Source organism: Ascaphus truei, unplaced genomic scaffold (assembly GCF_040206685.1).
Source record: "Ascaphus truei isolate aAscTru1 unplaced genomic scaffold, aAscTru1.hap1 HAP1_SCAFFOLD_1872, whole genome shotgun sequence".
Classification (NCBI taxonomy): domain Eukaryota; kingdom Metazoa; phylum Chordata; class Amphibia; order Anura; family Ascaphidae; genus Ascaphus; species Ascaphus truei.
The window spans coordinates 1-60,612 of record NW_027454775.1 but is presented as its reverse complement, the minus strand read 5'-3'; the positions used below and the strand labels follow the sequence as shown (position 1 = coordinate 60,612).

The following is a 60,612-nucleotide window of genomic DNA, read 5'->3' as shown; positions in this document are numbered from 1 at the left end:
TTTTCCCGCACTCCCCCCCCGCTCCCCCTTTTCCCGCACTCCCCCCCTGCTCCCCCTTTTCCCGCACTCCCCCCCACTCCCCCTTATCCCTGCACTCCTCCACCCCCGCTTCCCCTTATCCCACACCCTCCCCGCTCCCCCTTTTCCCCCTCCCCGCTCCCCCTTTTCCCCCTCCCCTTTTCCCGCACTCCCACTTTTCCCGCACTCCCCCCCCTTTTCCCACACTCCCCCTCTCCTTTTCCCGCACTCCTCCCTCCCCCTTTTCCCGCACTCCCCCCTCCCCCTTTTCCTGCACTCCCCACCCCCCCCCCCGTTTTCCCACACTCCACATGCCTCCCAAAACGTCCGTTATCTAAAACGTAAACGCAGGTTATTTTCCTGAGGTTACCGCACATCCACAATGCTACTTATACGCAATAGCCAGTGTATGCCTCAGTATAGAGATGGCGTCGCGTTGTTATAGCGCAGTGCTGCGTTATCTGCCCATAACGGGGAGGTAATAATGTCTGTTACTCCGATCCAGACACTCAAATATGCAGCAATGCTACAGTCCCCCTGTATTATTACTATGATTCGTGTCTGTAAGGCGGGTAACAATGTATAATTACTACATTCTTACCTGAGCTGCCAATCGTTTGGTGTTCCTGTTATAACCTGTCAAAATCCTGATTGTGTGCCTAACATAATGGCCGCTTCAGTCAGTGTAATTCAGCAGCTACAATGTAACCATATATTACTAAGGTGACATTGCCTATTGTTGCAGTTTGCAGCTCAAACTGCAGGGGAACATTGGCAACAAATTATCACACAGGAAAGTGTTACAAAGATCTTGCACTGCTGGGGATGTGGGTTATAGCCTGTGATTAGAAATCAAAGGATGCTCCGCATTTTAAAACGCATTAAAAATGGCATTAAGAGTTGAATAGTAAATGTAAAAAATGCAGTAAGTATCTAATACCACAGAACTGATTATTCAAACAATAAAACCACATAAGATTTCACATTTTGCTGCCTTATCTCAAGCTGAGAAGAGGAGAGGGCGATAACGCTATGTTAGCTGCATTACACATAACTGGGGTGTTACAGCCATCCACACTCTCCCTATAAAAGCAGATTTCAGGGTCTGCATGAGATTAACACCAAGTTTACGGATGACCCAAGTAATGTAACGACAAGTCCCTGGGTTACCCATAACGCACTATTGTAATGCCTCATTTGCATATAATTATTACTAACGCCCGTTATAATGAACACAATGCTCTTTAAAGTTCAAAACATGACTTAACAATATGGTATCAGCTTTTGAAGGTGTGTGTGTGTGTGTGTGTGTGTGTGTGTGTGTGTGTGTGTGTGTGTGTGTGTGTGTGTGTGTGTGTGTGTGTGTGTGTCAGTAAAGCATATTGAAAAGGGATTTATTAAGATGGCCGCTCTGCTGGTGTATAAGAATATATTAATAGCAGCTCCCTTGCTGCGTGGGAGGTGTGTGCGTTTAGCATATATAGTGCCTATCACATCACACAATGAGACATGCTGCTGGTTCACAGGAAACAAAGGATCCTAATTATCTCCAGAATATGATGAGGCCAGATCCTCCAATTAAAGGGACAGGCGCACTTGTTCAGAAAGGAAAAGGGTGAATTGACTTAAATTTACTAACACACACAGGTGTACGCGCACCTTAACACACACAGGTGTACGCGCACCTTAACACACACAGGTGTACGCGCACCTTAACAAACTGACACACAGGTGTACGCGCACCTTAACACACTAACACACACAGGTGTACGCGCACCTTAACACACTAACACACACAGGTGTACGCGCACCTTAACACACTGACACACACAGGTGTACGCGCTCCTTAACACACTGCCACACACAGGTGTACGCGCACCTTAACACACTAATACACACAGGTGTACGCGCACCTTAACACACTAACACACACAGGTGTACGCGCACAGTAACACACACAGGTGTACGCGCACATTAACACACTGACACACACAGGTGTACGCGCACCTTAACACACTGACACACACAGGTGTACGCGCTCCTTAACACACTGCCACACACAGGTGTACGCGCACATTAACACACTGACACACACAGGTGTACGCGCACCTTAACACACTGACACACACAGGTGTACGCGCTCCTTAACACACTGCACACACAGGTGTACGCGCACCTTAACACACTGACACACACAGGTGTACGCGCTCCTTAACACACTGCCACACACAGTGTACGCGCACCTTAACACACTAACACACACAGTTGTACGCGCACAGTAACACACACAGGTGTACGCGCACATTAACACACCTGACACACATATTAACACACTGACACACACAGGTGTACGAGCACATGAACACACTAACGCACACAGTTGTACGCGCACCTTAACACACTGACACACACAGGTGTACACGCACCTTAACACTAACACAGAGGTGTACGCGCACCTTAACACACTGACACACACTGGTGTGCACGCACGGTAACACACTGATACACACAGGTGTACGCGCACCTTGACACACAGATGTATGCGCACCTTAACACACTTATATACACACAGGTGTACGCGCACGGTAACACTGATACACAGGTGTACGCGCACGGTAACACACTGATACACAGGTGTACGCGCACGGTAACACACTGATACACAGGTGTACGCGCACGGTAACACACTGATACACAGGTGTACGCGCACGGTAACACACTGATACACAGGTGTACGCGCACGGTAACACACTGATACACAGGTGTACGCGCACGGTAACACGCTGATACACAGGTGTACGCGCACGGTAACACGCTGATACACAGGTGTACGCGCACGGTAACACGCTGATACACAGGTGTACGCGCACGGTAACACGCTGATACACAGGTGTACGCGCACGGTAACACGCTGATACACAGGTGTACGCGCACGGTAACACGCTGATACACAGGTGTACGCGCACGGTAACACACTGATACACAGGTGTACGCGCACGGTAACACACTGATACACAGGTGTACGCGCACGGTAACACACTGATACACAGGTGTACGCGCACGGTAACACGCTGATACACAGGTGTACGCGCACGGTAACACGCTGATACACAGGTGTACGCGCACGGTAACACGCTGATACACAGGTGTACGCGCACGGTAACACGCTGATACACAGGTGTACGCGCACGGTAACACGCTGATACACAGGTGTACGCGCACGGTAACACGCTGATACACAGGTGTACGCGCACGGTAACACGCTGATACACAGGTGTACGCGCACGGTAACACACTGATACACAGGTGTACGCGCACGGTAACACGCTGATACACAGGTGTACGCGCACGGTAACACGCTGATACACAGGTGTACGCGCACGGTAACACACTGATACACAGGTGTACGCGCACGGTAACACACTGATACACAGGTGTACGCGCACGGTAACACACTGATACACAGGTGTACGCGCACGGTAACACACTGATACACAGGTGTACGCGCACGGTAACACACTGATACACAGGTGTACGCGCACGGTAACACACTGATACACAGGTGTACGCGCACGGTAACACACTGATACACAGGTGTACGCGCACGGTAACACACTGATACACAGGTGTACGCGCACGGTAACACACTGATACACAGGTGTACGCGCACGGTAACACACTGATACACAGGTGTACGCGCACGGTAACACGCTGATACACAGGTGTACGCGCACGGTAACACTAATACACAGGTGTACGCGCACGGTAACACACTGATACACAGGTGTACGCGCACGGTAACACACTAATACACAGTTGTACGCGCACGGTATGCTACACACTGATACACAGGTGTACGCGCACGGTATGCTACACACTGATACACAGGTGTACGCGCACGGTAACACGCTGATACACAGGTGTACGCGCACGGTAACACACTGATACACAGGTGTACGCGCATGGTAACACACTGATACACAGGTGTACGCGCACGGTAACACACTGATACACAGGTGTACGCGCACGGTAACACACTGATACACAGGTGTACGCGCACGGTAACACACTGATACACAGGTGTACGCGCACGGTAACACACTGATACACAGGTGTACGCGCACGGTAACACACTGATACACAGGTGTACGCGCACGGTAACACACTGATACACAGGTGTACGCGCACGGTAACACACTGATACACAGGTGTACGCGCACGGTAACACACTGATACACAGGTGTACGCGCACGGTAACACACTGATACACAGGTGTACGTGCACGGTAACACACTGATACACAGGTGTACGCGCACGGTAACACACTGATACACAGGTGTACGCGCACGGTAACACGCTTATACACAGGTGTACGCGCACGGTAACACGCTGATACACAGGTGTACGCACACGGTGACACGCTGATACACAGGTGTACGCGCACGGTAACACACTGATACACAGGTGTACGTGCACGGTAACACGCTGATACACAGGTGTACGCGCACGGTAACACACTGATACACAGGTGTAAGCGCACGGTAACACACTGATACACAGGTGTACGCGCACGGTAACACGCTGATACACAGGTGTACGCACACGGTAACACTGATACACAGGTGTACGCGCACGGTAACACACTGATACACAGGTGTACGCGCACGGTAACACACTGATACACAGGTGTAAGCGCACGGTAACACACTGATACACAGGTGTACGCGCACGGTAACACGCTGATACACAGGTGTACGCACACGGTAACACTGATACACAGGTGTACGCGCACGGTAACACACTGATACACAGGTGTACGCACACGGTAACACTGATACACAGGTGTACGCGCACGGTAACACACTGATACACAGGTGTACGCGCACGGTAACACACTGATACACAGGTGTACGCACACGGTAACACTGATACACAGGTGTACGCGCACGGTAACACACTGATACACAGGTGTACGCACACGGTAACACTGATACATAGGTGTACGCGCACGGTAACACTGATACACAGGTGTACGCGCACGGTAACACACTGATACACAGGTGTACGCACACGGTAACACTGATACACAGGTGTACGCGCACGGTAACACACTGATACACAGGTGTACGCGCACGGTAACACTGATACACAGGTGTACGCGCACGGTAACACACTGATACACAGGTGTACGCGCACGGTAACACACTGATACACAGGTGTACGCACACGGTAACACTGATACACAGGTGTACGCGCACGGTAACACACTGATACACAGGTGTACGCGCACGTAACACACTGATACACAGGTGTACGCGCACGGTAACACACTGATACACAGGTGTACGCACACGGTAACACTGATACACAGGTGTACGCACACGGTAACACTGATACACAGGTGTACGCGCACGGTAACACACTGATACACAGGTGTACGCGCACGGTAACACGCTGATACACAGGTGTACGCACACGGTAACACACTGATACACAGGTGTACGCGCACGGTAACACGCTGATACACAGGTGTAAGCGCACGGTAACACACTGATACACAGGTGTACGCGCACGGTAACACGCTGATACACAAGTGTACGCGCACGGTAACACGCTGATACATAGGTGTACGCGCACGGTAACACGCTGATACACAGGTGTACGCGCACGGTAACACACTGATACACAGGTGTACGCGCACGGTAACACACTGATACACAGGTGTAAGCGCACGGTAACACACTGATACACAGGTGTACGCGCACGGTAACACACTGATACACAGGTGTACGCGCACGGTAACACGCTGATACACAGGTGTTAGCGCACGGTAACACACTGATACACAGGTGTACGCGCACGGTAACACACTGATACACAGGTGTACGCGCACGGTAACACGCTGATACACAGGTGTACGCGCACGGTAACACGCTGATACACAGGTGTACGCGCACGGTATGCTACACACTGATACACAGGTGTACGCGCACGGTAACACACTGATACACAGGTGTACGCGCACGGTAACACGCTGATACACAGGTGTACGCGCACGGTAACACACTGATACACAGGTGTACGCGCACGGTAACACACTGATACACAGGTGTACGCGCACGGTAACACACTGATACACAGGTGTACGCGCACGGTAACACGCTGATACACAGGTGTACGCGCACGGTAACACACTGATACACAGGTGTACGTGCACGGTAACACGCTGATACACAGGTGTACGCGCACGGTAACACACTGATACACAGGTGTACGCGCACGGTAACGCTGATACACAGGTGTACGCGCACGGTAACACGCTGATACACAGGTGTACGCGCACGGTATGCTACACACTGATACACAGGTGTACGCGCACGGTAACACACTGATACACAGGTGTACGCGCACGGTAACACGCTGATACACAGGTGTACGCGCACGGTAACACACTGATACACAGGTGTACGCGCACGGTAACACACTGATACACAGGTGTACGCGCACGGTAACACACTGATACACAGGTGTACGCGCACGGTAACACGCTGATACACAGGTGTACGCGCACGGTAACACACTGATACACAGGTGTACGCGCACGGTAACACGCTGATACACAGGTGTACGCGCACGGTAACACACTGATACACAGGTGTACGCGCACGGTAACACACTGATACACAGGTGTACGCGCACGGTAACACACTGATACACAGGTGTACGCGCACGGTAACACGCTGATACACAGGTGTACGCGCACGGTAACACGCTGATACACAGGTGTACGCGCACGGTAACACACTGATACACAGGTGTACGCGCACGGTAACACACTGATACACAGGTGTACGCGCACGGTAACACACTGATACACAGGTGTACGCGCACGGTAACACACTGATACACAGGTGTACGCGCACGGTAACACACTGATACACAGGTGTACGCGCACGGTAACACACTGATACACAGGTGTACGCGCACGGTAACACACTGATACACAGGTGTACGCGCACGGTAACACACTGATACACAGGTGTACGCGCACGGTAACACACTGATACACAGGTGTACGCGCACGGTAACACACTGATACACAGGTGTACGCGCACGGTATGCTACACACTGATACACAGGTGTACGCGCACGGTAACACACTGATACACAGGTGTACGCGCACGGTAACACACTGATACACAGGTGTACGCGCACGGTATGCTACACACTGATACACAGGTGTACGCGCACGGTAACACACTGATACACAGGTGTACGCGCACGGTAACACGCTGATACACAGGTGTACGCGCACGGTAACACACTGATACACAGGTGTACGCACACGGTAACACGCTGATACACAGGTGTACGTGCACGGTAACACACTGATACACAGATGTACGTGCACGGTAACACACTGATACACAGGTGTACGTGCACGGTAACACACTGATACACAGGTGTACGCGCACGGTAACACACTGATACACAGGTGTACGAGCACGGTAACACACTGATACACAGGTGTACGTGCACGGTAACACACTGATACACAGGTGTACGCGCACGGTAACACGCTGATACACAGGTGTACGCGCACGGTAACACACTGATACACAGGTGTACGCACACGGTAACACTGATACACAGGTGTACGCGCACGGTAACACACTGATACACAGGTGTACGCACACGGTAACACTGATACATAGGTGTACGCGCACGGTAACACTGATACACAGGTGTACGCGCACGGTAACACACTGATACACAGGTGTACGCGCACGGTAACACTGATACACAGGTGTACGCGCACGGTAACACACTGATACACAGGTGTACGCACACGGTAACACTGATACACAGGTGTACGCGCACGGTAACACACTGATACACAGGTGTACGCGCACGGTAACACACTGATACACAGGTGTACGCACACGGTAACACTGATACACAGGTGTACGCGCACGGTAACACACTGATACACAGGTGTACGCACACGTAACACACTGATACACAGGTGTACGCGCACGGTAACACACTGATACACAGGTGTACGCACACGGTAACACTGATACACAGGTGTACGCGCACGGTAACACACTGATACACAGGTGTACGCGCACGGTAACACGCTGATACACAGGTGTACGCACACGGTAACACACTGATACACAGGTGTACGCGCACGGTAACACGCTGATACACAGGTGTAAGCGCACGGTAACACGCTGATACACAGGTGTACGCGCACGGTAACACGCTGATACACAAGTGTACGCGCACGGTAACACGCTGATACATAGGTGTACGCGCACGGTAACACGCTGATACACAGGTGTACGCGCACGGTAACACACTGATACACAGGTGTACGCGCACGGTAACACACTGATACACAGGTGTAAGCGCACGGTAACACACTGATACACAGGTGTACGCGCATGGTAACACACTGATACACAGGTGTACGCGCACGGTAACACGCTGATACACAGGTGTTAGCGCACGGTAACACACTGATACACAGGTGTACGCGCACGGTAACACACTGATACACAGGTGTACGCGCACGGTAACACACTGATACACAGGTGTACGCGCACGGTAACACACTGATACACAGGTGTACGCGCACGGTAACACGCTGATACACAGGTGTACGCGCACGGTAACACGCTGATACACAGGTGTACGCGCACGGTATGCTACACACTGATACACAGGTGTACGCGCACGGTAACACACTGATACACAGGTGTACGCGCACGGTAACACGCTGATACACAGGTGTACGCGCACGGTAACACACTGATACACAGGTGTACGCGCACGGTAACACACTGATACACAGGTGTACGCGCACGGTAACACACTGATACACAGGTGTACGCGCACGGTAACACGCTGATACACAGGTGTACGCGCACGGTAACACGCTGATACACAGGTGTACGCGCACGGTAACACGCTGATACACAGGTGTACGCGCACGGTAACACACTGATACACAGGTGTACGCGCACGGTAACACACTGATACACAGGTGTACGCGCACGGTAACACACTGATACACAGGTGTACGCGCACGGTAACACGCTGATACACAGGTGTACGCGCACGGTAACACGCTGAAACACAGGTGTACGCGCACGGTAACACACTGATACACAGGTGTACGCGCACGGTAACACACTGATACACAGGTGTACGCGCACGGTAACACACTGATACACAGGTGTACGCGCACGGTAACACACTGATACACAGGTGTACGCGCACGGTAACACACTGATACACAGGTGTACGCGCACGGTAACACACTGATACACAGGTGTACGCGCACGGTAACACACTGATACACAGGTGTACGCGCACGGTAACACACTGATACACAGGTGTACGCGCACGGTAACACACTGATACACAGGTGTACGCGCACGGTATGCTACACACTGATACACAGGTGTACGCGCACGGTAACACACTGATACACAGGTGTACGCGCACGGTAACACACTGATACACAGGTGTACGCGCACGGTATGCTACACACTGATACACAGGTGTACGCGCACGGTAACACACTGATACACAGGTGTACGCGCACGGTAACACGCTGATACACAGGTGTACGCGCACGGTAACACGCTGATACACAGGTGTACGCACACGGTAACACGCTGATACACAGGTGTACGTGCACGGTAACACACTGATACACAGATGTACGTGCACGGTAACACACTGATACACAGGTGTACGTGCACGGTAACACACTGATACACAGGTGTACGCGCACGGTAACACACTGATACACAGGTGTACGAGCACGGTAACACACTGATACACAGGTGTACGTGCACGGTAACACACTGATACACAGGTGTACGCGCACGGTAACACGCTGATACACAGGTGTACGCGCACGGTAACACACTGATACACAGGTGTAAGCGCACGGTAACACACTGATACACAGGTGTACGCGCACGGTAACACACTGATACACAGGTGTACGTGCACGGTAACACGCTGATACACAGGTGTACGCGCACGGTAACACGCTGATACACAGGTGTACGCGCACGGTAACACACTGATACACAGGTGTACGCGCACGGTAACACACTGATACACAGGTGTACGCACACGGTAACACGCTGATACACAGGTGTACGCGCACGGTAACACACTGATACACAGGTGTACGCGCACGGTAACACACTGATACACAGGTGTACGCGCACGGTAACACGCTGATACACAGGTGTACGCGCACGGTAACACACTGATACACAGGTGTACGCGCACGGTATGCTACACACTGATACACAGGCGTACGTGCACGGTAACACACTGATACACAGGTGTACGCGCACGGTAACACACTGATACACAGGTGTACGCGCACGGTAACACACTGATACACAGGTGTACGCGCACGGTAACACACTGATACACAGGTGTACGCGCACGGTAACACACTGATACACAGGTGTACGCGCACGGTAACACACTGATACACAGGTGTACGCGCACGGTATGCTACACACTGATACACAGGTGTACGCGCACGGTAACACACTGATACACAGGTGTACGCGCACGGTAACACACTGATACACAGGTGTACGCGCACGGTATGCTACACACTGATACACAGGTGTACGCGCACGGTAACACACTGATACACAGGTGTACGCGCACGGTAACACACTGATACACAGGTGTACGCGCACGGTAACACACTGATACACAGGTGTACGCGCACGGTAACACACTGATACACAGGTGTACGCGCACGGTATGCTACACACTGATACACAGGTGTACGCGCACGGTAACACACTGATACACAGGTGTACGCGCACGGTAACACACTGATACACAGGTGTACGCGCACGGTATGCTACACACTGATACACAGGTGTACGCGCACGGTAACACACTGATACACAGGTGTACGTGCACGGTAACACACTGATACACAGGTGTACGCGCACGGTAACACACTGATACACAGGTGTACGCGCACGGTAACACACTGATACACAGGTGTACGTGAACGGTAACACACTGATACACAGGTGTACGCGCACGGTAACACACTGATACACAGGTGTACGAGCACGGTAACACACTGATACACAGGTGTACGCGCACGGTAACACACTGATACACAGGTGTACGCGCACGGTAACACACTGATACACAGGTGTACGCGCACGGTAACACACTGATACACAGGTGTACGCGCACGGTAACACACTGATACACAGGTGTACGCGCACGGTAACACACTGATACCCAGGTGTACGTGCACGGTAACACACTGATACACAGGTGTACGCGCACGGTAACACACTGATACACAGGTGTACGCACACGGTAACACACTGATACACAGGTGTACGCGCACGGTAACACGCTGATACACAGGTGTACGCGCACGGTAACACACTGATACACAGGTGTACGAGCACGGTAACACACTGATACACAGGTGTACGTGCACGGTAACACGCTGATACACAGGTGTACGCACACGGTAACACGCTGATACACAGGTGTACGTGCACGGTAACACACTGATACACAGGTGTACGTGCACAGTAACACGCTGATACACAGGTGTACGCGCACGGTAACACACTGATTCACAGGTGTACGCGCACGGTAACACACTGATACACAGGTGTACGCGCACGGTAACACACTGATACACAGGTGTACGCGCACGGTAACACGCTGATACACAGGTGTACGCGCACGGTAACACACTGATACACAGGTGTACGCGCACGGTATGCTACACACTGATACACAGGTGTACGCGCACGGTAACACACTGATACACAGGTGTACGCGCACGGTAACACACTGATACACAGGTGTACGCGCACGGTATGCTACACACTGATACACAGGTGTACGCGCACGGTAACACACTGATACACAGGTGTACGTGCACGGTAACACGCTGATACACAGGTGTACGCGCACGGTAACACACTGATACACAGGTGTACGCGCACGGTAACACACTGATACACAGGTGTACGCGCACGGTAACACGCTGATACACAGGTGTACGCGCACGGTAACACACTGATACACAGGTGTACGCGCACGGTATGCTACACACTGATACACAGGCGTACGTGCACGGTAACACACTGATACACAGGTGTACGCGCACGGTAACACACTGATACACAGGTGTACGTGCACGGTAACACACTGATACACAGGTGTACGCGCACGGTAACACACTGATACACAGGTGTACGCACACGGTAACACACTGATACACAGGTGTACGCGCACGGTAACACGCTGATACACAGGTGTACGCGCACGGTAACACACTGATACACAGGTGTACGAGCACGGTAACACACTGATACACAGGTGTACGTGCACGGTAACACGCTGATACACAGGTGTACGCACACGGTAACACGCTGATACACAGGTGTACGTGCACGGTAACACACTGATACACAGGTGTACGTGCACAGTAACACGCTGATACACAGGTGTACGCGCACGGTAACACACTGATTCACAGGTGTACGCGCACGGTAACACACTGATACACAGGTGTACGCGCACGGTAACACACTGATACACAGGTGTACGCGCACGGTAACACGCTGATACACAGGTGTACGCGCACGGTAACACACTTATACACAGGTGTACGCGCACGGTAACACACTGATACACAGGTGTACGCGCACGGTATGCTACACACTGATACACAGGTGTACGCGCACGGTAACACACTGATACACAGGTGTACGCGCACGGTAACACACTGATACACAGGTGTACGTGCACGGTAACACACTGATACACAGGTGTACGCGCACGGTAACACACTGATACACAGGTGTACGCGCACGGTAACACACTGATACACAGGTGTACGCGCACGGTAACACACTGATACACAGGTGTACGCGCACGGTAACACACTGATACACAGGTGTACGCGCACGGTAACACACTGATACACAGGTGTTAGCGCACGGTAACACGCTGATACACAGGTGTAAGCGCACGGTAACACACTGATACACAGGTGTACGCGCACGGTAACACACTGATACACAGGTGTACGTGCACGGTAACACGCTGATACACAGGTGTAAGCGCACGGTAACACACTGATACACAGGTGTACGCGCACGGTATGCTACACACAAATACTGACATTGTACAGAATACAAACGGAGAGAACTTTAGCGCTCCAGTAAATGACGGCAAAGTCCAATAACGTGTCCGTCCGGTGCTCCCGTGAGGGCGGTCCCGGCGATGGTCCGGTGCTCCCGTGAGGGCGGTCCCGGCGATGGTCCGGTGCTCCCGTGAGGGCGGTCCCGGCGATGGTCCGGTGCTCCCGTGAGGGCGGTCCCGGAGATGGTCCGGTGCTCCCGTGAGGGCGGTCCCGGCGATGGTCCGGTGCTCCCGTGAGGGCGGTCCCAGCGACGGTCCGGTGCTCCCGTGAGGGCGGTCCCAGCGACGGTCCGGTGCTCCCGTGAGGGCGGTCCCGGCGATGGTCCGGTGCTCCCGTGAGGGCGGTCCCGGCGATTGTCCGGTGCTCCCGTGAGGGCGGTCCCGGCGACGGTACGGTGCTCCCGTGAGGGCGGTCCCGGCGATGGTCCGGTGCTCCCGTGAGGGCGGTCCCGGCGATTGTCCGGTGCTCCCGTGAGGGCGGTCCCGGCGACGGTACGGTGCTCCCGTGAGGGCGGTCCCGGCGATGGTCCGGTGCTCCCGTGAGGGCGGTCCCGGCGATGGTCCGGTGCTCCCGTGAGGGCGGTCCCGGCGATGTTCCGGTGCTCCCGTGAGGGCGGTCCCGGCGATGGTCCGGTGCTCCCGTGAGGGCGGTCCCGGCGATGGTCCGGTGCTCCCGTGAGGGCGGTCCCAGCGACGGTCCGGTGCTCCCGTTAGGGCGGTCCCAGCGACGGTCCTGTGCTCCCGTGAGGGCGGTCCCGGCGATGGTCCGGTGCTCCCGTGAGGGCGGTCCCGGCAATGGTCCGGTGCTCCCGTGAGGGCGGTCCCGGCGATGGTCCGGTGCTCCCGTGAGGGCGGTCCCGGCGATGGTCCGGTGCTCCCGTGTGGGCGGTCCCGGCGATGTACCGGTGCTCCCGTGTGGGCGGTTCCGGCGATGTACCGGTGCTCCCGTGAGGGCGGTCCTGGCGATGGTCCGGTGCTCCCGTGAGGGCGGTCCCGGCGATGGTCCGGTGCTCCCGTGAGGGCGGTCCCGTCGATGTACCGGTGCTCCCGTGTGGGCGGTCCCGGCGATGGTTACGGTGCTCCTGTGAGGGCGGTCCCCGCGATGTACCGGTGCTCCCGTGAGGGCGGTCCCGGCGATGGTACGGTGCTCCCGTGAGGACCGGGTGGTACTTGTACCGAACCAAAGGACTTTCATCCACCTGCTACTTTTATTGTGCCATGCAGTGATGCTTCGGCTAATTACTGGCGGCCCTTCTCACGGCAGAAGGTCTGTGTCTGTGTCTGTGTCTGTGTGTCTCTGTGTGTCTGTGTGTGTCTGTGTGTGTCAGTGTGTGTCAGTGTGTGTCAGTGTGTGTCAGTGTGTCATAACACAGACACACTGATATACACCGTGATGTACAGTTTCTGTATGCAGTGTTTTTCTACCAGGTACTCCCATCAGCGGTCGCTGCAGCTGCGTTCCTAACCAGAGTACCTATGCTGCAGCTGCATTCCTAACCAGAGTACCTACGCTGCAGCTGCATTCCTAACCAGAGTACCTATGCTGCAGCTGCATTCCTAACCAGAGTACCTACGCTACAGCTGCATTCCTAACCAGAGTACCTATGCTGCAGCTGCATTCCTAACCAGAGTACCTACGCTGCAGCTGCATTCCTAACCAGAGTACCTACGCTGCAGCTGCATTCCTAACCAGAGTACCTATGCTGCAGCTGCATTCCTAACCAGAGTACCTACGCTGCAGCTGCATTCCTAACCAGAGTACCTATGCTGCAGCTGCATTCCTATCCAGAGTACCTACGCTGCAGCTGCATTCCTAACCAGAGTACCTATGCTGCAGCTGCGTTCCTAACCAGAGTACCTATGCTACAGCTGCGTTCGTAACCAGAGTACTTATGCTGCAGCTGCGTTCCTAACCAGAGTACCTATGCTGCAGCTGCATTCCTAACCAGAGTCCCTGCGCTGCAGCTGCATTCCTAACCAGAGTACCTATGCTGCAGCTGCATTCCTAACCAGAGTACCTATGCTGCAGCTGCGTTCCTAACCAGAGTACCTATGGTGCAGCTGCGTTCCTAACCAGAGTACCTATGCTGCAGCTGCATTCCTAACCAGAGTACCTATGCTGCAGCTGCATTCCTAACCAGAGTACCTATGCTGCAGCTGCGTTCCTAACCAGAGTCCCTGCGCTGCAGCTGCATTCCTATCCAGAGTACCTATGCTGCAGCTGCGTTCCTAACCAGAGTACCTATGCTGCAGCTGCGTTCCTAACCAGAGTACCTATGCTGCAGCTGCATTCCTAACCAGAGTACCTATGCTGCAGCTGCATTCCTAACCAGCGTCCCTGCGCTGCAGCTGCATTCCTAACCAGAGTCCCTGCGCTGCAGCGTCATTCCTAACCAGAGTCCCTGCGCTGCAGCTGCATTCCTAACCAGAGTCCCTGCGCTGCAGCGTCATTCCTAACCAGAGTCCCTGCGCTGCAGCTGCGTTCCTAACCAGAGTCCCTGCGCTGCAGCATCATTCCTAACCAGAGTCCCTGCGCTGCAGCGTCATTCCTAACCAGAGTCCCTGCGCTGCAGCTGCGTTCCTAACCAGAGTCCCTGCGCTGCAGCGTCATTCCTAACCAGAGTCCCTGCGCTGCAGCGTCATTCCTAACCAGAGTCCCTGCGCTGCAGCTGCATTCCTAACCAGAGTCCCTGCGCTGCAGCGTCATTCCTAACCAGAGTCCCTGCGCTGCAGCTGCGTTCCTAACCAGAGTCCCTGCGCTGCAGCTGCATTCCTAACCAGAGTCCCTGCGCTGCAGCGTCATTCCTAACCAGAGTCCCTGCGCTGCAGCTGCGTTCCTAACCAGAGTCCCTGCGCTGCAGCTGCATTCCTAACCAGTCTTAAGTGATTCATCTGATGTAATAATAAAGTGACCCTTTTGATGTCCGGTCGCACAGGTGACTGCCTCACGTCACCCTCCTTTCTGTCTCTGTCGCAGCCACAATGAGCGTCTCACCACCCTCCTGCACCCAGTGACCGGCCGAATCCTGAGGGCGAGCGGACAGCCGGGGTGAGTTGGGGGAGGTCACTTACCTGGGGTGGTAGCCTAACTCCTGAGGATCTTCTGTATGGTTAACCCTGCGTTCTCTCTGCTCCCCGAGGTCTGACATGAGCACTGAGACGGGAGGGAAGCGTCCTGCGAGTATAGCCAACGAAGCCTCGTTCACCATGGTGTCTGACTCCCCTGCGGACGGCCCCAATATCAGGGTGAGTGCTGCAGGCGGGAGGGGGCCCAACACCCAGCATGCACTGCTCACAAATAGTAGCGCCTCCTGTGCCAGAGATACGGGTAACGCATTGCATAGTGATGGATATCTCTTAGCATGCAGAACGAGGCACTGCTGCCCCCGGGCATTAGAGGGGTTACAAGTTTCTTTAGTATTCTCTACAATATGAGATATCATAAGCCATTCGCCATCCCATGGCCCGGGCCACTGACTGCATTTGGAAGGGGCCATGTCCGTTCCTTATCCCGGCGTCCACCCCCCTATCCCTGCATCCATCCCCTATCTCTGTATCCACCCCCCCCTCACTGCATCCCCCCTATCCCTGCATCCATCCCCTATCTCTGCATCCATCCCCCCCCTCACTGCACCCCCCCTATCCCTGCATCCATCCCCTATCTCTGTATCCACCCCCCCCCTCATTGCATCCCCCCTATCCCTGCATCCATCCCCTATCTCTGTATCCACCCCCCCCCTCACTGCATCCCCCCTATCCCTGCATCCATCCCCTATCTCTGTATCCACCCCCCCCCTCACTGCATCCCCCCTATCCCTGCATCCATCCCCTATCTCTGTATCCACCCCCCCCCCACACTGCATCCCCCCTATCCCTGCATCCATCCCCTATCTCTGTATCCACCCCCCCCTCACTGCATCCCCCCTATCCCTGCATCCATCCCCTATCTCTGCATCCATCCCCCCCCTCACTGCACCCCCCCTATCCCTGCATCCATCCCCTATCTCTGTATCCACCCCCCCCACTGCACCCCCCTATCCCTGCATCCATCCCCTATCCCTGTGTCCACCCCCCCTCACTGCATCCCCCCTATCCTTGCATCCATCCCCTATCTCTGCACCCATCCCCCCCTCACTGCATCCATCCCCTATCCCTGTGTCCACCCCCCCCTATCTCTGCATCCATCCCCCCCTCACTGCATCCCCCCTATCCCTGCATCCATCCCCTATCTCTGCATCCATCCCCCCCCTCACTGCACCCCCCTATCCCTGCATCCATCCCCTATCCCTGCATCCACCCCCCCCTCACTGCATCCCCCCTATCCCTGCATCCATCCCCTATCTCTGCATTCATCCCCCCCCTCACTGCATCCCCCCTATCCCTGCATCCATCCCCTATCTCTGCATTCATCCCCCCCCTCACTGCATCCCCCCTATCCCTGCATCCATACCCTATCTCTGCATTCATCCCCCCCCTCACTGCACCCCCCCTATCCCTGCATCCATCCCCTATCTCTGCATCCACCCCCCCCCCCACTGCACCCCCCCTATCCCTGCATCCATCCCCTATCTCTGCATTCATCCCCCCCCTCACTGCACCCCCCCTATCCCTGCATCCATCCCCTATCTCTGCATCCACCCCCCCCCCACTGCACCCCCCCTATCCCTGCATCCATCCCCTATATCTGCATCCACCCCCCCCTCACTGCATCCCCCCTATCCCTGCATCCATCCCCTATCCCTGTGTCCACCCCCCCCTATCCTTGCATCCATCCCCTATCCCTGCATTCATCCCCCCCTCACTGCATCCCCCCTATCCCTGCATCCATCCCCTATCTCTGCATCCATCCCCCCCTCACTGCATCCCCCCTATCCTGGCATCCATCCCATATCCCTGCATCCACCCTCCCCCCATCCCAGCATCCATCCCCTATCCCGGTAGCCACCTGGATTCCATCCTGGCATCTATCCTCCAGCTCCCCTTTGCTGCAGGGCCAGAGGCACCCCTCCCCCCCGAAGGTTGAGTGAGTTGATGAGGAGGGGGGAGGGGAATTGAGGGAGAGGAGGAGGGGGAATGAGTGAGAGGTGGGTGGGGGGCAGTAGGACAGCGGCCCTCCAAAAAATGTGTACCCATTTATTGGCACGCTTGAATATATAATGTGCCAGCTGCCCCTGTACTAAGCCACCCTGACCCATCCTAATACACAGTGTGAGACTCCCACACTGACACAATGTTACTGCAGCATGGGCAGCATAATATCAGCTGCTCCGGCTATGTCATACTCGTTACTTAAGTAGCTAAGTGCAGCTTTAGACACTGAAACTCCCTTGGAAGTTAAGGTGATGTAAATATACACGGTGCAGGGCTCTGAATACGTGCAATGTGGGGACATATAATCCTTTGCAAGTCTTTAATATATCACACCTCACGATACAATACGCGTGCGGCCCTTCTCCCCCCAAATGATTTCTGATCTGCCCCCTGTGGAGGACTGTGACCCCGTGTTCTCCTTGTATTGCACCGGGCCCTGCGTATTATATTCTAGCTCCTGATACCCTGTTACTTGGGTAACACTGCACGAGGCTGAGCTGTGATATTACAGCAGGGAGCGGCAGCCTACTCCAGTCCTCAAGGGCCACCAACAGGTCAGGTTTTCAGGATATCCCTGTCTTTGACTGAGCCACCTGTGCTGAAGCAGGGATATCCTGAAAACCTGACCTGTCGGTGGCCCTTGAGGACTGGAGTTGGCCAACCCTGTATCACAATGTTGTAACCCCATAACCGAGAGCTCCCACCCATTGTCAGGCCGCTTTCATAGTTACGATATCAGCCTGGGATTCTCGCAGGTTTTCCTTGTGTCTCACGCTGGGAGCTTTGTATCACACTGTGTGTCTCACGCTGGGAGCTTTGTATCACACTGTGTGTCTCACGCTGGGAGCTTTGTATCGCACTGTGTGTCTCACGCTGGGAGCTTTATATCACACTGTGTGTCTCACGCTGGGAGCTTTGTATCACACTGTGTGTCTCACGCTGGGAGCTTTATATCACACTGTGTGTGTCGGGCTGGGAGCTTTGTATCACACTGTGTGTCTCACGCTGGGAGCTTTGTATCGCACTGTGTGTCTCACGCTGGGAGCTTTGTATCACACTGTGTGTCTCACGCTGGGAGCTTTGTATCACACTGTGTGTCTCACGCTGGGAGCTTTGTATCACACTGTGTGTCTCACGCTGGGAGCTTTGTATCACACTGTGTGTCTCACGCTGGGAGCTTTGTATCACACTGTGTGTGTCAGGCTGGGAGCTTTGTATCACACTGTGTGTCTCACGCTGGGAGCTTTGTATCACACTGTGTGTCTCACGCTGGGAGCTTTGTATCGCACTGTGTGTCTCACGCTGGGAGCTTTGTATCACACTGTGTGTCTCACGCTGGGAGCTTTGTATCACACTGTGTGTCTCACGCTGGGAGCTTTGTATCACACTGTGTGTCTCACGCTGGGAGCTTTGTATCGCACTGTGTGTCTCACGCTGGGAGCTTTGTATCGCACTGTGTGTCTCACGCTGGGAGCTTTGTATCACACTGTGTGTCTCACGCTGGGAGCTTTGTATCACACTGTGTGTCTCACGCTGGGAGCTTTGTATCGCACTGTGTGTCTCACGCTGGGAGCTTTGTATCACACTGTGTATCTCACGCTGGGAGCTTTGTATCAAACTGTGTATCTCACGCTGGGAGCTTTGTATCACACTGTGTGTCTCACGCTGGGAGCTTTGTATCACACTGTGTGTCTCACGCTGGGAGCTTTGTATCACACTGTGTGTCTCACGCTGGGAGCTTTGTATCACACTGTGTGTCTCACGCTGGGAGCTTTGTATCACACTGTGTGTCTCACGCTGGGAGCTTTGTATCACACTGTGTGTGTCGGGCTGGGAGCTTTGTATCACACTGTGTGTCTCACGCTGGGAGCTTTGTATCACACTGTGTGTGTCAGGCTGGGAGCTTTGTATCACACTGTGTGTGTCTCAGGCTTGTTACTTTGTTACAGTAGCAGGTCCTGTAACACTGCGTTGTGTGTGTCCCAGGGGGTCATGCAGACATGGCTGGAGGGGGTTGGGGGGGGGGGTTGGGGAGCAGGAGAAATGACACAGTGTATCTCTTGTGCCCTGAAGCCATCACGGCCGTCCAAGAAAGGAATCGCCTTTGGGAAACGCTCCAACTCCATGAAGCGGAATCCAAATGCTGAGGTCTCCAAGATCGGCTGGCTGTACAAACAGGTGAGGGACGGACAGAGGGAGAGGGGTCCCCCCAACCATCCTCAAACACTGCCCCCCCTGCAACCCCTGTACTGACACCCCCTCACTCATGCAGCTCTGTCACTGCAGGCATCTCAGTACTGCCCGGCAGAGCAAAGATGGGGACTCTGTCCCTTCTCCGGTGACTTTTGCTCTCTGTCCCATATCCTTCCCCTTTTCTCTCTCTCTCTCTCTGTCCCCTATCCTCTCCTGTCCCTCTCTCTGCTCCCTATCCTCTCCTGTCCCTCTCTCTGCCCCCTGGCCTCTCTCCCTCTCTGTCCCCTGTCCTGTCACTGTCTCCCTCTCTGTCCCCTGTCCTGTCACTGTCCCTCTCTCTGTCCCCTGTCCTGTCACTGTCCCTCTCTCGGTCCCCTGTCCTGTCACTGTCCCTCTCTCGGTCCCCTGTCCTGTCACTGTCCCTCTCTCTGTCCCCTGTCCTGTCACTGTCCCTCTCTCTGTCCCCTGTCCTGTCACTGTCCCTCTCTCTGTCCCCTGTCCTGTCACTGTCCCTCTCTCTGTCCCCTGTCCTGTCACTGTCCCTCTCTCTGTCCCCTGTCCTGTCACTGTCCCTCTCTCTGTCCCCTGTCCTGTCACTGTCCCTCTCTCTGTCCCCTGTCCTGTCACTGTCCCTCTCTGTCCCCTGTCCTGTAACAACCCTTCTCTCTATCCCTTTGCCCCATGTTCTTTCCATTTCTCTCCTTCTCTGTCCCCTTCTCCTTTCCCTCTCCTGCCACTGCCCCTCTCTCTGTCCCGTCCTACTCCTCTCTCTGCACTGTGTCCTGTCCTCTCTCCCTCTCTGTCCCTTTCTCCTGTCCTTCTCTGTCCCGTCACTGCCCCTTCTCCCCTCTATCTCTGTCCCTGTCTCCTCTCCTGTCCCCTCTCTCGGTCACTGTCCCCTCTCTCGGTCACTGTCCCCTCTCTCGGTCCCTGTCCCCTCTCGCTCTGTCCCTGTCCCCTCTCGCTCTGTCCCTGTCCCCTCTCGCTCTGTCCCTGTCCCCTCTCGCTCTGTCCCTGTCCCCTCTCGCTCTGTCCCTGTCCCCTCTCGCTCTGTCCCTGTCCCCTCTCGCTCTGTCCCTGTCCCCTCTTGCTCTGTCCCTGTCCCCTCTCGCTCTGTCCCTGTCCCCTCTCGCTCTGTCCCTGTCCCCTCTCGCTCTGTCCCTGTCCCCTCTCGCTCTGTCCCTGTCCCCTCTCGCTCTGTCCCTGTCCCCTCTCGCTCTGTCCCTGTCCCCTCTCGCTCTGTCCCTGTCCCCTCTCGCTCTGTCCCTGTCCCCTCTCTCTCTCGCCCTGTCCCCTCTCTATCTCGCTCTGTTCCCTCTCTATCTCGCTCTGTTCCCTCTCTCCTTCTCCGTCCCCTCTCTCCGTCCCCTCTCTCCGTCCCCTCTCTCCGTCCCCTCTCTCCGTCCCCTCTCTCCGTCCCCTCTCTCCGTCCCCTCTCTCTCCGTCCCCTCTCTCTCCGTCCCCTCTCTCTCCGTCCCCTCTCTCTCCGTCCCCTCTCTCTCCGTCCCCTCTCTCTCCGTCCCCTCTCTCTCCGTCCCCTCTCTCTCCGTCCCCTCTCTCTCCGTCCCCTCTCTCTCCGTCCCTGTCCCCTCTCCCTCTCTCGCTCTGTCCCTGTCTCCTCTCTCTCTCGCTCTGTCCCTGTCCCCTCTCTCTCTCGCTCTCGCCCTGTCCCCTCTCGCTCTCGCCCTGTCCCCTCTCGCTCTCGCCCTGTCCCCTCTCGCTCTCGCCCTGTCCCCTCTCGCTCTCGCCCTGTCCCCTCTCGCTCTCGCCCTGTCCCCTCTCGCCCTGTCCCCTCTCGCTCTCGCCCTGTCCCCTCTCGCTCTCGCCCTGTCCCCTCTCGCTCTCGCCCTGTCCCCTCTCGCTCTCGCCCTGTCCCCTCTCGCTCTCGCCCTGTCCCCTCTCGCTCTCGCCCTGTCCCCTCTCGCTCTCGCCCTGTCCCCTCTCGCTCTCGCCCTGTCCCCTCTCGCTCTCGCCCTGTCCCCTCTCGCTCTCGCCCTGTCCCCTCTCGCTCTCGCCCTGTCCCCTCTCGCTCTCGCCCTGTCCCCTCTCGCTCTCGCCCTGTCCCCTCTCGCTCTCGCCCAGTCCCCTCTCGCTCTCGCCCTGTCCCCTCTCGCTCTCGCCCTGTCCCCTCTCGCTCTCGCCCTGTCCCCTCTCGCTCTCGCCCTGTCCCCTCTCGCTCTCGCCCGGTCCCCTCTCGCTCTCGCCCGGTCCCCTCTCTATCTCGCTCTGTTCCCTCTCTCCGTCCCCTTCTCCCCTCTATCTCTGTCCCTGTCTCCTCTCCTGTCCCCTCTCTCGGTCACTGTCCCCTCTCTCGGTCACTGTCCCCTCTCTCGGTCACTGTCCCCTCTCTCGGTCACTGTCCCCTCTCTCGGTCACTGTCCCCTCTCTCGGTCACTGTCCCCTCTCTCGGTCACTGTCCCCTCTCTCGGTCACTGTCCCCTCTCTCTCGGTCACTGTCCCCTCTCGCTCTGTCCCTGTCCCCTCTCGCTCTCGCCCTGTCCCCTCTCGCTCTCGCCCTGTCCCCTCTCGATCTCGCCCTGTCCCCTCTCGCTCTCGCCCTGTCCCCTCTCGCTCTCGCCCTGTCCCCTCTCGCTCTCGCCCTGTCCCCTCTCGCTCTCGCCCTGTCCCCTCTCGCTCTCGCCCTGTCCCCTCTCGCTCTCGCCCTGTCCCCTCTCGCTCTCGCCCTGTCCCCTCTCGCTCTCGCCCTGTCCCCTCTCGCTCTCGCCCTGTCCCCTCTCGCTCTCGCCCTGTCCCCTCTCGCTCTCGCCCTGTCCCCTCTCGCTCTCGCCCTGTCCCCTCTCTATCTCGCTCTGTTCCCTCTCTCCTTCTCCGTCCCCTCTCTCCGTCCCCTCTCTCCGTCCCCTCTCTCCGTCCCCTCTCTCCGTCCCCTCTCTCCGTCCCCTCTCTCTCCGTCCCCTCTCTCTCCGTCCCCTCTCTCTCCGTCCCCTCTCTCTCCGTCCCCTCTCTCTCCGTCCCCTCTCTCTCCGTCCCTGTCCCCCCTCCCTGTTCCCTCTCTCTCTCTCGCTCTGTCCCTGTCTCCTCTCTCTCTCGCTCTGTCCCTGTCCCCTCTCTCTCTCGCTCTGCCGTCCCCTCTCTCTCGCTCTGTCCCTGTCTCCTCTCTCTCTCGCTCTGTACCTGTCCCCTCTCTCTCTCGCTCTGCCGTCCCCTCTCTCTCGCTCTGTCCCTGTCCCCTCTCTCTCTCGCTCTGTCCCTGTTCCCTCTCTCTCTCGCTCTGTCCCTGTTCCCTCTCTCTCTCGCTCTGTCCCTGTTCCCTCTCTCTCTCGCTCTGTCCCTGTCCCCTCTCTCTCTCGCTCTGTCCCTGTCCCCTCTCTCTCTCGCTCTGTCCCTGTCCCCTCTCTCTCTCGCTCTGTCCCTGTCCCCTCTCTCTCGCTCTGTCCCCTCTCTCTCTCTCGCTCTGTCCCCTCTCTCTCTCGCTCTGTCCCTGTCCCCTCTCTCTCTCGCTCTGTCCCTGTCCCGTCTCTCTCTCGCTCTGTTCTGTCCCTGTCCCCTCTCTCTCTCGCTCTGTCCCTGTCCCCTCTCTCTCTCGCTCTGTCCCTGTCCCCTCTCTCTCTCGCTCTGTCCCTGTCCCCTCTCTCTCTCTCGCTCTGTCCCTGTCCCCTCTCTCTCTCTCGCTCTGTCCCCTCTCTCTCTTGCTCTGTCCCCTCTCTCTCTCGCTCTGTCCCTGTCCCCTCTCTCTCTCGCTCTGTCCCTGTCCCCTCTCTCTCTCGCTCTGTCCCTGTCCCCTCTCTCTCTCGCTCTGTCCCTGTCCTCTCTCTCGCTCTGTCCCTGTCCTCTCTCTCGCTCTGTCCCTGTCCTCTCTCTCGCTCTGTCCCTGTCCTCTCTGTCCCTGTCCCCTCTCTCTCTCGCTCTGTCCCCTCTCTCTCTCGCTCTGTCCCCTCTCTCTCTCGCTCTGTCCCTGTCCTCTCTCGCTCTGTCCCTGTCCTCTCTCTCTCGCTCTGTCCCTGTCCTCTCTCTCTCGCTCTGTCCCTGTCCTCTCTCTCTCGCTCTGTCCCTGTCCTCTCTCTCGCTCTGTCCCTGTCCTCTCTCGCTCTGTCCCCTCTCTCTCTCGCTCTGTCCCCTCTCTCTCTCGCTCTGTCCCCTCTCTCGCTGTGTCCCTGTCCCCTCTCTCGCTCTGTCCCTGTCCCCTCTCTCTCGCTCTGTCCCTGTCCCCTCTCGCTCTCGCCCTGTCCCCTCTCTCTCTCGCTCTGTTCCCTCTCTCTCTCTCTGTCCCCTCTCTCCGTCCCCTCTCTCCGTCCCCTCTCTCCGTCTCCTCTCTCCGTCCCCTCTCTCCGTCCCCTCGATCCGTCCCCTCTCTCCGTCCCCTCTCTCTCCGTCCCTGTCCCCCCTCCCTGTTCCCTCTCTCTCTCTCGCTCTGTCCCTGTCTCCTCTCTCTCTCGCTCTGTCCCTGTCCCCTCTCTCTCTCGCTCTGCCGTCCCCTCTCTCTCGCTCTGTCCCTGTCCCCTCTCTCTCTCGCTCTGTCCCTGTCCCCTCTCTCTCTCGCTCTGTCCCTGTTCCCTCTCTCTCTCACTCTGTCCCTGTTCCCTCTCTCTCTTGCTCTGTCCCTGTTCCCTCTCTCTCTCTGTCCCTGTCCTCTCTGTCCCTGTCCCCTCTCTCTCTCGCTCTGTCCCTGTCCCCTCTCTCTCGCTCTGTCCCTGTCCCCTCTCTCTCGCTCTGTCCCTGTCCTCTCTCTCGCTCTGTCCCTGTCCTCTCTCTCGCTCTGTCCCTGTCCTCTCTCGCTCTGTCCCCTCTCTCTCTCGCTCTGTCCCCTCTCTCGCTGTGTCCCTGTCCCCTCTCTCGCTCTGTCCCTGTCCCCTCTCGCTCTCGCCCTGTCCCCTCTCGCTCTCGCCCTGTCCCCTCTCTCGCTCTGTTCCCTCTCTCTCTCTCTGTCCCCTCTCTCCGTCCCCTCTCTCCGTCCCCTCTCTCCGTCCCCTCTCTCCGTCCCCTCTCTCCGTCCCCTCTCTCCGTCCCCTCTCTCTCCGTCCCCTCTCTCTCCGTCCCCTCTCTCTCCGTCCCCTCTCTCTCCGTCCCCTCTCTCTCCGTCCCCTCTCTCTCCGTCCCCTCTCTCCCCGTCCCTGTCCCCTCTCCCTGTTCCCTCTCTCTCTCTCGCTCTGTCCCTGTCCCCTCTCTCTCTCGCTCTGTCCCTGTCCCCTCTCTCTCTCGCTCTGTCCCTGTCCCCTCTCTCTCTCGCTCTGTCCCTGTCCCCTCTCTCTCTCGCTCTGTCCCTGTTCCCTCTCTCTCTCGCTCTGTCCCTGTTCCCTCTCTCTCTCGCTCTGTCCCTGTTCCCTCTCTCTCTCGCTCTGTCCCTGTTCCCTCTCTCTCTCGCTCTGTCCCTGTTCCCCCTCTCTCTCGCTCTGTCCCTGTCCCCTCTCTCTCTCGCTCTGTCCCTGTCCCCTCTCTCTCTCGCTCTGTCCCTGTCCCCTCTCTCTCTCGCTCTGTCCCTGTCCCCTCTCTCTCTCTCGCTCTGTCCCTGTCCCCTCTCTCTCTCTCGCTCTGTCCCCTCTCTCTTGCTCTGTCCCCTCTCTCTCTCGCTCTGTCCCTGTCCCCTCTCTCTCTCGCTCTGTCCCTGTCCCCTCTCTCTCTCGCTCTGTCCCTGTCCCCTCTCTCTCTCGCTCTGTCCCTGTCCTCTCTCTCGCTCTCTCCCTGTCCTCTCTCTCGCTCTCTCCCTGTCCTCTCTCTCGCTCTGTCCCTGTCCTCTCTCTCGCTCTGTCCCTGTCCTCTCTCTCTCTCTCGCTCTGTCCCTGTCCCCTCTCTCTCTCTCGCTCTGTCCCCTCTCTCTTGCTCTGTCCCCTCTCTCTCTCGCTCTGTCCCTGTCCCCTCTCTCTCTCGCTCTGTCCCTGTCCCCTCTCTCTCTCGCTCTGTCCCTGTCCCCTCTCTCTCTCGCTCTGTCCCTGTCCTCTCTCTCGCTCTCTCCCTGTCCTCTCTCTCGCTCTGTCCCTGTCCTCTCTCTCGCTCTGTCCCTGTCCTCTCTGTCCCTGTCCTCTCTCTCTCTCTCTCTCTCGCTCTGTCCCCTCCCTCTCTCGCTGTGTCCCTGTCCCCTCTCTCTCGCTCTGTCCCTGTCCCCTCTCTCTCTCTCTCGCTCTGTCCCTGTCCCCTCTCGCTCTCGCCCTGTCCCCTCTCGCTCTGTCCCTGTCCCCTCTCTCTCTCGCTCTGTTCCCTCTCTCTCTCTCCGTCCCCTCTCTCCGTCCCCTCTCTCCGTCCCCTCTCTCCGTCCCCTCTCTCCGTCCCCTCTCTCCGTCCCCTCTCTCCGTCCCCTCTCTCCGTCCCCTCTCTCCGTCCCCTCTCTCCGTCCCCTCTCTCCGTCCCCTCTCTCCGTCCCCTCTCTCCGTCCCCTCTCTCCGTCCCCTCTCTCTCCGTCCCTGTCCCCTCTCCCTGTTCCCTCTCTCTCTCTCGCTCTGTCCCTGTCTCCTCTCTCTCTCGCTCTGTCCCTATCCCCTCTCTCTCTCGCTCTGTCCCTGTCCCCTCTCTCTCTCGCTCTGTCCCCTCTCTCTCTCGCTCTGTCCCTGTTCCCTCTCTCTCTCGCTCTGTCCCTGTTCCCTCTCTCTCTCGCTCTGTCCCTGTTCCCTCTCTCTCTCGCTCTGTCCCTGTTCCCTCTCTCTCTCGCTCTGTCCCTGTCCCCTCTCTCTCTCGCTCTGTCCCCTCTCTCTCTCGCTCTGTCCCTGTTCCCTCTCTCTCTCTCTCGCTCTGTCCCTGTTCCCTCTCTCTCTCTCTCGCTCTGTCCCTGTTCCCTCTCTCTCTCGCTCTGTCCCTGTTCCCTCTCTCTCTCGCTCTGTCCCTGTCCCCTCTCTCTCTCGCTCTGTCCCTGTCCCCTCTCTCTCTCGCTCTGTCCCTGTCCCCTCTCTCTCTCGCTCTGTCCCCTCTCTCTCTCGCTCTGTCCCTGTCCCCTCTCTCTCGCTCTGTCCCCTCTCTCTCTCGCTCTGTCTCTGTCCCCTCTCTCTCTCGCTCTGTCCCTGTCCCCTCTCTCTCTCTCGCTCTGTCCCTGTCCCCTCTCTCTCTCTCTCTCTGTCCCTGTCCCCTCTCTCTCTCTCTGTCCCCTCTCTCTCTTGCTCTGTCCCATCTCTCTCTCGCTCTGTCCCTGCCCCCTCTCTCTCTCGCTCTGTCCCTGTCCTCTCTCTCTCTCGCTCTGTCCCTGTCCTCTCTCTCGCTCTGTCCCTGTCCTCTCTCTCTCTCTCGCTCTGTCCCCTCTCTCTCTCTCGCTCTGTCCCTGTCCTCTCTCTCTCGCTCTGTCCCTGTCCTCTCTCTCGCTCTGTCCCTGTCCTCTCTCTCGCTCTGTCCTCTCTCTCTCTCGCTGTGTCCCTGTCCCCTCTCTCTGGCTCTGTCCCTGTCCCCTCTCTCTCTCGCACTGTCCCTGTCCCCTCTCTCTCGCTCTGTCCCTGTCCCCTCTCTCTTTCGCTCTGTCCCTGTCCCCTCTCTCTCTCTCGCTCTGTCCCTGTCCCCTCTCTCTCTTTCGCTCTGTCCCTGTCCCCTCTCTCTCTCTCGCTCTGTCCCTGTCCCCTCTCTCTCTCTCTCGCTCTGTCCCTGTCCCCTCTCTCTCTCTCGCTCTGTCCCTGTCCCCTCTCTCTGTTCTCTCTCACTGTCACTGTCCCCCTCTCTCTCGCTCACTGTCACTGTCCCCCTCTCTGACCCTTGCAGGCCAGCTCCGGGGTGAAGCAGTGGAACAAGCGCTGGTTTGTCCTGGTTGATCGCTGCCTCTTCTATTACAAAGGTAAAGGTCACTCGTATGTCACAGGAGGGACACAGGCTGGCCCGGACTCCATGTGCCATTGTGTCTGTCACCGTGTCCGCTACAGGGACAGAGCGGCTGTTGTGCTCCGGTCCTGACACCCCCTCCCCAGCACCGATATAAACGGGTAGCCTGGAGCTGTCTGGGCTCTTTGTGACAGTCCCCTGTCCCCAGCTGGTGTGTGCCCCGTCCCCTCCTCCCTTCTCACCTGCTCTCAGGCCTGGGGGCGAGGGAGGTGTACATAATTGATGAGCCTCGTATTGTTCCGTCCCTGTGTGTTTTCTGGACATACTCTGCCCTCCCACACACCGCGCACACGCAGGTGCCGCAGTTAACTCTTTGTGGGGGGGGGGGGGGGGGAGGACCCCCTCCCTGTCACTGCCTGCGAGGACATGTGCCGAGCAGCGCTCCGGCGAGCGCAGCTCTGGCAGTGAGAGGGTTACATCAGGTGTATCTCTTGTACTTGCATGTCAGGACGCGCGTGTCTCTCCCACCCTCTCCCATCTTCTATTTGTACCTCTCGCTCCCTCCCTGCCGCGGTCTCTCTCTCTCTCACATGTTCTGCTGCAGCAGATGTTGTGTTTTTCGCTTCTCGGTGTCAGTTTTTTCTCACTATTTAGCCCTGTCTCTCTGTACTTGAGTTTCTCAATCTCCTTTCTTGCTTTCGCGCTCTCTCCACACTCTTTCTCTGCACTCTCTTTCTCTGCACTCTCTTTCTCTGCACTCTCTTTCTCTGCACTCTCTTTCTCTGCACTCTCCGCTCTCTCTCTCTCTCTTTCCGCTCTCTTTGTCTCTCTCTCTGTTCTCTCTCTCTCTGTTCTCTCTGTTCTCTCTCTCTCTGTTCTCTCTCTCTCTGTTCTCTCTCTCTCTGTTCTCTCTCAGACTCTCTGTGCTCGCGCTCTCTCTGTGCTCGCGCTCTCTCTGTGCTCGCGCTCTCTCTGTGCTCGCGCTCTCTCTGTGCTCGCGCTCTCTCTGTGCTCGCGCTCTCTCTGTGCTCGCGCTCTCTCTGTGCTCGCGCTCTCTCTGTGCTCGCGCTCTCTCTGTGCTCGCGCTCTCTCTGCGCTCGCGCTCTCTCTGCGCTCTCTTTTTCTCTGCTCTCGCTTTCTCTCCCCGCTCTCTCTCTCTCCCCGCTCTCTTTCTCTCTCCCCGCTCTCTCTCTCTCTCCCCGCTCTCTCTCTCTCTCCCCGCTCTCTCTCTCTCTCCCCGCTCTCTCTCTCTCTCCCCGCTCTCTCTCTCTCTCCCCGCTCTCTCTCTCTCCCCGCTCTCTCTCTCTCCCCGCTCTCTCTCTCTCCCCGCTCTCTCTCTCTCCCCGCTCTCTCTCTCTCTCTCCCCGCTCTCTCTCTCTCTCTCTCTCCCCGCTCTCTCTCTCCCCGCTCTCTCTCTCTCTCTCTCCCCGCTCTCTCTCTCCCCGCTCTCTCTCTCTCCGCTCTCTCTCTCCCCGCTCTCTCTCTCTCTCTCCCCGCTCTCTCTCTCTCTCTCCCCGCTCTCTCTCTCTCTCCCCGCTCTCTCTCTCTCTCCCCGCTCTCTCTCTCTCTTCCCGCTCTCTCTCTCTCCCCGCTCTCTCTCTCTCCCCGCTCTCTCTCTCTCCCCGCTCTCTCTCTTCTCTCTCTCCGCTCTCTCTCTCTTCTCTCTCTCCGCTCTCTCTCTCTCTCTCTCCCCGCTCTCTCTCTCCGCTCTCTCTCTCTTCTCTCTCTCCGCTCTCTCTCTCTTCTCTCTCTCCGCTCTCTGCTCTCTCTCTCTCCTCTCTCTCCGCTCTCGCTCTCTCTTCTCTCTCTCCGCTCTCGCTCTCTCTTCTCTCTCTCCGCTCTCTCTCTCTCCGCTCTCGCTCTCTCTTCTCTCTCTCCGCTCTCGCTCTCTCTTCTCTCTCTCCGCTCTCTCTTCTCTCTCTCCGCTCTCTCTTCTTTCTCTCCGCTCTCTCTTCTCTCTCTCCGCTCTCTCTTCTCTCTCTCCGCTCTCTCTTCTCTAGCTCTCTCCGCTCTCTCTCTCTGCTCTCGCTCTCTCTCCGCTCTCTCTTCTCTCTCTCCGCTCTCTCTTCTCTCTCTCTGCGCTCTCTTCTCTCTCTCCGCTCTCGATCTCACTCTCTTCTCTCTCTCCGCTCTCGCTCTCTCTTCTCTCTCTCCGCTCTCGCTCTCTCTTCTCTCTCTCCGCTCTCGCTCTCTCTTCTCTCTCTCCGCTCTCGCTCTCACTCTCTTCCCTCCGCTCTCACTCTCTTCTCTCCGCTCTCGCTCTCTCTTCTCTCTCTCTCTTCTCTCTCTCCGCTCTCGCTCTCTCTTCTCTCTCTCCGCTCTCGCTCTCTCTTCTCTCTCTCCGCTCTCGCTCTCTCTTCTCTCTCTCCGCTCTCGCTCTCTTCTCTCTCTCCGCTCTCTCTTCTCTCTCTCCGCTCTCTCCGCTCTCTCTTCGCTCTCTCCGCTCTCACTCTCTTCTTTCTCTCCGCTCTCACTCTCTTCTCTCTCTCCGCTCTCACTCTCTTCTCTCTCTCCGCTCTCGCTCTCTTCTCTCTCTCCGCTCTCTCTTCTCTCTCTCCGCTCTCTCTTCTCTCGCTCTCTCTTCTCTCTCGCTCCGCTCTCGCTCTCTCTCCGCTCTCGCTCTCTCTCCGCTCTCGCTCTCTCTCCGCTCTCGCTCTCTCTCCGCTCTCGCTCTCTCTCCGCTCTCGCTCTCTCTCCGCTCTCGCTCTCTCTCCGCTCTCGCTCTCTCTCCGCTCTCTCTCTCTTCTCTCTCTCTTCTCTCTCTCCGCTCTCTCTCTTCTCTCTCCGCTCTCATTCTTTCTGTCTCTCTCTTCCAGATGAGAAGGAGGAGGGTATTTTGGGAAGTATCCCCCTGCTCAGTTTCCGTGTCGCCCCGGTGCAGCCGCCTGATAACATCAGTCGGAAATACGCGTTTAAGGTCAGTAAGAAGCGGGAAGCGGGAGATTTTCACGTTATGCTTTTCCCCCATTTCTCACTTAAATTATTAAAAAAAAAACATCTGCTCGGCCGGTCCTCATCCATATCCCTCCTATAGAAACTTCCTTACAGAATAATAATTGTATTCCCTGATATAGCGCTGACAGTGTCCACAGTGCTGTACATACACATGTACATGCACAATGAATCACTCAAGCTTGCAATATCATTTTCAATGCCGGAGATCACAAGATGTCGACACCTATAATTATAATTCTGTATTAAACATGGCGCTGTCCTCCTTTCATCCTTAAAGGGGACTGTCGCTTTTAAAGAGGTCTATGTATCAAGACAATTTTGGTGCAAAACTGGGGCATATTCACCCTGCACCTATGCATAAAAAAATTTGCCCCGTCTGCCCCAGCTTGCACCTTGGGGGGAGTTACCTGGTGCACATATTATAATGAGATGTATCACATTCTGCATCTCTGCCCCAGTTTGCACCTTGGGGTGTCAGTTGGGGGAAGGTACATGGTGCACAGGTTATAATGAGATGTATCACATGCTGCGTCTCTGCTCCATTCTTTTTGCCTTTTATTTGCCCCCCCCCCCCCAAATCCTCCATATACAAAGTGGTGTAAGTTTAACATTCTGCATCAGATGTAAGAAACTTCTTACACACGCAGCAGCAGCAGCTCCAAAAAACACAGCAGTGCCTCTAAACACACCTTTCTCTACGAATGATACATAGACCCCAAAAGTTGCATCAACCAGCAATATAAAATGTGCATTTTCTGTGGGCTGCGGGGGCTTCTGCTTTTAGTGTCTGACTCCAGCTTCTCCTCCCTGCGTTTTCTGCCTCTCACCTCTTCTGTGCTCCCTCCTGTGCTGGTGAGAGGATCCCTCGGAGCGCCCCCTGCCATGAGCCCGAACCCCGCAGAGCCGCTCTGCTAGGTAGTAAGTCCTCTTGTACCCGCTGCATGCCCTAAATAACCTCCACCCCTCACCCCCGCTTGATGCAGGCTGGCGATGCATGCTGCATGGGCACTGCTGTCAAACATAGGAACATGCATGCAGCCACATCGGGGATCTGCCGGGCGTGTGGGGAGTATTAATAGGATCAACTGGGCTGTTTAACTCCTTCCCTGCCAAAGGTCTACAGCGCGATGCATTGCAGGTCCCTCTGGCAGGGAAAGGAGGTGGCCATGTGGGAAGTGTATGTATGTATGTATGTATTATGTATGTATGATGTATGTATGTATGATGTATGTATGATGGATGTATGTATGATGTATGTATGATGGATGTGAAGGAGCTGCTGCTTCTCTGACCATCTGATGAACAGGAGTGATGCAGACGGCTCGTTCATTCAATGTCACACACACAGGAGAGGGGCTCCCTCAGTGTGTCAGTGTCACACACACAGGAGAGGGGTTCCCTCAGTGTGTCAGTGTCACGCACACAGGAGAGGGGCTCCCTCAGTGTGTCAGTGTCACGCACACAGGAGAGGGGCTCCCTCAGTGTGTCAATGTCACACACACAGGAGAGGGGCTCCCTCAGTGTGTCAGTGTCATGCACACAGGAGAGGGGCTCCCTCAGTGTGTCAGTGTCACGCACACAGGAGAGGGGCTCCCTCAGTGTGTCAGTGTCACGCACACAGGAGAGGGGCTCCCTCAGTGTGTCAGTGTCACGCACACAGGAGAGGGGCTCCCTCAGTGTGTCAATGTCACACACACAGGAGAGGGGCTCCCTCAGTGTGTCAGTGTCATGCACACAGGAGAGGGGCTCCCTCAGTGTGTCAGTGTCATGCACACAGGAGAGGGGCTCCCTCAGTGTGTCAGTGTCACACACACAGGAGAGGGGTTCCCTCAGTGTGTCAGTGTCACGCACACAGGAGAGGGGTTCCCTCAGTGTGTCAGTGTCACGCACACAGGAGAGGGGTTCCCTCAGTGTGTCAGTGTCACACACACAGGAGAGGGGCTCCCTCAGTGTGTCAGTGTCACACACTGGAGAGGGGCTCCCTCAGTGTGTCAGTGTCACGCACACAGGAGAGGGGCTCCCTCAGTGTGTCAGTGTCACGCACACAGGAGAGGGGCTCCCTCAGTGTGTCAGTGTCACGCACACAGGAGAGGGGCTCCCTCAGTGTGTCAGTGTCACACACACAGGAGAGGGGCTCCCTCAGTGTGTCAGTGTCACGCACACAGGAGAGGGGCTCCCTCAGTGTGTCAGTGTCACGCACACAGGAGAGGGGCTCCCTCAGTGTGTCAGTGTCACGCACACAGGAGAGGGGCTCCCTCAGTGTGTCAGTGTCACGCACACAGGAGAGGGGCTCCCTCAGTGTGTCAGTGTCACACACACAGGAGAGGGGTTCCCTCAGTGTGTCAGTGTCACGCACACAGGAGAGGGGCTCCCTCAGTGTGTCAGTGTCACGCACACAGGAGAGGGGCTCCCTCAGTGTGTCAGTGTCACGCACACAGGAGAGGGGCTCCCTCAGTGTGTCAGTGTCACGCACACAGGAGAGGGGCTCCCTCAGTGTGTCAGTGTCACACACACAGGAGAGGGGTTCCCTCAGTGTGTCAGTGTCACGCACACAGGAGAGGGGTTCCCTCAGTGTGTCAGTGTCACGCACACAGGAGAGGGGCTCCGTCAGTGTGTCAGTGTCACACACACAGGAGAGGGGTTCCCTCAGTGTGTCAGTGTCACGCACACAGGAGAGGGGCTCCCTCAGTGTCAATGTCACACACACAGGAGAGGGGCTCCCTCAGTGTGTCAGTGTCACGCACACAGGAGAGGGGTTTCCTCAGTGTGTCAATGTCACACACACAGGAGAGGGGTTTCCTCAGTGTGTCAGTGTCACGCACACAGGAGAGGGGCTCCCTCAGTGTCAATGTCACACACACAGGAGAGGGGCTCCCTCAGTGTGTCAGTGTCACACACACAGGAGAGGGGCTCCCTCAGTGTGTCAGTGTCACACACACAGGGAGAGGGGCTCCCTCAGTGTGTCAGTGTCACGCACACAGGAGAGGGGCTCCCTCAGTGTCAATGTCACACACACAGGAGAGGGGCTCCCTCAGTGTGTCAGTGTCACACACACACAGGAGAGGGGCTCCCTCAGTGTGTCAGTGTCACGCACACAGGAGAGGGGCTCCCTCAGTGTCAATGTCACACACACAGGAGAGGGGCTCCCTCAGTGTGTCAGTGTCACACACTGGAGAGGGGCTCCCTCAGTGTGTCAGTGTCACGCACACAGGAGAGGGGCTCCCTCAGTCTGTCAGTGCCACACACACACACACACACACACACACACACACACACACACACACACACACACACGGCTGTGTATAACACTGTGTCTGTAGTTGTCTTGCAGTTGGTGTGTGTGTTCCCTGTGGCCTCTCACCTGTGCCTGTCTCTTGTCCCCCTCAGGTGACCGTGTGCTGGGTGGGGAACGTGTCTCTCGGTAACGCAGCCCCCGTCTCTCGGCAGGCGGAGCACGCCGGGATCCGCACATATTACTTCAGCGCGGAGAGCAGAGAGGAGCAGGAGTCTTGGGTGCGAGTGATGGGGGAGGCATCTCAGGTCCAAAACCTGCCCACGCTCAGGTCAGTGCCCACCCCTGCGCAGGCCCTCCACCAATCACCACTCAGCCTGGTTCCTCCAGGGCTGGACAAGCGCTACAGAGCCTGGCACCTCTAGTGATGGACTGGTTAGGATATAGAGACTGGCACCTCTAGTGATGGACTGGTTAGGATATAGAGACTGGCACCTCTAGTGATGGACTGGTTAGGATATAGAGACTGGCACCTCTAGTGATGGACTGGTTATAAGATAGAGACTGGCACCTCTATGATGGACTGGTTAGGATATAGAGACTGGCACCTCTATGATGGACTGGTTAGGATATAGAGACTGGCACCTCTAGTGATGGACTGGTTAGGATATAGAGACTGGCACCTCTATGATGGACTAGTTAGGGATATAGAGACTGGCACCTCTATGATGGACTGGTTAGGATATAGAGACTGGCACCTCTAGTGATGGACTGGTTAGGATATCGAGACTGGCACCTCTAGTGATGGACTGGTTAGGGATATCGAGACTGGCACCTCTAGTGATGGACTGGTTAGGATATCGAGACTGGCACCTCTAGTGATGGACTGGTTAGGATATAGAGACTGGCACCTCTAGTGATGGACTGGTTAGGGATATCGAGACTGGCACCTCTAGTGATGGACTGGTTAGGATATAAAGACTGGCACCTCTAGTGATGGACTGGTTAGGATATAGAGACTGGCACCTCTAGTGATGGACTGGTTAGGGATATAGAGACTGGCACCTCTAGTGATGGACTGGTTAGGATATAGAGACTGGCACCTCTAGTGATGGACTGGTTAGGGATATAGAGACTGGCACCTCTAGGGTTGGACTGGTTAGGGATATAGAGACTGGCACCTCTAGGGTTGGACTGGTTAGGGATATAGAGACTGGGACAAGTAAGGAGGGCCATCTGTGGAATACATAGCCTGCCACCTCTAGGACTTGCTGAGAAGTCATGAGACGGACACCTCTAAGGCTGGACAGCTCGGTAGTACAGCAGCACATGCCTCTCATGCTGCGTAGGAGATGCAGAGATCAGCACCTCTATGGCTATACAGTTTGGGGATACAGCAACTACCACCTCTAGGAATATACAGCTCGGGATGCAGAGCCTGGCACCTCTAGGGCTGTAAACCCACTATAGATGACCAACCTCTCATCCTATTAAAGTCCAGAAGTAATGACTGGTGCATGTACATCGGTGCATAGGGACAAGTAGAGCCTATAATTCGTAACGTGTCACCCATAGAGACTACACTAGGCCCTCTCAAAACTGCCCTCTAGATGTAGCAATATATTCTGACTTTATGTCATAGACTCTCAATATTGGCAATGTTATACACGTAAGTAGTACGCGTAATTAGCAATATTCTGGGAAATACCAACAAAATTGATTGAGTACGGAGAACATCAATTATATAATATGAAAAACAATAACATTTTAATAATGCTACTAAACAAGGACGCACGTGATTAATATGTACAGTGAAGGGTTAACAATCCCCAAGGTGAGGCGACACAGAGGTTCACCATATTGGGTAACCTGTAGGAAGGTAAGTCTAATACCGATACGTGTCTCTGATAGGGCAGTCAGAGGGGCATCCAATCGCAAGCAGAGATTTTCATTTAAATAGGATAGATGCCCATCATATAGTCACACAATGCATGTTCTGTATTGGTATTGCTGCTCCTAATAGGTGTATCATGAGAATATGTGATCAAGAGGAGCCTGTCAATACAGAACGCAGTAGATATGTATCAGAAAGGAAGTGACAATATATCCTACCAGCAGCCAATAGCATAAGATGGTCAAGTGGTATAAAGCCTGAGATACAAATGGTATAAAGCCTAAGGCTGCGCTTATAGTGACGGCGACTCGACGTCGCGGCAAAACAAATGTATTGCCGCCGTTGCGTGTGCTTATAGTAAGCGCGGAGCGACGTGGTGGCGCGAAATTTGGAAGCCGGTCAAATTAGATTTTTCAGAGGCTGTCGCCACATGTCACAGCCTCTGAACCAATCAATGGCCAGGTCGCCAGCGACGTCACTGCAAAGCAAAATACAACTTTCATGGGTGACGTCATCCGTCGCGTCGCCATCTCGCGCACTATAAGCGCGGCCTAGGGTACAAATGGTGTACTATAACTCTAAAGTCAGCTTGATATGTACATAACTCAATAACCAGTGTCTGATCATTGATATGGAGTTGTTATTTTAAATGCTGCCTTCGGTTAGAGCTAAGCAATATCTGCAACAAATGTGTTATATGTGAGTTAAATGGTATATAGGGCTGTACAGCTCAGGAATACAGAGCCTGGCACCTCTAGGGCTGTACAGCTCAGGAATACAGAGCCTGGCACCTCTAGGGCTGTACAGCTCAGGAATACAGAGCCTGGCACCTCTAGGGCTGTACAGCTCAGGAATACAGAGCCTGGCACCTCTAGGGCTGTACAGCTCAGGAATACAGAGCCTGGCACCTCTAGGGCTGTACAGCTCAGGAATACAGAGCCTGGCACCTCTAGGGCTGTACAGCTCAGGAATACAGAGCCTGGCACCTCTAGGGCTGTACAGCTCAGGAATACAGAGCCTGGCACCTCTAGGGCTGTACAGCTCAGGAATACAGAGCCTGGCACCTCTAGGGCTGTACAGCTCAGGAATACAGAGCCTGGCACCTCTAGGGCTGTACAGCTCAGGAATACAGAGCCTGGCACCTCTAGGGCTGTACAGCTGACCTCATGGCGCCTCCTGCAGATCGGAAAAGCATGACAGTGAAAACATCCCCCCCCTGAGGGACCGCGATCCCGAGACCCGGAGCCGTGGGGAGGGGGACGGGAGGGGGTCCGAGAAGATGGAGAGGAGGTCGGAGAGCAGGAAGGAGCCGCTGGCCAAGATCAACGGGACCGGGGCCCCTCCTGAGAGACCATCTGACCTGGAGCCACCTCGGCACCTTCTGGAGGGAGAGCGCCCCCCACATCCCAACGGCTGGGGCTTCCTTCCGTCTCCCGGCCGACCGGCTAGCACGGCGTTCCCAGAGGGGGAGGGGCAGCGGCGCGGGAACCTACCCCGTAACCACCCCGAGAAGATGGCACAGAGGCAGAACTCCATGTCACAGCTGCAGCACTGGGTGAACCTACGCCGGGCAGTGCCCCCTCCTGAGGAGGTGCAAAGGTAAGGGGGTAGTGTGTGAGGGGGCACTGCTTGTGTGATACTGTGTGTGTGTGAGGGGGCACTGCTTGTGTGATACTGTGTGTGTGTGAGGGGGCACTGCTTGTGTGATACTGTGTGTGTGTGTGTGTGTGTGTGTGTGATACTGTGTGTGTGTGTGTGTGTGTGTGTGTGAGGGGGCACTGCTTGTGTGATACTGTGTGTGTGTGTGTGTGTGTGTGTGTGTGTGTGTGTGTGTGTGTGTGTGTGTGTGTGTGTGTGTGTGTGTGGATCCCTGCTCATGTGATACTGTGTGTGTGTGGGGGGTACTGTGTGTGTGTGTGTGGGGGGGGGGGTATTGTGTGTGTGTGTGTGTGTGTTAGGGGATCCCTGCTTGTGTGATACTGTGTGAGTGTGTGTGGGGAGCACTGCTTGTGTGATACTGTGTGTGGGGCGGGTGGGGTAATGTGTGTGTGGGTGGGAGGGATTATTGTATGTGTTTGGGGAGGGTTACTGTGTGTGTCTGGGGGGTACTGGGTGTGTGAGGGGCGTACTGTGTGTGTGTGTGTGTGTGTGTTTGGGGGGAGGGTTACTGTGTGAGTGTTCCTGTGGGGGGTACTGTGAGAGTGAGTGCGTATGTATGAGAGGATGAGTGAAAAAACGGGGAAAATCCCCACGTGGAAGCTACAAATATGGCAAGTGCTGTAAAAACCGGTATAAAAATATAAATGCAGAGAAACTATATTTTTCATTATAATAATACACTTGATACATTGTTGCTATGATGTTCACTATTAGTCTTTTTCTTCTTTTGTTTTTGTTTTTATATTTATTGTTATTTGTTGTAACCATTTGGGTTCTCACAGTCTCATATAATGATTAGCGTCATGTTAACATCTTATACTATAAGTTCGTTGCAACAGCTTAAAATCACAGCTGTTTGCATAATCAGTTAGACCATCTTCTGATTCATTGGTTTCAGATTAGGGCGTACACTTTAGAGACTGCTATATATCCTGATACTGTGAGAACCTCAGTACTCTTTGATAAAGCGCCTCCACGGCGGGAAACGCGTCAGAGTTTTTTATTACCTTGTGTGTTTGTTTTTTTGGCCATTATGCCCAATAAATAATCTTTATTTCAATTTTTGCCCCAGCCTTTTTCTCATCCCCTGGCAGTGCTCCGCTTTTTTCTTTCCTTTCTATGTATGAGAGGATGATACAGTACATGCGAGAGGGGGCAGTGTGTGCGAGATGCGGGTACAGTGTGTATATGTAGAGGGGGGCAGTGTGTGCGAGATGGGGGTACAGTGTGTATATGTAGAGGGGGGTGCAGTGTGTGCGAGATTGGGGTACAGTGTGTATATGTAGAGGGGGGCAGTGTGTGCGAGATGGGGGTACAGTGTGTATATGTAGAGGGGGGTGCAGTGTGTGCGAGATGGGGGTACAGTGTGTATATGTAGAGGGGGGCAGTGTGTGCGAGATGGGGGTACAGTGTGTATATGTAGAGGGGGTGCAGTGTGTGCGAGATGGGGGTACAGTGTGTATATGTAGAGGGGGGCAGTGTGTGCGAGATGGGGGTACAGTGTGTATATGTAGAGGGGGGGCAGTGTGTGCGAGATGGGGGTACAGTGTGTATATGTAGAGGGGGGGGGCAGTGTGTGCGAGATGGGGGTACAGTGTGTATATGTAGAGGGGGGGCAGTGTGTGCGAGATGGGGGTACAGTGTGTATATGTAGAGGGGGGGGCAGTGTGTGCGAGATGGGGGTACAGTGTGTATATGTAGAGGGGGGGCAGTGTGTGCGAGATGGGGGTACAGTGTGTATATGTAGAGGGGGGCAGTGTGTGCGAGATGGGGGTACAGTGTGTGCGAGATGGGGGTACAGTGTGTATATGTAGAGGGGGGGGCAGTGTGTGCGAGATGGGGGTACAGTGTGTATATGTAGAGGGGGGGGGCAGTGTGTGCGAGATGGGGGTACAGTGTGTATATGTAGAGGGGGGGCAGTGTGTGCGAGATGGGGGTACAGTGTGTATATGTAGAGGGGGGGGCAGTGTGTGCGAGATGCGGGTACAGTGTGTATATGTAGAGGGGGGCAGTGTGTGCGAGATGGGGGTACAGTGTGTATATGTAGAGGGGGGTGCAGTGTGTGCGAGATGGGGGTACAGTGTGTATATGTAGAGGGGGGCAGTGTGTGCGAGATGGGGGTACAGTGTGTATATGTAGAGGGGGGGCAGTGTGTGCGAGATGGGGGTACAGTGTGTATATGTAGAGAGGGGGGGGCAGTGTGTGCGAGATGGGGTACAGTGTGTATATGTAGAGGGGGGGCAGTGTGTGCGAGATGGGGGTACAGTGTGTATATGTAGAGGGGGGGGCAGTGTGTGCGAGATGGGGGTACAGTGTGTATATGTAGAGGGGGGGCAGTGTGTGCGAGATGGGGGTACAGTGTGTATATGTAGAGGGGGGCAGTGTGTGCGAGATGGGGGTACAGTGTGTATATGTAGAGGGGGGGCAGTGTGTGCGAGATGGGGGTACAGTGTGTATATGTAGAGGGGGGGGCAGTGTGTACGAGATGGGGGTACAGTGTGTATATGTAGAGGGGGGGCAGTGTGTGCGAGATGGGGGTACAGTGTGTATATGTAGAGGGGGGGGCAGTGTGTGCGAGATGGGGGTACAGTGTGTATATGTAGAGGGGGGGCAGTGTGTGCGAGATGGGGGTACAGTGTGTATATGTAGAGGGGGGCAGTGTGTGCGAGATGGGGGTACAGTGTGTATATTTAGAGGGGGGGGCCGTGTGTGAGAGATGGGGGTACAGTCTGTATATGTAGAGGGGGGGATGTGTGTGCGAGATGAGGGTACAGTGTGGTATATGTAGAGGGGGGGGGGCACAGCTATCTCTCAAACTATACTGTGAAGTAACCTGTCGCCTCTCCGTCCCCACAGCCCCAGCAGGTACTTCCCTGGGTCACCCCAGATACCCGAGTATTACTACCCCTCCCAGTACCCCGACGGCTGCCAATACTACGCACCGGGGTCACGACCTGACAGCATCTGCTCCATGCCGGCCTTCGACAGGGGCGCCCCCCAGTGGGGTCTGGAGGAGAAGCACCCCACCCTGCACAACGGTGCCCCTTACAACCCACGCGACTGGAAGGAGCCCGGGGGCCACGGGCGGCAGGCGGAGGGGTGGAGGGGCGGGGGCGCCCAGCAGTCCCTGTATTACCAGGACGTGGACGCTGCATGCGGATCCCTCCGTCGCCTCTCCCTGCAGCCGCGCTCCCGCTCCGTGCCGCGCTCCCCCTCCGTGCCGCGCTCCCCCAGCCAGGGAGCATACAGCACCCGCCCGAGGGTCTACTCCCCCGTCCGCTCCCCCAGCGCCAGGTTGGACAACATGGCGCGGGACGAGGTCTTCAGGGAACCGGCGGCTTATACCATGAGGCGCTCTGTCAGCTCCCCGAAGGTAAGGACTGAACCCCGACACGCTATATGGAGAGGTGCGTGCGTGGGTGTGTGTGTATATATGCGTGGGTGGGTGTGTGTGTGTGTGTGTGTATATATATATATAATATATATATATATATATATATATATATCTGTGTGTTTATATATGTGTGTGTGTGTTTGTGTGTGTGTGTGTAAATATATATATATCTGCGTGTTTATATGTGTGTGTGTGTGTGTGTGTGTATATATATGCATGTATGTGTGTATATATGTGTGTGTGTGTGTGTGTGTGTGTGTGTGTGTGTATATATATGCATGTATGTGTGTATATGTGTGTGTGTGTGTGTGTGTGTGTGTGTGTGTGTGTGTGTGTGTATATATATATATGCATGTATGTGTGTATATATATATATGTGTGTGTGTGTGTGTGTGTGTGTGTATATATATATATGCATGTATGTGTGTATATATATGTGTGTGTGTGTGTGAGTGTATATATATATGTGTGTGTGTGTGTGTGTGTGTGTGTATATATGCATGTGTGTGTGTGTGTGTGTGTATATATATATGCATGTATGTGTGTATATATATATATATGTGTGTGTGTGTGTGTATATATGTGTGTGTGTGTGTATAGATTTAGATATAGATAGATATACAGTGGTGTGAAAAAGAAAGTACACCGTCTTTGAATTCTATGGTTTTACATATCAGGACATAACAACAATCATCTGTTCCTTAGCAGGTCTTAAAATTTGGTAAATACAACCTCATGAACAACAACACATGACATATTACACCGTGTCATGATTTAACAAAAATAAAGCCAAAATGGGGAAGCCATGTGTGAAAAACTAAGTACACCCTTACTGCTTCCATAGGAATTAAGATGCTAAATAGCAGGCAGGTGCTGCTAATCAAATGCCCTTGATTTAATTGATCATCAGCAAGTGTGACCACCTCTATAAAAGCCGAAGTTTTAGCAGTTTGCTGGACCTGGAGCATTCAGGGGTGTGGTAACACAATGCCAAGGAGGAAAGACATCAGCAATGATCTTAGAGAAGCAATTGTTGCTGCCCATCAATCCAGGGAGGGTTATAAGGCCATTTCCAAACTATTTAAAGTCCATCATTCTACAGTGAGAAATATTATTCAAGACCGTTGCCAATCTTCCCAGGAGTGGACGTCCCAGCAAATTCACCCCAAGCTCAGACCGTGCAATGCTCAGAGAAATTGCAGAAAACCCAAGAGTTACATCTCAGACTCTACAGGCCTCAGTTAGCATGTTAAATGTTAAAGTTCATGACAGTACAATTAGAAAAAGACTGAACAAGTATGGTTTGTTTGGAAGGGTTGCCAAGTCAAAGCCTCTTCTCTCTAAAAAGAACATGGCAGAACGGCTTAGGTTTGCAAAGTTGCATCTGAACAAACAACAAGACTTCTGGAACAATGTCCTTTGGACAGACGAGACCAAAGTGGAGATGTTTGTCCATAATGCACAGCGCCACGTTTGGCGAAAACCAAACACATCATATCAGCACAAACACCTCATCCCAACTGTCAAGCACGGTGGTGGAGGGGTGATGACTTTTTTGGCACTGCACTATTTTATTTATATTCACTTATATGTATGCATAATTGTGACATACACTGATTATTAATCTATACATTTTTTACAATTAAGTTAGAATCACAAACTAAGTTTTTTGCTCCTTTTTTTGACTTTGTTACAATATTTGAAAAAGAAAAGAATCATGGTGTTGCAATTGCCCAGTCAAAGTCCAGACCTCAACCCGATTGAAATGCTGTGGCTGGACCTTAAGAGAGCTGTGCATAAACAAATGCCCACAAACCTCAATGAACTGAAACAACATTGTAAAGAAGAGTGGGACAAAATTCCTCCACAACGATGTGAGAGACTGATAAAGTCATACAGAAAACGATTAGCAACAATAACTTGAAGTAAAGGTGGTTCTACAAGCTTTTGAATCATAAGGTATACTTAGTTTTTCACTCACGGTTTCTCCATTTTGGCTTTATTTTTGTTAAATGAATCATGACACGGTGTAATATGTCATGTGTTGTTGTATTTACCTAATTTTAAGACCTGCTAAGGAACAGGTGATTGTTATTATGTCCTGATATGTAAAACCATAGAATTCAAAGAGGGTGTACTTTCTTTTTCACACCACTGTATATAGATATATATCTACACCTCTGCAAACCACTGTGTATATACACACATGTATCGCTATGTACATATGGATACATTAGAGGGGGCAGGGGAACCTCTAACACGGGAAGCTCACAATCTAAATACAGTAGCATGCAGATACCTTCTATACATGTGACGCGGTCGTGGGATCAACTACTTCTGTCCGTAACCTCTCTCCTCAGTCCGATTATCTGGGAGACCGTCGGCCTCACCCAGCCGGGATTTACTCCTACAACTACCCAGCATCCCCCCCTCTTCACGACAAAATGGTACGGTCTGTCACATAGGGGGATGGGGGGGGGTTAGCGGGGGGGGTAGGACTACAGGTGATTCCAGGATAGTTGCACTTTGTTGCTCTATGATACAGAATGATAGTTGTCGCACCCCAAGGGACCCCTGCTCCCAGAAAGCCCCCTTTTAAAGGAACATCCTCTCCCTGCACTGAGCTGACCGCTGCCTTCTCTCTGTATTGGTCATCTTTTTATGCTTAAAGTACAATGTGTGTGTGTCTGTGACACTAGCGTGGCCTGTGTGTGTCTGTGACACTAGCGTGGCCTGTGTGTGTCTGTGACACTAGCCTGGCCCGTGCTTGTGAGTGTGTGTATATCCACACATAGAATGTGACTGTGAGGAAGAACAGCTCGGACCACCCAGTCTGCTATCAGGTCTGCTGGGCGGCCAAGCCACGTACCCACCACCCTTTCTGTGAGCTACTTCCTCACGTTTCCCCGACTCTGCCACTGTCCAGTTCCCGAGCATGACCTCTCTCTAGCATTTCTCTTTCTAATACGCTTCCTCCCTGCACCCCGTTTACCCCCCGTCATGTATTCAATCCTACCCCCCTGCTTCCTTCTCTCCCCCAAGCTGCGCATGTGAAGGTCCCTCCGGCCTCGCACCTTAACTGTCTCCCTCCCCCCCCCGCCCCTTACCTGCTCTCCGGCATCTCATCCCTGCGGCGTCATGTGACGTCAAGATGTTGTGTTGCCATGGCAGTGCGTTGCCATTTCACGTCACACCGCGTTATCATGGCGGCGCATCATCCAGAGAAGCCAGAGAGGCGGCAGTTACAGAGGCCCCCGCGCTCCCCCGCGCCAATCCATTTAAATGTTGTGGGGAAGCGTAGGGGGCCCGTGTATGCGCGGCGCCCCCCCTTAGGAAATAGTTTGCGCACCCCGCGTTCTGGGTGAGGTCTTACCAATGAGCTATAAAGTGCATCACCTCCCCTCTCGTTCTGCCGCTAATACCTCTCCCTATACACCCTAACACCCCGCCGCTAATACCTCTCCCTATACACCCTAATACCCCACTGCTAATACCTCTCCCTATACACCCTAACATCCTGCTGCTAATACCTCTCCCTATACACCGTAACATCCCGCTGCTAATACCTCTCCCTATACACCCTAACATCCTGCTGCTAATACCTCTCCCTATACACCCTAACACCCGCTGCTAATACCTCTCCCTATACACCCTAACACCCCGCCGCTAATACCTCTCCCTATACACCCTAACATCCCACTGCTAATACCTCTCCCTATACACCCTAACACCCCGCTGCTAATACCTCTCCCTATACACCCTAACATCCCGCTGCTAATACCTCTCCCTATACACCCTAACACCCCACCGCTAATACCTCTCCCTATACACCCTAACACCCCACCGCTAATACCTCTCCCTATACACCCTAACACCCCACCGCTAATACCTCTCCCTATACACCCTAACACCCCGCTGCTAATACCTCTCCCTATACACCCTAACATCCTGCTGCTAATACCTCTCCCTATACACCATAACATCCCGCTGCTAATACCTCTCCCTATACACCCTAACACCCCGCTGCTAATACCTCTCCCTATACACCCTAACATCCTGCTGCTAATACCTCTCCCTATACACCCTAACACCCTGCTGCTAATACCTCCCCCTATACACCCTAACACCCTGCTGCTAATACCTCCACCTATACACCCTAACACCCCGCTGCTAATACCTCTCCCTATACACCCTAACACCCCTCTGCTAATACCTCTCTCTATACACCCTAACACCCCGCTGCTAATACCTCTCCCTATGCACCCTAACACCCCGCTGCTAATACCTCTCCCTATACACCCTAACACCCCGCTGCTAATACCTCTCCCTATACATCCTAACACCCCGCTGCTAATACCTCTCCCTATACACCCTAACACCCCGCTGCTAATACCTCTCCCTATGCACCCTAACACCCTGCTGCTAATACCTTTCCATATACACCCTAACACCCCACCGCTAATACCTCTCCCTATACACCCTAACACCCCGCTGCTAATACCTGTCCCTATACACCCTAACACCCCACCGCTAATACCTGTCCCTATACACCCTAGCACCCCCGCTGCTAATACCTCTCCCTATACACCCTAACACCCCGCTGCTAATACCTCTCCCTATACACCCTAACATTCCGCTGCTAATACCTCTCCCTATACACCCTAACATCCTGCTGCTAATACCTCTCCCTATACACCCTAACACCCCGCTGCTAATACCTCTCCCTATACACCCTAACACCCCGCTGCTAATACCTCTCCCTATACACCCTAACACCCCACCGCTAATACCTCTCCCTATACACCCTAACACCCCACCGCTAATACCTCTCCCTATACACCCTAACACCCCACCGCTAATACCTCTCCCTATACACCCTAACACCCCGCTGCTAAAACCTCTCCCTATACACCCTAACACCCCACCGCTAATACCTCTCCCTATACACCCTAACACCCCGCTGCTAATACCTCTCCCTATACACCCTAACACCCCGCTGCTAATACCTCTCCCTGTGCACCCTAACACCCCGCTGGCCTTCCCCATAGGTTGTTACATTACTGCCTACTTTTACGTCGGCTGACATAATGACTCCCAGATCTCTTCCCTGTATAGTATCGAAAAAATCGAACTGCTGCTTGTTACACTGTGTGCCTGTGTACACTATCCCACGCTGCTTGTTACACTGTGTGTGTGTGAGTACACTATCCCACGCTGCTTGTTACACTGTGTGTGTGTGAGTACACTATCCCACGCTGCTTGTTACACTGTGTGTGTGTGAGTACACTATCCCACACTGCTTGTTACACGGTGTGTGTGTGTGAGTACACTATCCCACGCTGCTTGTTACTGTGTGTGTGTGTGAGTACACTATTCCACACTGCTTGTTACACTGTGTGTGTGTGTGTACACTATCCCCGCTGCTTGTTACACTGTGTGTGTGTGTGTGTGTGTGTGTGTGTGTGTGTGTGTACACTATCCCATGCTGCTTGTTACACTGTGTGTGTGTGAGTACACTTTCCCACGCTGCTTGTTACACTGTGTGTGTGTGTGTGTGTGTACACTATCCCCGCTGCTTGTTACACTGTGTGTGTGTGTGGGAGTGTGTGTGAGTACACTATCCCATGCTGCTTGTTACACTGTGTGTGAGTACACTATCCCACGCTGCTTGTTACACTGTGTGTGTGAGTACACTATCCCATGCTGCTTGTTACACTGTGTGTGTGTGAGTACACTATCCCATGCTGCTTGTTACACTGTGTGTGTGAGTACACTATCCCATGCTGCTTGTTACACTGTGTGTGTGTGAGTACACTATCCCACGCTGCTTGTTACACTGTGTGTGTGTGTGCACTATCCCACGCTGCTTGTTACACTGTGTGTGAGTACACTATCCCACGCTGCTTGTTACACTGTGTGTGAGTACACTATCCCACGCTGCTTGTTACACTGTGTGTGTGTGTGAATACACTATCCCACACTGCTTGTTACACTGTGTGTGTGTACACTATCCCCGCTGCTTGTTACACTGTGTGTGTGAGTACACTATCCCACGCTGCTTGTTACACTGTGTGTGTGTGTGTGTGAGTACACTATCCCACGCTGCTTGTTACACTGTGTGTGTGTACACTATCCCCGCTGCTTGTTACACTGTGTGTGTGAGTACACTATCCCATGCTGCTTGTTACACTGTGTGTGTGTGAGTACACTATCCCACGCTGCTTGTTACACTGTGTGTGTGTGAGTACACTATCCCATGCTGCTTGTTACACTGTGTGTGTGAGTACACTATCCCACGCTGCTTGTTACACTGTGTGTGTGTGAGTACACTATCCCACGCTGCTTGTTACACTGTGTGTGTGTGAGTACACTATCCCACGCTGCTTGTTACACTGTGTGTGTGTGAGTACACTATCCCACGCTGCTTGTTACACTGTGTGTGTGAGTACACTATCCCACGCTGCTTGTTACACTGTGTGTGTGTGAGTACACTATCCCACGCTGCTTGTTACACTGTGTGTGTGAGTACACTATCCCACGCTGCTTGTTACACTGTGTGTGTGAGTACACTATCCCACGCTGCTTGTTACCCCCACGATGTGTCTGCTTGTCGCACTATGTGTCCCTTCCTTTCTTTCCCTGCACCCGCACGAGCTGTGCACGTCTCCCCCCCCCCCCCCCCCCCCCGTGCTGCTGCACACTGCTGAGGGGCGCTATGTAAATGGGTTAGTACTTTGGGTTTGGGGGGGAGCTTGCACCCCGCTTTGCGCTCTGGCTTTGCCTCTTTAACCCTGTGTTTGTCTCCGGCCGCTGCCCTCCCCCCGCCCCCCTGCAGGATGAGATGTTAGATCTGCAGTTACAGAGGCACCTTGATTATTTGGATCAGCAGGTAGGATGTCACACAGCTCTGTGCTCCCCCTGTCCTCCCCGCATCCCTGTGTCGTCGTCGTCATCCTCCCTATCCCCATGTCGTCGTCCCCCCTCCCTGTCCTCCCCTATCCCTCCCCATGATCTCCCCTGTCCCCCCATCCCCATGTCGTCGTCACTACCTGTCCACCCCTGCCCTCCTCCCCCCATCCCCATGTCCTCCCCTGTCACAATGCTGTGATGTGTCTGATAGGATGGATCCCTTGTAACAATGTATCACCTCTGATAACTCAGATCTTTGTATTAATCTCGAATTGTGCATAGAGGGATGTAAAAAAAATTAGTCTGCTAATGTGTGTAATATGAAATGATATGGGGTAATAGGAGGAGTTATAGGGAGCGGTTATATGGGGTAATAGGAGGAGTTATAGGGAGCGGTTATATGGGGCAATAGGAGGAGTTATAGGGAGCGACTATATGAGGCAATAGGAGGAGTTATAGGAAGCGGTTATATGGGGTAATAGGAGGAGTTATAGGGAGCGGTTATATGGGGTAATAGGAGGAGTTATAGGAAGCGGTTATATGGGGCAATAGGAGGAGTTATAGGGAGCGGTTATATGGGGCAATAGGAGGAGTTATAGGGAGCGGTTATATGGGGCAACAGGAGGAGTTATAGGGAGCAGTTATATGGGGCAATAGGAGGAGTTATAGGGAGCAGTTATATGGGGCAATGGAGGAGTTATAGGGAGCAGTTATATGGGGCAATGGAGGAGTTATAGGGAGCGATTATATGGGGCAATAGGAGAAGTTATAGGGAGAGGTTATATAGGGTAATAGGAGGAGTGATAGGGACCGGTTATATGGGTCAATAGGTGGAGTTATAGGGAGAGGTTATATAGGGTAATAGGAGGAGTTCTAGGGGGCAGCTATATGGGGTAATAGGAGGAGTTATAGGGAGAGGTTATATGGGGTAATAGGAGGAGTTATAGGGAGCGGTTATATCGTGTAATATGAGGAGTTATAGGGAGAGGTTATATCGGGTAATAGGAGGAGTTATAGGGAGCGGTTATATCGGGTAATAGGAGGAGTTATAGGGAGAGGTTATATGGGGTAATAGGAGGAGATATAGGGAGAGGTTATATGGGGTAATAGGAGGAGTTATAGGGAGCGGTTATATCGGGTAATAGGAGGCGTTATATGGAGCGGTAAGAGTTTTATGAGCAGTATTTTGATGCTCACACTTTATTGGTGTTCTCTATTTTTTGAGTCTCTTAAGATCCTTGTCTCCTCCTTTTTGAACCGAAGTAATCCCGCTGGATGCGCTGCCACTGTTACTGCGTTATACAAGTATATTACACCGTTTCCTGCTGGAAATACCTCCGGCTTGCTACATAGACGCAAATATATCCTCCTAATACCCTGTATCCCCAATTACAAGACTGTACCCCCACCTTTGTAACATTCTGTATCCCAAACTACAACTCCACAATTTGTAACACCTTGTATCTTCCACTTGTAACAATGTGTTTTCCCCATTGTAATACAAATGTACTCCACCACACTAACACAATTAAGTGCAGTAGTATCCCTGGGTTACATAGTTACATACGGTAGTTACATAGTAGATGAGGTTGAAAAAAGACGTACGTCCATCAAGTTCAACCTATGCTAAATTTAGACAACAGATACTTTATCCTATATCTATACTTACTTATTGATCCAAAGGAAGGCAAACAAAAAACCCCAGTGTCATATCATCCAATGATATCTCATAAGGGGAAAAATACATTCCTTCCTGACTCCAATATTGGCAATCGGATTAATCCCTGGATCAACATCCTTCCCATGTATACTTATTTGGGTATATAACTGTATAACTTCCCTTTCCTTGGGAGGTTGCCGATGGAGCTCTCCGTGACATCTTGGGTTTGAGCTTACGATTTTAAGAGCAGTGTTTTGAGGGGCGATTATTAGAAGGGTTACGCAGTGAGTAGGGGGGCATCATGGGTGCTCCTACTGCAGGAAATGTGGACACATAGGGTGACACATAGGGTGGGGGTTGTTCGGGGATCATTACCATGGTGACGGGGCAAGAGGAGACTTTTATCCCTTGGGGTTGTGACATAATTATAGGGTTGCTCAGTTGTGGATCAACAGAGGGGGCTTTCTGTGTGCGTGGGCATTACTAAAGAGGCAATGCTGGGTGGGTCAAAAAGGGGTACAGAGATGTACCTCCATGCTTCCAGTTGTTGGTATCGGAGATAGAGGACTGTTTTTTATAGTGACCCTTTGACCTCTGAAGGGCAGTGCGGTGTATGGGGCATGGTGCGGGGGTATTGTTCTAGGCAGGGGGCATTAGAGTGTCTGTGGTTGTTGTGTTCAGTGGGTAGGTGTGACGCGTCCTCACCATGCGTTTTTCCTTCCTGGCCGCTGCAGATGTGTGAGAGTGAGACTCTGATCAGCATGGTGAATAGCATGGTACACTCCTCCCCTAGAGCACAGATCTTCATGCAAGTAAGCGAGCGCGTCCGCGCGCCACCGCGCTCTGCATGAGACGCGCGCCCCATCCTCATGCCATTACCGCAGGGGCTGGGTTTCCCTTAAATAAGGCAGTCTCGGGGGTGACATTGGCGCCATGCGTTCAAGCGTGACCATGCAAAGGGTTTGGGGACAGAGCTGTGTGACGCCTGCAAGTTCTCACCAAGGAACATTGAGCTGTGTGTATGTGCCGGCGGCCCTCGGTTATCCGCCGGACACCGTCCCGCACACCGCCGTCTTGTAGCGGATCCAATGATAATTCGTGAGCGTCGGATAAGCCGTTCGACGGATAATGACCCGTCGTGTAGCGAGGACCACGTGTGTGTGTGTGTGTGTGTATATATAATGGGTTATAGTAGCACTCCACTAACACAATGGTTCACTGCCTGGGTGCATTAACATGTAATGGTCATCGTGTAATATGGAGTGCCACTATAACCAATCATCTCTCCTCCTCTCGTTTTGTTTCTCTCTCTTCCCCTCTCCGCCCCTCTCTCTCTCTCTCTGCCTCTCTCTCTCTCTCTGCCTCTCTCTCTCTCTCTCTCTCTCTCTCCCCCCCCCTCTCTCTCTCACCCTCCCTCTCTCTCGTCTCTCCCCCCCCTCTCTCTCTCTCCCCCTCTCTCTCTCTCCCCCTCTCTCTCTCTCTCCCCCTCTCTCTCTCTCTCTCCCCCCTCTCTCTCTCCCCCCTCTCTCTCTCTCCCCCCTCTCTCTTCTCTCACGTGTATATATATATTATTACACACACACACATATAATCATAAATCTCTTTTGGGGGGGACGCGGCCCCCCCTTTTTTTCTTTAGCGTTGAACAAAAGTCCATAACGGGACGATGACATGATTCGGGATCTCGCTGGGGCGCAGACAGAGTAGACACTGTCGGTGTTTTTCCTTCTGCGTTTCTTTATGTAAAGGTGCAATCTTCGCCTTGGTGCCCTTTTTTTTAACGTGTTTGGGAAGCAGCGGATCCCCGAAGCTGAACCGCGTTCATTTCAGATCCGCGGAACCCCTGGCTCCTGAAATACTTACCGGGGAGAGGTGCCACCGGTTACTTCCTGGTATTTAAATCCCTGCATCACATGTGCCCATAGGAAGGCTTCCTATTGGCCCACGTAACGTGAGAGATTTAAAGCGCCATTTTCTTTCCCATGAGGGATCTCTAGCAGCGATACGCTCCCCGGTAAGTATCACTGATTAACGCTGGATAGCTCCAGAGACCCCTTGTTACCAACCCGTTAAATAAAACTATTTTGTAAGGGCACCTATTTGCACCACGAAAACACTATATAATCTATACATACATATAATATACACATACAACACTCGCACATATAGAGAACAATGGTATAGGCCACCAACAGGTCAGGATACCCCTGCTTCAGCACGACTGAGCCACCTGTGCTGAAGCGGGGATAACCTGACCTGTTAGTGGCTCTTAAGGACTGAGTTGGCCACTCCTGGTCTAGGCCTTGGCTATAAGCCATGCATTGTGTAGCAGTTCCCCCTGTATTATATACAGAGCAGTATACACAGAACAGCAGGCGTCCCTAGTAGGGAGGGGTGCCACATGGTGTCATCCATGCCACCCTCATCACTGTCACTTAGCAGTCACCCACATGACTCAGGGCTCAGGACAGAAGTGTTACACTGGGCATGTGTGTGAATGACCCCCCGCTGCAGGGAGGGCTAGACATAGATAGGAGGGAGAGGGTGGGGTACAATGAGCGAGAGACTAGCTACCATAGTGGGGGACACCCCCATGCCGTGTCACTTCTCATTGTACATGGTCACAGCATGCGGGACACACCACTCACTGGGAATCTCCAGGGTGGCTCGGCACTTCAGGAGTTGGTAACCTTCTTGTATAATGCGCTCTTCCTCTTAGCATGGTAAACTCTTTCGGGAGGTGAGCAGTCTGCGCCCCCCCCAAAAAACAGGACATTTCTTTAAACCCTCCCCCATATTTATATAAAAAATAAAGGCTGTTTCTCTGAAGCAGAGGCCATTGTTAACGTGTGTTTGAAGCACAACGAAGTCAGTAGAACTGGTCTTTGGAGTGGTTGCGCTCTGAAAAAATAAGGCACCTGAGATCCTTCGGAAGAAAAAATGCAGGCTGTATGGAATAACCATGCAGGTCGCACAACTCCTCAAGTGCTGGCGCGTCTTTAGTGGAGGGGGGGGGGTGGTCTCCAGGGCAGATTCCTTGCCTTACGTTCACCATACACGGAGAGCGTTTGGGTTCAGATGGTAAAGTGACGTCCGTTCCTCTATTTCAGGTGTCCCCCTATGCAGACCCATACAGAGAGGCGCTACAGAGTTACAAGATCAACGGACAGGACACCGATGTAAGAGCACTCACTGGATGCGATGCCCGTTCCCCTGTCCCATACGCTCAGCCCTGTCCTGTTCTTGCAAACTCTTCCCAGAAATGACCGCATTAATATCCTGCAGAGCATTGCATCTTAACATCACACACAGCAGAGCATTGCATTGTAACATCTCACACACTGCAGAGCATTGCATTGTAACATCTCACACACTGCAGAGCATTGCATTGTAACATCTCACACACTGCAGAGCATTGCATTGTTACATCACACACACTGCAGAGCATTGCATTGTAACATCTCACACACTGCAGAGCATTGCATTGTAACATCTCACACACTGCAGAGCATTGCATTGTAACATCTCACACACTGCAGAGCATTGCATTGTAACATCTCACACACTGCAGAGCATTGCATTGTTACATCACACACACTGCAGAGCATTGCATTGTAACATCTCACACACTGCAGAGCATTGCATTGTTACATCACACACACTGCAGAGCATTGCATTGTAACATCTCACACACTGCAGAGCATTGCATTGTAACATCTCACACACTGCAGAGCATTGCATTGTTACATCTAACACATAGCAGAGCATTGCATTGTAACATCACACACACTGCAGAGCATTGCATTGTAACATCTCACACACTGCAGAGCATTGGCATTGTAAACATCTCACACACTGCAGAGCATTGCATTGTAACATCTCACACACTGCAGAGCATTGCATTGTAACATCACACACACTGCAGAGCATTGCATTGTAACATCTCACACACTGCAGAGCATTGCATTGTAACATCACACACACTGCAGAGCATTGCATCTTAAAATCACACACAGCAGAGCATTGCATTGTAACATCACACACACTGCAGAGCGTTGCATTGTAACATCACACACACTGCAGAGCATTGCATCTTAAAATCACACACAGCAGAGCGTTGCATTGTAACATCACACACACTGCAGAGCGTTGCATTTTAACGCCACACACTGCAGAGCATTGCATTGTAACATCTCACACACTGCAGAGCATTGCATTGTTACATCTAACACATAGCAGAGCATTGCATTGTAACATCACACACACAGCAGAGCATTGCATTGTAACATCTCACACAGCGCAGAGCATTGCATTGTAACATCACACACACTGCAGAGCGTTGCATTTTAACGCCACACACTGCAGAGCATTGCATTGTAACATCTCACACACTGCAGAGCATTGCATTGTTACATCTAACACATAGCAGAGCATTGCATTGTAACATCACACACACAGCAGAGCATTGCATTGTAACATCTCACACAGCGCAGAGCATTGCATTGTAACATCACACACACTGCAGAGCGTTGCATTGTAACATCACACACACTGCAGAGCGTTGCATTTTAACGCCACACACTGCAGAACATTGAATTGTAACATGTCACACACTGCAGAGCATTGCATTGTAACATCTCACACACTGCAGAGCATTGCATTGTAACATCTCACACACTGCAGAGCATTTTATTGTAACATCTCACACACTGCAGAGCATTGCATTGTAACATCTCACACACTGCAGAGCATTGCATTATAACATCACACACACTGCAGAGCGTTGCATTGTAACATCACACACACTGCAGAGCGTTGCATTTAATGCCACACACTGCAGAACATTGCATTGTAGCATCTCACACACTGCAGAGCATTGCATTGTAACATCACACACACACTGCAGGGCGTTGCATTTTAACGCCACACACAACATCTCACACACAGCAGAGCATTGCATTGTAACATCACACACACACAGCAGAGCGTTGCATTGTAACATCACACACACACAGCAGAGCATTGCATTGTAACATCTCACACACACTGCAGAGCGTTGCATTGTAACATCACACACACACAGCAGAGCATTGCATTGTAACATCACACACACACAGCAGAGCATTGCATTGTAACATCTCACACACACTGCAGAGCGTTGCATTTGTAACATCACACACACACTGCAGAGCGTTGCATTGTAACATCACACACACACACTGCAGAGCGTTGCATTTTAATGCCACACACTGCAGAACATTCCCTCTCTGTTGAATTCTGCCAGAATGTTACACACAATATTTCCAAGTATCAGGGATCCTGGATAACATGTCTCTGCCCCCCCCCCCCCGGGACATCGGGGGGCTCAGGACCGTGAGGTCTCACCCCTCCTCCTCTCCCGACAGAAACTCCTGGGCAGGCTGTGTGAGCAGCACAAGATAGTCAGAGAGCAGGACAGGCTGGTGCAGCAGCTTCGAGCGGAGAAGGTAAGAGGGGGACACAATCCTTCCCCAGCGTCGGATACGGAGACAGGAATATATAGTGTTATATGGGGAGAAGAGAGGAATATCCGGAGAGTGTGTTGTGACATTCCGGAGAGTGTGTTGTGACATTCCGGAGAGTGTGTTGGCGACATTCCGGAGAGTGTGTTGGTGACATTCCGGAGAGTGTGTTGGTGACATTCCGGAGAGTGTGTTGGTGACATTCCGGAGAGTGTGTTGGCGACATTCCGGAGAGTGTGTTGGCGACATTCCGGAGAGTGTGTTGGCGACATTCCGGAGAGTGTGTTGGCGACATTCCGGAGAGTGTGTTGGCGACATTCCGGAGAGTGTGTTGGCGACATTCCGGAGAGTGTGTTGGCGACATTCCGGAGAGTGTGTTGGCGACATTCCGGAGAGTGTGTTGGCGACATTCCGGAGAGTGTGTTGGCGACATTCCGGAGAGTGTGTTGGCGAGAATCTGGAGAGTGTGTTGGCGACATTCCGGAGAGTGTGTTGGCGACATTCCGGAGAGTGTGTTGGCGACATTCCGGAGAGTGTGTTGGCGACATTCCGGAGAGTGTGTTGGCGACATTCCGGAGAGTGTGTTGGCGACATTCCGGAGAGTGTGTTGGCGACATTCCGGAGAGTGTGTTGGCGACATTCCGGAGAGTGTGTTGGCGACATTCCGGAGAGTGTGTTGGCGACATTCCGGAGAGTGTGTTGGTGATATTCCGGAGAGTGTGTTGGCGACATTCCGGAGAGTGTGTTGGCGACATTCCGGAGAGTGTGTTGGCGACATTCCGGAGAGTGTGTTGGCGAGAATCTGGAGAGTGTGTTGGCGAGAATCCGGAGAGTGTGTTGGCGACATTCCGGAGAGTTATGCTCAGCAAAGCAGGAAGGGAAGTGCAGGGTATTTGTAGCACACAGGAACCAGTAGCAAGGGAGGCGGAGCGGAGGCGCGGCCTGCGCAGAGGCAAGGATTGGCTGCAGGAGACAAGTGGGCTAAACGAGTACTTGCCATGCAGCTGTGAAACGGTGCACGTCGTCACGTGTGCGCGCCGCGTCCGAGGGGGCGGAGCTAAGCTCCGTGGCACGCTAGAAGAGCTGTGCGTGTGCGCAGCGCTCTGTAAGCAGAGCGGGGGGGCACGCACACGCTGATGCCAGAGCGGAGGTCTGAGGTAAGGAGGGAACACGTCGCAAAGGACGTGTTCCCTGATTCCTTACAGTGTGTCGGTGAGAATCCGGAGAAAGTGAGCGTGTTGGTGACATTCCGGAGAGAGTGAGCGTGTTGTGAGAGTCCGGAGAGCGCGTTGGTGAGAGTCCGGAGAGCGCGTTGGTGACATTCCGGAGAGCGTGTTGGTGAGATCCAATAAGCGCGTTGTGAGAGTCCGGAGAGCGCGTTGGTGAGAGTCCGGAGAGCGCGTTGGTGAGAGTCCGGAGAGCGCGTTGGTGAGAGTCCGGAGAGCGCGTTGGTGAGAGTCCGGAGAGCGCGTTGGTGAGAGTCCGGAGAGCGCGTTGGTGAGAGTCCGGAGAGCGCGTTGGTGAGAGTCCGGAGAGCGCGTTGGTGAGAGTTCGGAGAGCGCGTTGGTGAGATCCAATAAGCGCGTTGGTGAGAGTCCGGAGAGCGCGTTGGTGAGAGTCCGGAGAGCGCGTTGGTGAGAGTCCGGAGAGCGCGTTGGTGAGAGTCCGGAGAGCGCGTTGGTGAGAGTCCGGAGAGCGCGTTGGTGAGAGTCCGGAGAGGCGTTGGTGAGAGTCCGGAGAGCGCGTTGGTGAGAGTCCGGAGAGCGCGTTGGTGAGAGTCCGGAGAGCGCGTTGGTGAGAGTCCGGAGAGCGCGTTGGTGAGAGTCCGGAGAGCGCGTTGGTGAGAGTCCGGAGAGCGCGTTGGTGAGAGTCCGGAGAGCGCGTTGGTGAGAGCCCGGAGAGCGCGTTGGTGAGATCCAATAAGCGCGTTGGTGAGAGTCCGGAGAGCGCGTTGGTGAGAGTCCGGAGAGCGCGTTGGTGAGAGTCCGGAGAGCGCGTTGGTGAGAGTCCGGAGAGCGCGTTGGTGAGAGTCCGGAGAGCGCGTTGGTGAGAGCCCGGAGAGCGCGTTGGTGAGAGCCCGGAGAGCGCGTTGGTGAGAGCCCGGAGAGCGCGTTGGTGAGAGCCCGGATGAGCGCGTTGGTGAGAGTTCGGAGAGCGCGTTGGTGAGATCCAATAAGCGCGTTGGTGAGAGTCCGGAGAGCGCGTTGGTGAGAGTCCGGAGAGCGCGTTGGTGAGAGTCCGGAGAGCGCGTTGGTGAGAGTCCGGAGAGCGCGTTGGTGAGAGTCCGGAGAGCGCGTTGGTGAGAGTCCGGAGAGCGCGTTGGTGAGAGTCCGGAGAGCGCGTTGGTGAGAGTCCGGAGAGCGCGTTGGTGAGAGTTCGGAGAGCGCGTTGGTGAGATCCAATAAGCGCGTTGGTGAGAGTCCGGAGAGCGCGTTGGTGAGAGTCCGGAGAGCGCGTTGGTGAGAGTCCGGAGAGCGCGTGGGGTTGGTGAGAGTCCGGAGAGCGCGTTGGTGAGAGTCCGGAGAGCGCGTTGGTGAGAGTCCGGAGAGCGCGTTGGTGAGAGTCCGGAGAGCGCGTTGGTGAGAGTCCGGAGAGCGCGTTGGTGAGAGTCCGGAGAGCGCGTTGGTGAGAGTCCGGAGAGCGCGTTGGTGAGAGTCCGGAGAGCGCGTTGGTGAGAGTCCGGAGAGCGCGTTGGTGAGAGTCCGGAGAGCGCGTTGGTGAGAGCCCGGAGAGCGCGTTGGTGAGATCCAATAAGCGCGTTGGTGAGAGTCCGGAGAGCGCGTTGGTGAGAGTCCGGAGAGCGCGTTGGTGAGAGTCCGGAGAGCGCGTTGGTGAGAGTCCGGAGAGCGCGTTGGTGAGAGTCCGGAGAGCGCGTTGGTGAGAGCCCGGAGAGCGCGTTGGTGAGAGCCCGGAGAGCGCGTTGGTGAGAGCCCGGAGAGCGCGTTGGTGAGAGCCCGGAGAGCGCGTTGGTGAGAGCCCGGAGAGCGCGTTGGTGAGAGTCCGGAGAGCGCGTTGGTGAGAGTCCGGAGAGCGCGTTGGTGAGAGTCCGGAGAGCGCGTTGGTGAGAGTCCGGAGAGCGCGTTGGTGAGAGTCCGGAGAGCGCGTTGGTGAGAGTCCGGAGAGCGCGTTGGTGAGAGTCCGGAGAGCGCGTTGGTGAGAGCCCGGAGAGCGCGTTGGTGAGAGCCCGGAGAGCGCGTTGCGGAGAGCGCGTTGGTGTGAGTCCGGAGAGCGCGTTGGTGAGAGTCCGGAGAGCGCGTTGGTGAGAGTCCGGAGAGCGCGTTGGTGAGAGCCCGGAGAGCGCGTTGGTGAGAGCCGGAGAGCGCGTTGGTGAGAGTCCGGAGAGCGCGTTGGTGAGAGTCCGGAGAGCGCGTTGGTGAGAGCCCGAAGAGCGCGTTGGTGAGCGACGGATGAGATCTGGTGAATATTCCGAGCGTTTTATGGTGAGCGTTTGCCGAGATCCAGAGTGTGTCCTGCATGATGTGGTGCGATCCGGTGACGCCTCAGCCCTGACGTGGCTCCCTCCCGTGGCAGGAGAGCCTGGAAAGCGCTCTAATGGGGACGCACCAGGAGATGGAGATGTTCGGGAACCAGACCGCATTTCCGGAGAAGCTGCTACACCGGAAGGAATCGCTGCAGAACCAGCTGATCAGCATCCGCGTGGAACTGTCGCAGGCTAGCACGGTAACACGGGCACAGGGGGGCTGGGATGTGACGGGGGGCTTGGAAATGGTTAAAGGTCATGAGGCATTGGGAGGGTTAAGGTGATCGGCAGGTGGGTTCAGAGGTGACAGGACAGGACAATAACTGGTCGATTCTTCTCACCCGCCCCCAGGCGCTAAATAACAGCAGTCTGGAGTACGAGGTCCTGGAGGGGGAAGTCTCTGCTTTACATGACGCTCTGTGGGAGCAGCTCAACCTCAATATACAGGTAAGAGGGGGAGAGCAGGGTGTGGGGCGAGAGGGAAGAGCGCTGGGTGTGGGGCGAGGGGGGAGGAGAGCGCTGGGTGTCGGGTGAGGGGGGGAGAGCAGGGCGTGGGGGGGAGGAGAGCAAGGTGTGGGGTGGGGGGGGGGGGAGAGTGCAGCGTGTGGGGCATGAGGGGGGGGTGAGAACGGGGAGAGCAGGGTGTGGAGGGCGAGAGGTGGGAGAGCAGGGGGGTGCGAGAGGGGGGAGCGCACAGTGTGGGACGAGGGGTGGAGCAGAGGGTGTGGGTGAGGGAGAGGCCACTCTGACACTGTGTGACCCCTCAGAATGAGCTGATAAACAGACACATTCAGAGAGAGATCTGGAGGATTCAGGACGTGATGGAAGGACTGAGGAAAAATAACCCGTCCCGAGGAACAGACACAGCCAAGCACCGAGGTGAGACCCCCATACACAGCCAAGCACCGAGGTGAGACCCCCATACACAGCCAAGCACCGAGGTGAGACCCCCATACACAGCCAAGCACCGAGGTGAGACCCCCATACACAGCCAAGCACCGAGGTGAGACCCCCATACACAGCCAAGCACCGAGGTGAGACCCCCATACACAGCCAAGCACCGAGGTGAGACCCCCATACACAGCCAAGCACCGAGGTGAGACCCCCATACAAAGCCAAGCACCGAGGTGAGACCCCCATACACAGCCAAGCACCGAGGTGAGACCCCCATACACAGCCAAGCACCGAGGTGAGACCCCCATACACAGCCAAGCACCGAGGTGAGACCCCCATACACAGCCAAGCACCGCGGTGAGACCCCCATACACAGTGAGACCCCCAGACACAGCCATGCACCGAGGTGAGACCCCCATACACAGCCAAGCACCGAGGTGAGACCCCCATACACAGCCAAGCACCGAGGTGAGACCCCCAGACACAGGAAGCACCGAGGTGAGACCCCCCATACACAGCCAAGCACCGAGGTGAGACCCCCATACACAGCCAAGCACCGCGGTGAGACCCCCATACACAGTGAGACCCCCATACACAGCCAAGCACCGAGGTGAGCCCCCCATACACAGCCAAGCACCGAGGTGAGACCCCCATACACAGCCAAGCACCGAGGTGAGACCCCCATACACAGTGAGACCCCCAGACACAGCCAAGCACCGAGGTGAGACCCCCATACACAGCCAAGCACCCGAGGTGAGACCCCCATACACAGCCAAGCACCGAGGTGAGACCCCCCC

At 54.4% G+C, this 60,612-nt stretch overlaps 1 protein-coding gene across 7 annotated transcripts; it reads left to right on the top strand.

Moving 5' to 3' along the window:
* The first annotated feature begins 16,168 nt into the window (after positions 1–16,168).
* Positions 16,169–60,318, top strand: PLEKHA6 (pleckstrin homology domain containing A6). 7 transcript variants are annotated; one of them, XM_075582089.1, is made up of 16 exons: positions 16,169–16,315; positions 16,407–16,512; positions 20,431–20,535; positions 28,180–28,252; positions 31,053–31,153; positions 34,639–34,754; positions 37,500–37,916; positions 40,833–41,349; positions 43,731–43,817; positions 48,206–48,259; positions 50,674–50,751; positions 53,050–53,118; positions 55,345–55,425; positions 58,972–59,121; positions 59,273–59,368; positions 59,689–60,304. In XM_075582089.1, exons 2-16 carry the CDS (start codon positions 16,414–16,416, stop codon positions 59,833–59,835), a joined length of 2,190 nt encoding a protein of 729 aa, XP_075438204.1. In that variant the 5' UTR covers positions 16,169–16,315; positions 16,407–16,413; the 3' UTR covers positions 59,836–60,304. The 7 variants fall into 7 exon arrangements, with proteins under 7 accessions (XP_075438204.1, XP_075438202.1, XP_075438205.1 ...); XM_075582087.1 differs by having other exon boundaries at positions 34,579–34,754; positions 59,689–60,302; XM_075582090.1 differs by lacking the exon at positions 50,674–50,751 and having other exon boundaries at positions 34,579–34,754; positions 59,689–60,303.
* Positions 60,319–60,612: the final 294 nt, after the last annotated feature.

Excerpts from the sequence above, each read along its gene's own strand:
- PLEKHA6 (XM_075582087.1), top strand. The coding sequence starts at position 16,414 with ATGAGCACTGAGACGGGAGGGAAGCGTCCTGCGAGTATAGCCAACGAA. Across the intron at positions 37,917-40,832 it reads CCTCCTGAGGAGGTGCAAAG|CCCCAGCAGGTACTTCCCTG; the intron begins GTAAGGGGGTAG and ends CCGTCCCCACAG. Across the intron at positions 59,369-59,688 it reads AGCTCAACCTCAATATACAG|AATGAGCTGATAAACAGACA; the intron begins GTAAGAGGGGGA and ends GTGACCCCTCAG.